A 72,089-nucleotide genomic window follows, 5' to 3' on the forward strand; every position below is an offset into this window, starting at 1 on the left:
GCCCCCACGCATATTAACCCCCCACACACACTAACCCCCCACGCACACACTGACCCCTCCCACGCATACTAATCCCCCCCACACAGGCAAACACTTAACCCCCACACACAAAAGTTAAAAACACACTTACAGTAGCCCCCCCACACACAATAACGCACCAGCACACACACACTAACCAACATGGCATGGGAACCTGGGTTGTAGTTTTAGGGTACGGGAGAATGAGAGTATAGAGGTCAGGAGCACAGATTTGACGTCGCAGGAGGGGGCCAGTGTTCAGGTCTACTTCAATGCCAGGAGTATACGAAACAAGGTAGGGGAACTGGCAGCATGGGTTGGTACCTGGGACTTCGATGTTGTGGCCATTTCGGAGACATGGATAGAGTAGGGACAGGAATGGATGCTGCAGGTTCCGGGGTTTAGGTGTTTTAGTAAGCTCAGAGAAGGAGGCAAAAGAGGGGGAGGTGTGGCTCTGCGAGTCACGAGCAGTATTACGGTAGCGTAGAGGATGCTAGATGGGGACTCTTCTTCCGAGGTAGTATGGGCTGAAGTTAGAAACAGGAAAGGAGACGTCACCCTGTTGGGAGTTTTTTATAGGCCTCCTAATAGTTCTAGGGGTGTAGAGGAAAGGATGGCGAAGATGATTCTGAATAAGAGCGAAAGTAACAGGTTAGTTATTATGGGAGACTTTAACTTTCCAAATATTGACTGGAAAAGATATAGTTCGAGTACAATAGATGGGTCATTTTTTGTACAGTGTGTGCAGGAGGGTTTCCTGAAACAATATGTTGACAGGCCAACAAGAGGCGAGGCCACGTTGGATTTGGTTTTGGGTAATGAACCAAGCCAGGTGTTGGATTTGGAGGTAGGAGAGCACTTTGGGGACAGTGACCACAATTCGGTGACGTTTACGTTAATGATGGAAAGGGATAATAATACCCGCAGGGCAAGAGTTATAGCTGGGGGAAGGGCAATTATGATGCCATTAGACGTGACTTGGGGGGGGGGGATAAGGTGGAGAAGTAGGCTGCAAGTGTTGGGCACACTGGATAAGTGGGGCTTGTTCAAGGATCAGCTACTGCGTGTTCTTGATAAGTATGTACCGGTCAGGCAGGGAGGAAGGCGTCGAGCAAGGGAACCGTGGTTTACCAAGGAAGTGGAATCTCTTGTTAAAAGGAAGAAGGAGGCCTATGTGAAGATGAGGTGTGAAGTTTCAGTTGGGGCGATGGATAGTTATAAGGTAGCGAGGAAGGATCTAAAGAGAGAGCTAAGACGAGCAAGGAGGGGACATGAGAAGTATTTGGCAGGAAGGATCAAGAAAAACCCAAAAGCTTTCTATAGGTATGTCAGGAATAAGCGAATGACTGGGGAAAGAGTAGGACCAGTGAAGGACAGGGATGGGAAATTGTGTGTGGAGTCTGAAGAGATAGGCGAGATACTAAATGAATATTTTGCGCCAGCATTCACTCAGGAAAAAGATAATGTTGTGGAGGAGAATGCTGAGCCCAGGCTAATAGAATAGATGGCATTGAGGTACGTAGGGAAGAGGTGTTGGCAATTCTGGACAGGGTGAAAATAGATAAGTCCCCGGGACATGATGGGATTTATCCTAGGATTCTCTGGGAGGCCAGGGAAGAGATTGCTGGACCTTTGACTTTGATTTTTACGTCATCATTGGCTACAGGAATAGTGCCAGAGGACTGGAGGACAGCAAATGTGGTCCCTTTGTTCAAAAACGGGAGCAGAGACAACCCCGGCAACTATAGACCGGTGAGCCTCACGTCTGTAGTGGGTAAAGTCTTGGAGGGGATTATAAGAGACAAGATTTATAATCATCTAGATAGGAATAATATGATCAGGGATAGTCAGCATGGCTTTGTGAAGGGTAGGTCATGCCTCACAAACCTTCTTGAGTTCTTTGAGAAGGTGACTGAACAGGTAGATGAGGGTAGAGCAGTTGATGTGGTGTATATGGATTTCAGCAAAGCGTTTGATAAGGTTCCCCACGGTAGGCTATTGCAGAAAATACGGAGGCTGGGGATTGAGGGTGATTTAGAGATGTGGATCAGAAATTGGCAAGCTGAAAGAAGATAGAGGGTGGTGGTTGATGGGAAATGTTCAGAATGGAGTACAGTTACAAGTGGCGTACCACAAGGATCTGTTCTGGGGCCGTTGCTGTTTGTCATTTTTATCAATGACCTAGAGGAAGGCGCAGAAGGGTGGGTGAGTAAATTTTCAGACGACACTAAAGTCGGTGGTGTTGTCGACAATGAGGAAGGATGTAGCAGGTTACAGAGGGACATAGATAAGCTCCAGAGCTGGGCTGAGAGGTGGAAAATGGAGTTTAATGTAGAGAAGTGTGAGGTGATTCACTTTGGAAGGAATAACAGGAATGCGGAATATTTGGCTAATGGTGAAGTTCTTGAAAGTGTGTATGAGCAGAAGGATCTAGGTGTCCATGTACATAGATCCCTGAAAGTTGCCACCCAGGTTGATAGGGTTGTGAAGAAGGCCTATGGAGTGTTGGCCTTTATTGGTAGAGGGATTGAGTTCCGGAGTCGGGAGGTCATGTTGCAGCTGTACAGAACTCTGGTCCGGCCGCATTTGGAGTATTGCGCACAGTTCCTGTCACCGCCTTATAGGAAGGACGTGGAGGCTTTGGAGCGGGTGCAGAGGAGATTTGCCAGGATGTTGCCTGGTATGGAGGGAAAATCTTATGAGGAAAGGCTGATGGACTTGAGGTTGTTTTCGTTGGAGAGAAGAAGGTTAAGAGGAGACTTAATAGAGGCAGACAAAATGATCAGGGGGTTAGATAGGGTGGACAGTGAGAGCCTTCTCCCGCGGATGGAAATGGCTGGCACGAGGGGACATAACTTTAAACTGAGGGGTAATAGATATAGGACAGAGGTCAGAGGTAGGTACTTTAAGCAAAGGGTAGTGAGGCCGTGGAATTCCCTACCTATTACAGTAGTGAACTCGCCAACATTGAGGGCATTTAAAAGTTTATTGGATAAACATATGGATGATAATGGCATAGTGTAGGTTAGCTGGCTTTTGTTTCGGTGCAACATCGTGGGCCGAAGGGCCTGTACTGCGCTTTATTGTTCTATGTTCCATGTTCTATGTTCTAACTCTCTCCACTCACACACTAACCCCAACACACACTAACACCCAACACACACACTAACCAACCCCCACACACACTAACACCCCACAAAGACACTAACCAACCCCCACACACACTAACTACCCCACACACACTGACCCGCCCCCCCCACACACTAACGACCCCACACACAATAACCACCCCACACACACTAACCCCCCACACCCACTAACCCCCCCCCCACTCGCACTAACGCCACACACACTAATCCACACACACACTATAACACTGACTCACATACAAACACACTAGCCCCCCACACAAACTAATCTCCTCACACATTAACCCCCCACACACACACGGACCGCCCCACCCACACTAACCCCCCACACGCTCACTAACCCCTCCTACACACACTACCCCCCCCCCCCCCACACAGACACACACTAAGCACCCAACACATACACACTAACCACCATAACACACACACTAATAACCCCCCCCACGCACAAACCCACCCTCCCCACACACACACACAGTAACCGTCCTCCACACACGCATTAACCCTCACACACACAGACACACTAACCCCCCACACACAAACCCTCCCACACGCACTAACCCCCCGACAAACACACACACTAACCACCCCACTCAATCACTAACCACCTCACACACATCCTAAATCCCTCACACACTCACAAACTCCCTCCCCACATACTAACACCCCCACACGCACTGAATTCCCCATACACACATACTTACCCCCCACATACACACTAACTCATCACATATACACCAGACCATACCCACCCACACACTGACGCCCCCCCCCGCACACCAACTAACCCCCGACAAACACAATAACCCCACACACACTAATCCCCCCACACTAAATCCACACCCCACACACACTAACCACCCTTCACGCACACTAACCCCCACCCCACACAGACTGGCCCCGTCACCCACTCACATACAATCCTACACATACACTAACCCACCCACATACAAGCTCTATCCCCCCACACAAACCTTAACCCCACCACACACACTAATCCTCTACACACACACTAAACCTCCCACACACACTAACGTCCATCGACACACACACTACCCACCACACACAAACTAACCCCCAATCACCCACACACTAACCCCCAACACACACACACTAACCATCCCCACAAGCATTAACCACCCCCACACACTAACCCCCAAAGCACACACCCACTACCCCACCCCCCGCGCATACACTAACCCTCCATACACAAACACACTAACCCCGCCCCCACACACACACACACACACCACCCTCCCCCCACAGAAAAACATACGAAACCCTCCCAACACATACACTTACCACCCCCCAAATACACACCCTAATCCACCCACGCACACACAACCGCCCCACACTAACCCCCCCTCTCGGACACACCACCCCCACACACAGAAACATATTAAACCCCCGAACACACACAAGCAACCGCACCGCCCATACCCTAAACGCCCACCACACAATCTAACCCCACATTCACACTAACCCAATCCACATACACTAATCACCCTCAACACACAAAAACGAACCCACGCCCACAAACACAAACAATCCCCCCCCCCACGCACATTAACCCGCCCCAAACACTCACCAACCCCACACACACCAGCCTGCCCACAGATGTTCCAACCACCACACACAAACCCTCCACACCCATTATTCCCCTCACACACACACTAACCCCCTCCACACACACACTAACCCCCCCCCCCCCACTCACACACTGACCAACCTCCCCCCACACACACACTAACACCCCCCCACCCCCCACACACACACAAATCAACTCGCCCCACACACACTTACCCCAACATATACGAACCACTAACACACACACTAACCCGCCCACACACACTAACCCCCCCACAAACACACTAACCAACTCCCACACATACTAACCTCCCCACACACTGACCCCCCCCCCCCACAAACAAGCGACCCCACACACAAAACACCCCACACACAGTACCCCCCCCCACACCCACTAACCCCCCACTCACACTAACGCCACACACACTAATCCCCACATACTGTAACACTCACTCACACACACACATCAACCACCCCACACACACTAACCCCCACAAACACACTAACCAACCCCCACACACACTAATCCCCCACAAGCACACTAACCAACGCCCACACACACTAACCCCCAACACACACACTAATCCGCCCACACACACGAACCCCTCACAAACACATTAACCAACCCCCACACACACTAACCCCCCACAAACACGCTATCCAACCCCCACAGTCACGAACCACCTCACACACACTAACCATCCCCACTCACACCCAGGGGCTGTTTAGCACAGGGCTAAACCGCTGGCTTTGAAAGCAGACCAAGAGAGGCCAGCAGCACGGTTCAATTCCCGTAACAGCCTCCCCGAACAGGCGCCGGAATGCGAAGACTAGGGGCTTTTCACAGTAACTTCATTTGAAGCCTACTTGTGGAAATAAGCGATTTTCATTTAATTTCATTTCACACTAAACCCCCACCTCACGCACACTAACCCCCACCCAACACACACTGATCCCCTCACCCACACACAAACAACCCTAAACACACACTAACCCACCCACATACAAGCTCTATCCCCCCCCAACACACACTAACTCCCCGCACACTAATGCCACCCCACACAATAACTCCCACCCACACGCACACTAACCCCCACACACACTAACCCCCCAAACACACATTAACCCCTCAACACACACTAACCCCCCCCCACACACACACACACATGCACTAATCCTCCCCACACGCATTAACCACCCCCACACACTAGCCCCCGCCGCACTCACTCAGTAGCCTGGCACCGGGCGCATACACTAACCCTCCATAAACAAACACATAAAAAAAAACACTGAACAACCCCCCCCCCACACACAAAAACATACTAAACCCTCCCAACACACACTTACCATCCCACACACACACACTAACCATCCCCCAAATACACACACTAATCCTCTCACGTACACTCACTAACCGCCCCACACTAAAGCCGTCCCTCGCACACACCACCCCCTCACACACAAACACACTAATCCCCCTAACATACGCACCCGCACCCCCCATAAACAAAACGCCCACCACACAATCTAACCACACACACGTACACTAACTCACCCCCCACACACTAACCCCCCCACACACACATTAACCCCCCCACACACTCATACCCCCCACACACACAATAAACCCCAACCACGCACACTAACTGTCCCACACACACTAACCCCTCCCCACACACGCTACCCCCAAACACACTAACTTCACCACAGAGACACACACTATACCCACCTCACACAAACGCTAAACCACCACACACACTAACCCCTCCCCACACACACAGAGGCTAACCCCCACACACGCTAATCCCCACACACACTAACCCCCCTCCCCCCACACACACACTAACCCCCACACACACACTAACCCCGCTCACACACTCATAGCCCCCCACAAACATTAACCCCCCTCCAACTCACACACACTAACCACCCCAACACACACTAACCCGCCGGAACACACGCTAACCCCCCGCACACACACTAACCCCCCCCCGCACACACACTAACCCCCCCCCGCACACACAACACCCCCCATACACTAACCCCCCCCCCCCACACTAACCCCCCACGCACACTAACCCCCCCCCCCCGCGCACGCACTAACCCCCCACACACACTAACCCCCCCTCCGCACACACACCAACCTCCCACACACACTAACCTCCCCACACACTAACCCCGCCCCCCCCACACACGAACCCCCCCCCACACACACTAACCCCCCCACAGACACACACTAACCACCCCCACACATACTAACCCCCTCCACACACACACTAACCCCCACCCACACACTAACTGTCCAACACACACTAACCCCTCCCCACACACGCTAATCCCCCCCCCCGCACACACACACACACACACACACACACGCACTAGCTCCACCACACAGACACACACTAAACCCACCACAGACAAACGCTAAACCCCCACACAAAAATCCCCCCCCCCCACACACACACAGACTAACCCCCCCCACACACTAAGCCCTCAACACACACACACTAACCAACCCCACAAACACTAACCACACCACACACACTAACCACCCCCAAACGCACACACTACCCCCCCCCACCACACACAATAACCCCCCACACAGTAAACGCCCCCAACACACACATTAACCACCCCACACTCACTAACACCCCCGCACACGCAAACCGCCAACAATACAAACTAACCACACACGCTCACACACGCTAAACCAATCCCACGCACACACTAATGCCCCCGACACACACACTAACCCCATCCCACGCAGACAAACACACTCCACACACACATACTAATCCCCCACACACAGTGACCACCATAAACACATCAACCCACCCACACATGATCTAACAGAGGGCAGTAGACCGGAGATGCTGATTGGCTGTTGCTGGAAACATTTGCATCAGTGCATTGCGGTCACTGCAGCCAGAAGTTGTACCTGAGAAAGACACCCTCCGTGTTCAACTGAAGGCAAGCATCCAGCAGAGGGCAGTAGAGCGGAGCTGCTGATTGGCTGTTGCGGGGAAAATTTGCATGAGTGCATACCGGTCAGAGCGGCCAGAAGGTGTACCTGAGAAAGACACCCTCCGTGCTCAAGTGAAGGCAAGCATCCAGCAGAGGGCAGTAGAGCGGAGCTGCTGTTTGGATGTTGAGGGGAAAATTTGCATCAGTGCATTGCGGTCACTGCATCTTGAAGGTGGTTTGTGCAGGAGCTGTTGTCAAGTGACCGTTAAACCCCAAACAATTGTTCAGTGTTTCACACCCTACCTCCCACTCTAACTACAAAAAGACAATCACTGTAAGGATCCCAGCCGAGTAAAGATAAAGAGGGAGACTCGAGGGCAAGTTGAAGTCTAACGGTGACGTCACAGCATGCAGTTACGTGATTGGCTGGTGACTGGTAAGTATTTTGTCTTTTCCCTGAGGTGTTGTTGTGCGGGGCGCAGTGGTTGCTGAGTGAGTGCTTGCTGAGAAGGGGAGTAAGTTTTTTAAAAACTGGAGTTTCCAGCTGAATCCTGTCGGAGTGAGGACAGTGGGACTGCTGTGTAAGTAGTAACGATTTAAAGTGTTTGCGCAGGCCCATAACAGCTGATTGCTGTTTTTGTGTGGGGCGCCGTGGTTTTTGTTAAGTGTTTTATTTTTACCTGTATTTAAGTTGGGCAGTTTCCAAACCCTAGACACTACACTTGTAGTGTTCCCCCACCCTTCCACCTCCTTTAACCTAAGGGGTAGAGTGAATAACAGGTAAGCTATTTCTTTTTTTATTCAGAGGGGATGGCAGGGAAGGCAGTGCACTGTTCCTCCTGCAGACTGTTTGAGGTGAGGGACGCCGTCAGTGTCCCTGCTTATTTCACCTGTGCGAAGTGCACCCATCTCCAGCTCCTCAGAAACCGCGTTCGGGAACTAAAGCTGGAGCTGGATGAACTTCCGATCATTCGTGAGACAGAGGTGCTGATAGATAGTAGCTTCAGGGATGTAGTTACTCCAACGAATCAATATAGATGGGTGACGGTGAGAGGGGCTGGGAGGAAGCAGTCAGTGCAGGAATCCTCTGTGGTCGTTCCCTTCAGTAACACGTATACCGTTTGGGATACTTTTGATGAGGACGACCTACCAAGAGTAAGCCACGGTGAACGGATCTCCAGCACTGAGTCCGTCCCTGTGGCTCAGAAGGGAAGGAGGGAGAGCAGGAGAGCAATAGTTATTGGGGACTCGATAGTTAGAGGGAAAGATAGACGGTTCTGTGGCAGCGAAGGAGATGCACGGATGGTATGTTGCCTCCCGGGTGCCAGGGTCCGTGGCATCCCCGACCGTGTTTTCAGAATCCTTAAGGGGGAAGGGGGAACAGTCACAAGTCGTGGTACAAATCGGTACCAACGACATAGCTAAGAGAATGGACGGGGATTTAAAACAGTAGTTTAGGAAGCTGAGAGCCAGGACAAACCATGGTGTCATCTCTGGTTTGTTGCCGGTGCCACGTGCTAGTGAGGTGAGCGACAGGGAGAGAGTGCAGATTAACACGTGGCTGTAGGGATGGTGTAGGAGGGAGGGTTTCAGGCACGTGGATAATGGGAGCATATTCTGGGGAAGGTGGGATCTGTACCGACAAGACGGTTTGCACCTGGACCAGAGGGGCACCAATATACTGGGGGAGAAATTTGGTACGGCTGTTTGGGGGTGGGGGGTGCGGGGTGGTTAAACGAATTTGTCAGGGGGCTGGGAAAACGAGCTGTGTTCCAGAAGCCAGTGTTGAGAGTAGTGACGAACTGAGGAAGGTATCAATGTCGCAGGAGTGTACTGGCAGACAGAAAGGTGGGTTGAAGTGTGTCTACTTCAATGCAAGGAGCATCCGGAATAAGGTACAAGGCAGACCGTCCAGTTTAAGACATGGTGGAATTGCCAGTCAGACAGTCCAGTCTCAGCCATGGTGGAATTGCCAGGCAGGCGGTCCAGTGTCAGACATGGTGGAATTACAAGTTAGACGGTCCAGTGTCACACATGGAGGAATTATATGGCATCCGATACAGTGTCAGACATGGCGGATCTGCCAGGCAGACGGTCTAGTATCACATATGGTGGAATTACAAGGCAGACGGTCCAGTGTCAGACATAGCGGAACTGCCAGGCAGACGGTCTAGTGTCAGACATGGGGGAATTACAAGGCAGACGGTCCAGTGTCAGACACGGTGGAATTGCCAGGCATACGGTCCAGTGTCAGACATGGTGGAATTGCCAGGCAGACGGTCCAGTGTCAGACATTGTGGAATTGCCAGGCAGACGGTCCAGTGTCAGACATGGTGGAATTGCCAGGCAGACGGTCCAGTGTCAGACATGGTGGAATTGCCAGACAGACGGTCCAGTCTCAGACATGGTGAAATTGCCAGGCAGACGGTCCAGTGTCAGACATTGTGAAGTTGCTAGGCAGGCGGCCCCGTTTCTGACATCGTGGAATTACATGGCAGATGGTGCAGTGTCAGACATGGTGGAAATACAAGGCAGGCGGTTCAGTTCTAGACATGGTGGAACTGCCAGGCAGACAGTCCAGTCTCAGCTATGGTGGAATATCAAGGCAGACGGGATCCAGTGTCAGACATGGTGGAATTGCCAGGCAGACGGCCCAATGTCAGACATAGTGGAATTGCCAGGCAGACGGTCCTGTGTCAGACATGGTAGAATTGCCAGGCAGAAGGTCCAGTCTCAGACATGGTGGAAATACAAGTCAGAGGATCCAGTTTCAGACATTTTGGAATTGCCAGGTTGACGGTCCAATGTCAGACATGGAGGAATTACGGTGAAAATTTGCATCAGTGCTTTACGGTCACTGAACCCGAATATACCTCTGCAAGACACCCTCTGTGTTCAAGTGAAGGCAAGCATCCCGCAGAGGGCAGTAGAACGGAGCTGCTGATTGGCTGTTCCGGGTAAAATGTGCATCAGTGATTTGCGGCCACTGCAAACAGAGGGTGTGCCTGAGCAAGACACCCTCCGTGTTCAAGTGAAGACAAGCATCCAACAGAGGGCAGTAGAGCAGCGCTGCTGATTGGCTGTTGCGGGACAAAATTGCATCTGTGCATTGCGGTCACAGCATCTTGAAGGTGGTTTGTGGAGGGTCTGTTGTCAAGTGACAGTTAAACCCCAAACAGTTGTTCACTGTTTCCCTCCCTACCTCCTCTTCAAGCCCCCAAACATACGATGACTGTAAGGATCCCAGCCGAGTAAAGATAAAGAGGGAGATTCGAGTGCTTGTAGAAGTACAAAGAAGTCGAACCGTGACGTCACAGCCTGCAGGTAAGTGATTGGCTGGTGACTGGTAAGTAGTTTTTCTTTTCCCTGAGGTGTTCCCGTGCGGGGCGCAGGGGTTGCTGAGTGAGTGCTTGCTGAGAAGGGGAGTACGTTTTTACAAAACTTACTGTTGGGAATTTCCAGCTTGTACCCGGTCGGAGTGAGGACAGTGGGACTGCTGGGTCAATAGTACAGACTTAAAGTGTTTGCGCATGCGCATAACAGCTGATTTCTGTTCGTGTGTGGGGCGCAATGGTTGCTGGTTAAGTGTTTCATTTTTATTTTTACCTGTATTTAAGTTTGGTGGTTACGAAAACATAGACACTACACTTGTAGTGTCCCCCACCCTTCCACCTCCTTTAACCTAAGGGGTAGAGTGAATAACAGTAAGCTCTATCTTTCTTTTTCTCTTTTTATCTAGAGGGGATGGCAGGGAAAGCAGTGCAATGTTCCTGCTGCAGAATGTTTGAGGTGAAGGACGCCGTCAGTGTACCTGCTGATTTCAGCTGTGGGAATTGTACCCATCTCCAGCTCCTCAGAAACTGCGTCAGGGAACTGGAGCTGGATGAAGTCCGGATCATTCGTGAGTCACAGGTGCTCAAAGATAGTAGCTTCAGGGATGTAGATACTCCTAATAATCAAGAGATATGGGTGACGGTGAGAGGGGCTGGGAGGAAGAAGTCAGTGCAGGGATCCCCTGTGGTCGTTAACATCAGTAACAAGTATACCGCTTTGGATACTGTTGATGGGGATGACCTACCAGGGGTAAGCCATGGTGAACGGATCTCCAGCACTGAGTCCGTCCCTGTGGCTCAGGATGGAAGGAGGGAGAGCAGGAGAGCAATAGTTATTGGGGACTCAATAGTTAGAGGGACAGATAGACGGGTATGTGTCAATGAAAGAGACTCGCGGATGGTATGTTGCCTCCCGGGTGCCAGGGCCCGTGACGTCTCGGACCGTGTTTTCAGAATCCTTAAGGGGGAGGGGGGGACAGTCACAAGTCGTGGTACACATCGGTACCAACGACATAGCAAAGAGAAGGGACGGGGATTTGAAACAGGAATTTAGGGAGCTAGAGTGGAAGCTCAGAGCCAGGACAAACCATGTTGCCATCTCTGGTTTGTTGCCGGTGCCACGTGCTAGTGAGGTGAGGAACAGGGAGAGAGTGCAGATAAACACGTAGCTGCAGGGATGGTGTAGGAGGGAGGGTTTCAGGTCGTGGATAATTGGAGCACATTCTGCGGAAGGTGGGTCCTGGACAGACAGGACGGTTTGCACCTGAACCAGATGGGCACCAATATCCTGGGGGGGGGGGGGGGGGGGGCGGACGAATTTGTCAGGGGGCTGTGAAAACGAGCAGTAGTCCAGAAGGAGAGTGGAGAGTAGTGACGTACTGAGGAGGGTATCAAGATCGCAAGAGTGTACCGGCAGACAGAAAGGTGGGTTCAAGTGTGTCTACTTCTATGCAAGGAGCATCCGGTATATGGTACAAGGCAGACGGTCCAGTATCAGACATGGTGGAATTACAAGACAGTCGGACCAGACTCAGACATTTTAGAATTACAAGGCAGACGGTCCAATGTCAGACATGGTGAAATTACAAGGCAGACAGTCCAGTGTCAGACATGGTCGAATTGACAGTCAGACGGTCCAGTGTCAGACACGGTGGAATTGCCAGGCGACGGTCCAGTGTCAGACATGGTGGAATTGACAGTCAGACGGTCCAGTGTCAGACACGGTGGAATTGCCAGGCGACGGTCCAGTGTCAGACTTGGTGGAATTGCCAGGCAGACGGTCCAGTGTCAGACTTGGTGGAATTGCCAGGCAGACGGTCAAGTCTCAGACATGGTGGAATTGCCAGGCAGACGGTCCAGTGTCAGACAGGGTGGAATTGCCAGGCAGACGGTCCAGTGTCAGACAGGGTGGAATTGCCAGGCAGACGGTCCAGTGTCAGACATGGTGGAATTATAAGGGAGACGGTCAAGTCTCAGACATGGTGGAATTGCCAGACAGACGGTCCAGTGTCAGACATGGTGGAATTACCAGGCAGATGGTCCAGTGTCAGACGGAGTGGAATTGCCAGGCAGACGGTCCAGTTTCAGACAGGGTGGAATTACAAGGCGGACGAGTGAGGAAGTACTTTGACCATTTAAGGAGCTGGGAGGTCACACAGCCAATGTCTGAACAGTTGGAGCCAGCTGGCATCACCACTGCCCCCGCAGCAGAGCCGGAACCGAGGGAGCCGGAGAGTTCAACAGAGAATAGTAAGAACTCTAACAACACCAGGTTAAAGTCCAACAGGTTTGTTTCGAATCACTAGCTTTCGGAGCGCAGCTCCTTCCTCAGGTGAATCCGGAGGAACTCACCAGTGACCTCGATGGAGCTGGATAGGGAGGGAGTCCACGAAGTGGTGTCGAATCCTCGAAGCAACATCCTGCTGCTGACAACATCACTTTCCAATTGGTGGAGGAGCCGGATGGAGCCCAGGGTGATCCACCATGCCTCCGATTCCCCCTGTGAAGGACTGTTCTTAACTGTCCCTTTTTAATGTCTCCAGCTTTTCTTGTACACATTTCACTGTAAATGACTCAAATTGTTTGCATGTTACTGAGGGACGTAAGAGGGGGGAATCTGACAATGCTGCCTCTATCAGGGGTGCTCCCATGTGGTCCACGTTACCCGCTCGGCGCCTATCGTGTGTGAGTGTGTGAACCCTGACTAATGGGGAATAATCCCTGGGAGCAGGGAGCAGGCAGTGTGGCCTCGGGAGCCCCCAATTAAAAAGCTGTTTCAGAGACCTCTGTGCTGTATATAGTTAACCATTTACTGCTCAATAATCCCTGGGAGCAGGGGACAGGCAGTGTGGTCCGGGAACACCCAATTAAAAAGCTGTTTCAGAGACCTCTGTGCTGTATATAGTTAACCATTCACTTCCACTTAATAATCCATGGGAGCAGGGGACAGGCAGTGTGGCCTCGGGAGCTACCAATTAAAGAGCTGTTTCAAAGACCTCTGTGCTGTATATAGTTCACCATTTACTTCTCAATAATCCCTGGGAGCAGGGGACAGGCAGTGAGGCTCTGGTAGCCCCCAATTAAAAAACTATTTCAGAGACCTCGGTGCCTGTACAGAGTGAACCATTTACTTTTTCTCAATGATCCCCTTTCTTGTTATACAAGGAGCCCCTGCAGTGTTACCTGAAACCACCACAGTGTAATGGTCACCATTACTGAGACGGCTTTTCAATTCCGGATACAGAGAAGGTCAATGGAACTGTGCCGTTAACAGCCACTGACAGACCCATCCACAGCCTGGTGTCAGGCTCCAGGCCGTGCTGAAGTTGGCGTCAACGTTCTGTAACCAGCTCCTTGTTATATGAGATTTGACAGGACCATCCACAGCCTGGTGTCAGGCTCCAGGCCATGCTGAAGGAGGCGTCAACGTTCTGTAACCAGCTCCTTGTTATATCAGATTTGACAGGACCATCCACAACCTGGTGTGAGGCTCCAGGCCGTGCTGAACGAGGTGACACCGTTCTGTAACCGGCACCTTGTTATATCAGATTTGACAGGACCATCCACAGCCTGGTGTGAGGCTCCAGGTCGTGTTGAAGGAGGCGACACCGTTCTGTGACCAGCTCCTTGTTGGATCAGATTTGCCTCACACTCTGCTCCTCTACTCTCTGGAGTGGAGACGCATGAATGGTGATTAAATTGGGGTTTGCAAGATGTTAACAAGTATGGATAAAGTGGAAGTGGAGCTGATGCTTCCTCTTGTGGGGCATTCTGGAACGAGAGGTCATAATCGCAGGATAACAGGCAGCACATGTAAAGCAGAGCTGAGGAGGATCTATTTCTCCCAATGGGATGGGAATCTGGAATTTTCTACCCCAGAGTGCGGTGCATGCTGGGACAGTGAGTACATTTTAGGAGGAGTTGGATGGATTTTGAATTGGGAATGGGTTGAGAATATTAGATAATGGGCAGGACGGTGACGTTAAGCCGAGGATGAGATCAGCCAAGATCGAATGACAGAGCAAACTCAATGGGCCAAATAGCCTCATTCTGCTCCTGTACCTTCTGAACTTACAAACTTATGAAGTGAAGAACGTGGATTCAATCTTTCCGAGATGTAAGTGACGTGAGCAATATTACACTTAAAGTGGTTTATACAATAAATAACCGGACCGCGAGACTTACCAGGGACACCGACAACAGCCAGGAGTGGATAATAACCCGCCTGAATTATCATCAGTGCGCCGCGGATCCGCTGTGGTAAAGACGGCCAATTCAGATAGAAAATACCCAGGGATAAACTCCTGTCTATTGTTGTAACATGCAGATCGATTGTTCTGAGATTTTGATCCATTGCTGTAACGTTCCTGTGGATTGTTCCCAGATTCTGATCCATTGCTGTAACGTTCCTGTGGGTAGTTCCCAGATTCTGATCCATTGCTGTAACGTCCCTGTGGATAGTTCGCAGATTCTGATCCATTGCTGTAACGTTCCTATTGGTAGTTACCAGATTCTGCTCCCTCCTCTCGGTCTCTGGAGGCGCTGATCTCTGGCAGTGTTGGAATTGACGCTCCGCTGACAGATTGGGATAACACAATGAAAGGAATCGCTTATTAATAGCTGAGAGAAACCCTCCAGTGACACGGTTAGAATCCATAGAGACTGACATTAATCACAGTTACTAAACAAACAGGCTCAGTTAACCCCTTTCAGTCCAACACTTTTATAACACAATGAAATAGAAGATTAGCCGGGTCTGGATCGGCTGTGTGACAGTGACTGAGGGATGGAGTGTGGAAATAGTGGACACACTGACCCTGATACTCAATCTTCATTGATATCTGAGTGGTTCCAGGGAACTGGGGGATTTTCAATGTCCCATCCTGTTTATAAAAGGAGAGAGAGGGATAAACCCTGGAGTGACAGAGCCGTCAGTATAATGTTAGTCACCACGACATTTCTAGAGGCCAGAACAGAATGCGCGGGGACAGATTGGCAGGGAGGAAATGGTGTCATCCGTGAGCAGCAGAACCAGTGAATGCATTTCTGTATCTCTCTGTCTGTGTGTATCTTTTCCTGTGTCTGTCTCTGTATCTCTCAGTCTGTGTGTATCTGTCTCTGTATCTCTCTCTGTATCTCTCTGTCTGTGTGTATCTGTCCCTGTGTCTGTCTCTGTGTCTCTCTCTGTACCTCTCTCTGTCTCTCTCTCGCTGTACTTCTCTGTATCTCTTTCTGTCGCACTCTCTGTCTCTCTCTATCTGTCTCTCTCTCTGTCAATCTCTCTGTCTCACTCTCTCTCTCTCTGGCTCTCTGTCTTTCGCTCTCTGTCTCTCTCTCTCTGTCTCTGTCTCTCTCTCTGTTCTCTCTCTCTGTATCTCTCTGAGTACCTGCCTCTGCATCTGTCTCTGTATCTCTCTCTCTGCATCTCTCTACCTTTATCTCCCATTTTATCTCCCTCTGTATCTCTCCGTATCTCTCCCTGCATCTCTCTCTGTATCTCTCTATATCTCTGAGTATGTCTCTGTATCTCGCTCTCTCTACCTCTCTCCCTCTCTAGCTCTCTCTGTATCTGTCTCTGTATCTGTCTTTGTACCTCTCTGTCTCGGCATCTCTCTCTGTATCTGCCTCTGTATCTCTCTCTCTGTCTCTCTCTCTCTATGTTTCTCCCTCTCTGAATTTCTCTCTCTGTATCTCTCTCTCTGTATCTCTCAGTATCTCTATCTCTGTATCTTTCTCTGTATCACTCTCTCTCTGTATCTTTCTCTGTAGCTCTCTCTGTACCTTTCTCTGTATCTCTCTCTGTATCACTCTCTCGTTCTGTATCTCCCTCACTGTATCTCTCTCTTAGTATCACTCTCTCTGTATCTCTCTCTTTGTATCTCTCTAAGCATCTCTCTATCTCTGCATCTTTCTCTGTATCACTCTATCTGTATCTCGCTCTGTCTCTCTCTCTGCCTCTGTCTGTCACTCTCTCTCTCTGTCTCTCTGTGTGTCTCCCTCTCCCTGTGTCTCTCTCTATCTCTCTCTCTGTATCTCTCTGTACCTATATCTGCACCAGTCTCTGTATCTCACTCTCTGTACCTCTCTCTCTGTACCTCTATATTTCTATCTCTCTTTCTGCATTCCTCTCTCTGTATCTCCCTTGAATCTCCCTCTGTATCTCTCTCTGTACCTTCTGTCTCTGTATCTCTCACAGTCACTCTCATACCAGGCAGAACTGCACCCAGAATTTCACCAATTTCAAACAGTCCTTGAAACTGCCCCAAAGAAGAGTCACTTTATAGAGTCACGGAGGTCTACAGCACAGAAAAGGCCTGGTCACGTCTGCACTGGTCAAAGACAACCACCTAACTATTCTAATCCCATTCTCCAGCACTTGACCCATGGCCTTGTATGGCCTGGAATCGCAATTGCACACCTAAATACTTCTTAAATGTTATAAAGGCCTCTGCCTCCACGACCTATTCATGCTGAGAGTTCCAGACTCCCATCACTCTCTGGGTGAAAAGGTTGTTCCTCACATCCCCTCTGAACCTCCTGCTTCCTTACCTTCAATCCATGCCCCCTGGTCATTGATTCCTCCACCAAAGGGAAACGTTTATTCCTGTCTACCGCTGCGATGGGCAGCACGGTAGCATTGTGGATAGCACAATTGCTTCACAGCTCCAGGGGCGCAGGTTCGATTCCGGCTTGGGTCACTGTCTGTGCGGAGTCTGCACATCCTCCCCGTGTGTGCGTGGGTTTCCCCCGGGTGCTCCGGTTTCCTCCCACATTCCAAAGATGTGCAGGTTAGGTGGATTGGCCATGATAAATTGCCCTTAATTTCCAAAATTGTCCTCAGTGTTGGGTGGGGTTACTGGGTTATAGCGATCAGGTGGAGATGTTGACCTTGGGTAGGGTGCTCTTTGCAAGAGCCGGTGCAGACTCGATGGGCCGAATGGCCTCCTTCTACACTGTAAATTCTATGAATAATCTATGCCCCACAGAATTTTATACATTTCACTCCTGTCACCCCTCAGTCTCCTCTGCTCCAGGAATACAATCCAGCACAGGGCTAAATCGCTGGTTTTGAAAGCAGACCAAGGCAGGCCAGCAGCACGGTTCAATTCCCGTAACAGCCTCCCCGAACAGGCACCGGAATGTGGCGACTTGGGGCTTTTCACAGTAACTTCATTAAAGCCTACTTGTGACAATAAGTGATTTTCATTTCATTTCATTCCTCTCCTTCTGTATCTCTCGCTCTGTATCTCTATGTGTATCTCTCTCCATCTGTATCTCTCTCTCTGTTTCTCTCTCGGTATCTCTCTCTCTACGTTCTGTCTGTATCTCTCTCTGTATCTATCTTTGTATCTCTCTCTCTGTCACCCTCTGTAGCTCTCTGCGTTTTTTTCTCTGTATCTGTACATCTCTGTATCTCTCTCTGTATCTCTCTCTGTACCTTCTGTCTCTGTATCTTTCTCAGTATCTGTCCCTGTATCTCTCTCTCTGTCACTCTTTGTATCTCTCTCGGTTTTTCTCTATGTACCTGTATATCTCTCTCTGTATCTCTCTCTCTGTATCTGTCTCTTTATTTCTCTCTCTATCTCTCCCTGTATCTCTCTCCGCATCTCTCTGTCTCTGTATGTCTTTCTCTGTACCTCTCCCTGTATCTCTCTCTGTATCTGCCTCTGTATCTCTCTGTCTCTGTATCTATCTGTCTCTGTATCTCTCTGTCTCTGTATCTCTCTCTATTTGTATCTCTCTCTCTGTATTTCTATCTGTCTCTGTATCTCACTCAATGTATCGCTCTTTCTGTATCTGTCTCTGTATGTCACTCTGTATCTCTCTCTGTCTCTCTGTCTCTGTCTCTCTCTTACACTCTCTCTGTATCTCTCTCTCTGTATCTCTCTCTGTTCCTCTCTCTCAGTACCTCTCTCTCTGTATCTCCCTCTATAATCTCTCTCTATCTCTAAGTATCTCGCTGTTTCTGCATCTCGCTCTCTGTACCTCTCTCCCTCGCTCTTTCTCTCCGTATCTGTCTCTGTATCAGTCTCTGTACTTCTCTGTCTCGGTATCTCTCTCTGTATCTGTATAACTCTCTCTCTGTCTCTCTCTGTATCTCTCTCGGTTTTTCTCTCTGGATATTTATCTCTCTCTCTGTATCTCTCACTATGTTTCTTTCTCTCTATTTCTCTCACTGTATCTCTCTCTTTGTATCTCTCTCATTATCTCTCTGTCTCTGTATTTCTTTCCCTGTACCTCTCCGTGTATCTCTCTCTGTGTCTCTCTCTGCATCAGTCTCTGTATCTCTCTGTCTCTGTATCTCTGTCTCTGTATCTCTCTGTCTCTGTATCTCTCTGTCTGAATCTCTGTCTGTATCTCTCTCGGTATCTGTCTCTCTGCATCTATCTAAGCATCTCTCAGTCTCTGTATCTTTCTCTGTATCGCTCTTTCTCAGTATCTCTCTCTGTATCTCTCTCGCTGTATCTCTATCTCTGTATCTCTCTCTCTGTATCTCTCGAAGTATCTCCCTGTCTCTGTATCTTTCCCTGTTTCACTCTCTTTCTGTATCTCTCTCTGTACCACTCCCTGTACCTCTCTCTGAATCTATCTCCGTATCTCGTTCTGTATCACTCTCTCTGTATCTCTCTAAGCATCTCTCTGTATCTTTATCTTTCTCTGTATCACCCTATCTGTGTCTCTCTGTGTCTCTCTCTCTGTCTCTCACTCTGAGTTTCTGTACCTATCTCTGCACCATTCTCTGTATCTCTCTTTCTGTACCTATCTCTCTGCATCTATCTCTGTATCTCCCTTTGTATCTCCCTCTGCATCTCTCTCTGTATCTCTCTCTGCACCTTCTGTCTCTGTATCTATCTCTGTATCTCCCTCTCTGTCACTCTCTGTATCTCTCTGGGGGTTTTCTCTCTGTATCGGTATCTCTCTCTCTGCATCTCTCATCTGTATTTCTCTCTCTGTATCTCCGTATCTCTATCTGTATCTTCTGTTTCTGTATCTCCGTATCTCTCTCTGTATCTTCTGTTTCTGTATCTCCCGTTGTATCTGTCGCGGTATCTCTCTGTCACTCTCTGTATCACTCTCGGTTTTTATCTCTGTATCTGTACCTCTCTCTCTGTATCTCTCTGTATCTCTCTCTCTGCACCTCTCTCTCTATCTTCCTCTGTACCTTCTGCCTCTCTCTGTATCTGTCTCTGTATCTCTCTTTCTGTCACTCTCTGTATCTATCTCGGTTTTTCTATCTGTATCCCTCTATATATCTCTCTCTCTGTATCTCTCTCTCTATATTTCTCCCTCTGTATTTCTCTCTCTGTATCTCTCTCAGTATATTTCTGTCTCTGTATGTCTCTCTCTGTACCTATCCCTGTATCTCTCTCTGTATCTCTCTCTGCATCTGTCGCTGTATCTCTCTGTCTCTGGAGCTATCGGTCTCTGTATCTCTGTCTCTTTATCTCTCTCTCTGCATCTCTCTCTGTATATCTCTGCCTGCATCTCTCTGTCTGTAACTCTCACTTTGTCTCCCTCTCTCTTTCTCTCTCTCTGCATCGCTCTCTGTATCTCTCCCTGTATCTGACTCTGTCTGCCTCTGTTTCTCGCTTTGTATCTTTCTCCCTGAATCTCTCTGTCTCCGCTGTATTTATCTCTCACTGCCTATTTCTCTGTTTATCTCTCTCTATGCATCTCTCTCGGAATCTCTCTCCCTACAACTCTCTGATTATCCCTCTCTCTGCATCTCCCATTGTCTCGGTCTTATCTCTCCATCTCTCTCTATTTCAATCTCAATCTCTCCCTGTACCTCTCTCTGCAGCTCTTTCTCATTGTATCTCTCTCCGTAGCATTCTCTCTGCATCGCTCTCCCATTTTCTCACTGGAACGAAGGAGGTTGAGGGGCGACCTGATAGAGGTCTACAAAATTATGAGGGGCATAGACAGAGTGGATAGTCAGAGGCTTGTCCCCGGGGTACAGGGGTCATTTACTAGGGGGCATAGGTTTAAGCTGCGAGGGGCAAGGTTTAGAGTAGATGTACGAGGCAAGTTTTTTACGCAGAGGGCAGTGGGTGCCTGGAACTCGCTACCGGAGGAGGTGGTGGAACCAGGGACGATAGTTACATTTAAGGGGCATCTTGACAAATACATGAATAGGATGGGAATAGAGGGATACGGATCCAGGAAGTGTAGAAGATTGTAGTTTAGTCGGGCAGCGTGGTCGGCACGGGCTTGGAGGGCCGAAGGGCCTGTTCCTGTGCTGTACATTTCTTTGTTCTTTGTTGTTCTTTGTACCTCTCTGTGTGCATGTCTAAGGCTGCATCTCTGTATCTTTCAGTCAGTATCTCTCTCCCTCTGTATCTGTCCGTACCATTCTCCCCCTCTGTGTATCTCTGTATCTCTCTCCGTATTATTCGCTCTGCATCTCTCTACCTCTCTGTGTGCATCTCTGTGACTGCATCTCTCTCTCTGTACCTCTCTCTGTATCTCTGTATGTCTCTCCGTATCATTTGTTCTGCATTTCTCGACCTCTCTGTGTGTATCTCTCTGACTTTATTTAACTCTTTCTCCCTGCCTCTCTCTCTGTATCCCCCCCCCCGCTATATCTCTCTCCACCTCTCTCTGAATATCGCTCTATTCCCCTCTCTCAGCATCACTCTGTGCATAATCTCTGTGCATATCTCTCTGTAACTCTCTCGTATCTCTCTCCGTATCTCTCACTGTATCTCTCCCTGTACTTCTCTGCATTTCTGTATCTCTCTCCGTATCATTCTCTCTGCATCTCCCTCTTCCTCTCTGTGTGCATCTCTATGACTGTGTCTAACTCTCTCTCTGCATCTCTCTCCCTGTATCTCTCTCTCTCTGTATCTTTCTCTCTCTGTATATCTCTGTATTTCTCTCTCTCTATATATCTCTCTGTATCTCCTTCTCTGTATCTCTCTCTCTATGTATCTCTCTCTGTATCTCTGTATCTCTCTCACTCTCTCTCTCTGTACAGAACATAGAACATAGACAAATACAGCACAGAACATGCCCTTCGGCGCGCGATGTCGTGCCGAACGTTTGTCCGAGATTAATCATAGATTATCATAGAATTTACATTGCAGAAGGAGGCCATTCGGCCCATCAAGTCTGCACCGGCTCTTGGAAAGAGCACCCTACCCAAGGTCAACACCTACACCCAACACTTCATCAATTTTGGACACTAAGGGCAATTTACCATGGCCAATCCACCTAACCTGCACATCTTTGGACTGTGGGAGGAAACCGGAGCACCCGGAGGAAACCCACGCAGACACGGGGAGGATGTGCTGACTCCGCACAGGCAGTGACCCAAGCCGGAATCGAACCCGGGACCCTGGAGCTGTGAAACAATTGTGCTAGCCACAACGCAACCCTGCCGCCTGTAAGAAAAAATTAATCTACACTATATCATTCTACCATAATCCATGCACTTATCCAATAGCTGCTTGAAGGTCCCTAATGTTTCCGACACAACTACTTCCACAGGTAGTGCATCCCATGCCCCCACTACTCTCTGGGTAAAGAACCTACTTCTGACATCCCCCCTATATCTTCCACCATTCACCTTAAATTTATGTCCCCTTGTAATGGTTCGTTCCACCCTGGGAAAAAGTCTCTGACTGTCTACTCTATCTATTCCCCTGATCATCTTATAAACCTCTATCATGTCGCCCCTCATCCTTCTCCGTTCCAATGAGAAAAGGCCTAGCACCCTCAACCTTTCCTCGTAAGACCTACTCTGCATTCCAGGCAACATCCTGGTAAATATCCTATGCACCTTTTCCAAAGCTTCCACATCCTTCCTAAAATGAGGCGACCAGAACTGTACACGGTAATCCAAACGTGGCCATCCCAAAGTTTTGTACAGCTGCATCATCACCTCGCGGATCAAAAATTCAATCCCTCTGTTAATGAACGCTAACCCATCCTTCGACTACCTCATCCAAGCCATTAATGAAAATCACAAACAGCAGAGGACCCAGAACTGATTCCTGCGGTACGCCACTGGTAACTGGGATCCAGTCTGAATATTTGTCGTCCACCACCACTCTCTGACTTCTATTGGTTAGCCAGTTCGTTATCCAACTGGCCAAATTTCCCACTTTCCTACGCTCCTTACTATCTGCATAAGCCTAACATGGGGAACCTTATCAAATGCCTTACTAAAATCCATGTACACTACATCCACTGCTTTACATTCATCCACATGCTTGGTCACCTCCTCAAAGAATTCAATAAGACTTGTAAGGCAAGACCCTCCCCTCACAAATCCGTGCTGACTATCCCTAATCAAGCAGTGTCTTTCCAGATGCTCAGAAATCATATCCTTCAGTACCCTTTCCATTACTTTGCCTACCACCGAAGTAAGACTAACTGGCCTGTAATTCCCAGGGTTATCCCTAGTCCCTTTTTTGAACAGGGGTACGACATTCGCCACTCTCCAATCCCCTGGTACCACCCCTGTTGACAGTGAGGACGAAAAGTTCATTTCCAACGGCGCTGCAATTTCATCTCTTGCTTCACATAGAATCCTTGGATATATCCCGTCAGGCCCGGGGGACTTGTCTATCCTCAACTTTTTCTAAATGCCCAACACATCTTCCATCCTAACAAGTATTTCCTCGAGCTTACCAGTCTGGTTCACACTGTCCTCTCCAACAATATGGCCCCTCTCATTTGTAAATACAGAAGAAAAGTACTCGTTCAAGACCTCTCCTCTCTCTTCAGACTCAATACACAATCTTCCGCTACTGTCCTTGATCGGACCTACCCTCGCTCTAGTCATTCTCATATTTCTCACAGATGTGTAAAAGGCCTTGGGGTTTTCCTTGATCCTACCCGCCAAAGATTGTTCATGCCCTCTCTTAGCTCTCCTAATCCCTTTCTTCATTTCCCTCCTGGCTATCTTGTATCCCTCCAGCGTCCTGTCTGAACCTTGTTTCCTCAGCCTTCCATAAGTGTCCTTTTTCCTCTTAACAAGACATTAAACCTCTCTTGTCAACCATGGTTCCCTCACTCGACCATCTCCCCCCTGCCTGACAGGGACATATATGTCAAGGACACGTAGTACCAGTTCCTTGAACACATTCCACATTTCACGTGTGTCCTTCCCTGACAGCCTATGTTCCCAACTGATGCATTTCAATTCTTGTCTGACAACATCGTATTTACCCTTCCCCTAATCGTAAACCTTGCCGTGTTGCACGCACCTATCCCTCTCCATTACTAAAGTGAAAGTCACAGAATTGTAGTCACTATCTCCAAAATGCTCCCCCACGAACAAATCTATCACGTTCCCTGGTTCATTACCAAGTACCAAATCCAATATCGCCTCCCGTCTGGTCGGACAATCTACATATTGTGTTAGAAAATCTTCCTGGACACACTTCACTAACACCACCCCATCCAAATCATTTGATCGAAAGAGTTTCCACTCAATCACCCATGACTATTACCCTGTGACTTCTGCACCTTTCCAAAATCTGTTTCCCAATCTGTTCCTCCACAGTATAGAAAACTCCTAACAAGGTGACTGCTCCTTTCCTATTTCTGACTTCAAACCATACTACCCCAGTAGGCAGATATAATTTTAATAGAATGTACAGTGCAGGAGGAGATCATTCGCCCCATCGAGTCTGCACCGGCTCATGGAAAGAGCACCCTACCCAAGGTCAACACCTCCACCCTATCCCCATAACCCAGTAACCCCACCCAACACTACGGGCAATTTTGGACACTAAGGGCAATTTATCATGGCCAATCCACCTAACCTGCGCATCTTTGGACTGTGGGAGGAAACCGGAGCACCCGGAGGAAACCCATGTACACACGGGGAGGATGTGCAGACTCCGCACAGACAGTAACCCAAGCCGGAATCGAACCTGGGACACTGGAGCTGTGAAGCAATTGTGCTATCCACAATGCTACCGTGCTGCCCGATACTCCTTGAACTGCCTTTCTGCAGCTGTTATACTATCTCTAATTAACAATGCCACCCCCCCGCTCTTTTACCACCCTCCCTAATATTATTAAGACCATAAGACCATAAGACATAGGAGCGGAAGTAAGGCCATTCGGCCTGTTATAACCTGCCTACTGACGATTGGCTGGGGACTAATGACTATCCCACAATCCTATGGGAGTATGAACTTCCCCAATGAGGGGGGCGGAGAAACTCCTACTATAAATAAGCTGGCCAGTCCAGGAACCAGGAGGAAGGAGAAAGTAGCAAGGGAAGTTACTGCTACTGCTATGTATATATTGTTATAGTAAATAAACTTTATTATTTTGTATCCTTAAAACTCGTGCTGGATTCTTCGGGGCCCTTACAAAACTGGCGACGAAGGTAAAAGTGAATAGCTGTCTACACTGCTGAAGCCACCTCCCTGGATTTTTGTTGGATACAGTTTGGAAGTTGTTTTCTATTATACCATGCCTCTGTATGGACGTTTGGATGTTTTTGATGCTGCGCTGGAAAGCTGGAACCAGTGCACGCAACGGATGCGTTACTATTTCCGGGCAAACAGTATCACTGAAAACGAGCGCCAGGTGGTCATATTGCTCACCGCCTGCGGACCGCATACGTTTGGGGTGATTAGGAGCCTTACGTACCCAGCTGCGCCGGACACCAAAACGTTTGACGAACTTGTGAATATCGTGGGGCAACACTTTAACCCAACCCCGTCCACGATAGTCCAGCGTTACCGGTTTAATACCGCTGAGAGGACCCCTGGAGAATCCCTTGCCGATTTTTTATCCAGGCTAAGCGGGATTGCGGAATACTGTGACTATGGTGAGACCTTGTCAGAAATGTTACGCGACCGTTTGGTTTGCGGAATTAACAATGTGGCCACCCAGAGAAAGTTTTTAGCGGAGCCAACATTGACTTTTCAACAGGCAATACAAATAGTCTTGTCCCGAGAGAGCGCGGAGCGAGGAGTACAGGAGCTACAGGGAATGGAAGTGCATGCCTTGGGGCGAAACCCTTTCCGCCCCAAAACGTCCCCCCCGCACTCCTGCGGTACCTTGGGCGAGGCAACGACCAGAGCGACGCCAGTGGCCGTCGGACATTCCTCCCCGAAGGGAGCCTTCTCCAGAGCCAATGGATGAGGAGCCATGTCCGTGTCAGACTTGTAGGCGCCGACCCCGTCGCGGACGGTGGTCCTGGGGACGCCAGAGGCGCCGTCGTTCCGACCGAAACTGGGACCTGCCCAGGGGCCGTAACTGGGACAAGCCAAGAGGCCGTACTTTCCATGTGGATGAAGCTGCGGCGACCACTCCTGAGGACGTGGAGACGGAGGACGACTGCCTGCAGCTGCATTGTGTGGCAGCTCCCCGTGTGGCCCCCATTAAGGTGACAGTACGGGTCAATGGCCACCCGCTGGAGATGGAGTTGGATACTGGCGCAGCAGTCTCCGTGATCGCCCAGAGGACATTCGACCGCATCAAGCAGGGTATACAGACCCTTACACTAACTGACTCACAGGCCAGGTTGGCCACCTACACGGGGGAACCACTGGACATTGCAGGAACTACAATGACCTCTGTTGTCTATGGACGCCAGGAGGGGCGTTTCCCACTTATTGTAGTGTGTGGCCATGGGCCCAGCCTGTTGGGTCGGGACTGGTTGCGCCATTTGCGGTTGCAATGGCAGCACATCCTCCAAATAGTTTCTGGAGGGTTGACTGCGGTGCTAGGACGATACCCAGAGGTATTCCAGCCTGGTCTGGGGAAAATAAAAGGGGCCGTAGCCCGTATCCAAGTTGAACCAGGAGCCACACCGCGCTATTGCCGGGCGAGCCCAGTGCCTTACGCTTTGCTCGAGAAGGTAGAAGGGGAGCTCACTCGTTTGGAGAGTTTGGGTATTATCAGGCCCGTCCGTTTTGCTGACTGGGCAGCACCAATTGTGCCAGTAATGAAGCCAGATGCCACAGTTCGCTTGTGTGGCGACTATAAACTTACAGTGAATACAGTTTCCCGACTCGACCGATACCCAATGCCTCGCATAGAGGATCTGTACGCGAAACTTGCAGGCGGACTCTCATTCACAAAATTAGATATGAGTCACGCACCTGCAGTTGGAGCTGGACCCTGCCTCCCGACCATATGTAACAATTAACACACACCGGGGCCTGTATGAATATACACGGTTGCCCTTTGGAGTATCCTCTGCCTGCGCAATTTTTCAACGTGTTATGGAGGGCATTTTGAGAGGTTTACCACGTGTGGCTGTCTACCTAGATGACGTGTTGATTACAGGGACGTCGGAGCAAGAGCATTTGGAAAATCTGGAGGCTGTCCTTAAACGCCTTTCGGAGGCTGGAGTCCGTTTACGTCACACAAAGTGCGTATTTCAGGCAAAAGAAGTAGTCTACCTAGGTTATCGGGTGGACCGCGAGGGTCTGCACCCCGTCGCAGAGAAGGTGCGTGCAATTCAACATGCCCCCACCCTGACTGACACTTCGCATCTTCGTTCTTTTCTCGGTCTCGTAAACTATTACGGGAAGTTCCTCCCCAATCTGGCAACTACGCTGGCCCCCTTACACCTGCTGCTAAAGAAAAATCACACCTGGGTTTGGGGTCAGCCGCAAGAAACCGCTTTCCGGCGGGTAAAGCAACAATTGTCGTCGTCTGGGTTACTAACCCACTATGATCCGGGAAAGCCTTTGCTCGTCACATGTGATGCATCCCCGTATGGTATTGGGGCTGTCCTGTCCCACAAGATGGAGAACGGGGCCGAGCGACCGATAGCTTTCGCCTCCCGCACATTGACTGCAGCGGAGAAGAAGTACGCGCAGATCGAGAAGGAGGGCCTGGCAGTGGTTTTCGCGGTGAAACGCTTCCACCAGTATGTGTATGGCCGCCATTTCACTATCGTGACTGATCATAAGCCCCTGCTGGGACTCTTCAGAGAGGATAAGCCGATACCGCCCATTGCTTCTGCACGGATCCAGCGCTGGGCTTTGTTGCTTGCTGCATATGAGTATTCTCTGGAGCACAAACCAGGTACGCAGATAGCACATGCCGACGCATTGAGCCGATTGCCTTTATCGACAGGCCCCATGTCGACCCCCACGACCGGTGAGGTGGTCACAACCCTAAATTTAATGGACACCTTGCCTGTCACGGCATCACAGATCCGTGAGTGGACCCAGACGGAGCCAGTCCTGTCAAAGGTTCGGCACATAGTCCTGTATGGTGGGCAGCATAGACAGCTCCCAGGCGAGTTACGGGCATTTTCCTCCAAGCTGTCAGAGTTCAGCGTGGAAGATGGCATCCTCTTGTGGGGGACGCGTGTGGTTGTCCCGGAAAAAGGCCAGGAGCTGATATTATCAGACTTGCACAATGGGCATCCGGGCGTGACCAAGATGAAAATGTTGGCCCGGAGTTATGTCTGGTAGCCAGGCCTCGACACCGACATTGAGAAGGTGGCCCAAAACTGCTCCATTTGCCAGGAGCATCAGAAGCTTCTGCCGGCCGCGCCCCTACATCACTGGGAATGGCCAGGGCGGCCTTGGGCACGCTTACATGCAGATTTCGCAGGCCCTTTTCAGGGATCCATGTTCCTTCTACTAATTGACGCCCAGTCCTAATGGCTGGAGGTGCATAAGATGGAGGGGACAACGTCCTGCGCAACAATTGAAAAAATGCGTTTATCATTTAGCACGCATGGCCTCCCCGAGGTGCTGGTCACAGATAATGGCACTCCATCCACGAGTGAGGAGTTTGCTAGATTTACAAAGATGAACGGCATCCGCCATATCCGCACTGCCCCTTACCACCCGGCTTCAAATGGGTTGGCAGAGCGTGCAGTGCAAACATTCAAAAGAGGCCTAAAGAAGCAGTCTTCCAGATCAATGGACACGAGACTGGCTCGGTTTTTGTTTACGTACAGGACCACCCCCCCATACAGTGACTGGGGTAGCTCCCGCAGAACTCCTAATGGGCCGGAGACTTCGCACCCGCCTTACTATGGTCTTCCCGGACATTGGCGCAAAAGTACGCTGCACACAAGAACGGCAGGGACCGGGATTGTCTCAGCATCGTCCGATTCGGCAGTTTGCGCCCGGTGACCTAGTATTCGTGCGGAATTTTGCTGGTGGTGCCCAATGGGTTCCTGGGGTGATCTTTCGCCAAACGGGCCCTATATCGTACCAAGTGCAAGCCCAGGGTCGTCTCCAGCGAAAACATGTAGACCACGTCCGGTCCAGAAGATCATCCCCGCAAAAGATTCCCCGTCCCCAGAGCTCAGTTCAACAGCGGCAAAGACCAGAAACAAGGGAAAGTAGTCCTCCAAATCTTCCACTGGTGCCTCACTCAAAGCCTGCGCAGGTCATGACGGGACCGAATGGGGACAGAGACGCTGACATGACGGAGGCAGCAGACTCTGACTCCGAGATGGAGACACAGGATGAATCAGAGGGGGAATCCTCGGGTCCACAGGCCGTGGATGTACAACCGCGCCGTTCATCATGGAAGCGCCGGTCTCCGTCTCGTTATACGCCGCCTGATCCAGCGCCGCGTGCAAATGGCATCCGGCCTGCGGCCAAACGAGTTCGACGCCTTCCTTCGCCAGGGCCTACGGTGGATTCCTTGGACTTTCGGGGGGGGGGGGGGAGGGATGTTATAACCTGCCTACTGACGATTGGCTGGGGACTAATGACTATCCCACAATCCTCTGGGAGTATGAACTTCCCCAATGAGGGGGGCGGAGAAACTCCTACTATAAATAAGCTGGCCAGTCCAGGAACCAGGAGGAAGGAGAAGGTAGCAAGGGAAGTTACTGCTACTGCTATGTATATATTGTTATAGTAAATAAACTTTATTATTTTGTATCCTTAAAACTCGTGCTGGATTCTTCGGGGCCCTTACAAAACGGCCCATCGAGTCCACTCCACCATTCAATCATGGCTGATTTCAACTCCATTTACCCACTCTCTCTCCATAGCCCTTAATTCCTCGAGAAATCAAGAATTTATCAACTTCTGTCTTAAAGACACTCAACGTCCCGGCCTCCACCGCCCTCTGTGGCAATGAATCCCACAGACCCACCACTCTCTGGCTGAAGAAATTTCTCATCTCTGTTCTAAAGTGACTCCCTTTTATTCTAAGGCTGTGCCCCCGGGTCCTAGTCTCCCCTGCTAATGGAAACAACTTCCCTACATCCACCCTATCTAAGCCATTCATTATCTTGTCAGATTCTATTCGATCACCCCTCAACCTACTAAACTCCAATGAATATAATCCTAGGATCCTCAGACGTTCATCGTATGTTAGGCCTACCATTCCTGGGACCATCCGTGTGAATCTCCGCTGGACCCGCTCCAGTGCCAGTATGTCCTTCCTGAGGTGTGGGGCCCATAATTGCTCACAGTATTCTAAATGGGGCCTAACTAATGCTTTATTAAACTTCAGAAGTACATCCCTGCTTTTATATTCCTAGCCAATGGAGATGAATGACAACATTGCATTTGCTTTCTTAATTACGGACTTAACCTGCAAGTTTACCTTTAGAGAATCCTGGACTAGGACTCCCAAGTCCCTTTGCAGTTCAGCATTATGAATTTTGTCACCGTTAAGAAAATAGTCCACGCCTCTATTCTTTTTTCCAAAGTGCAAGACCTCGCACTTACCCACGTTCAATTTCATCAGCCATTTCTTGGACCACTCTCCTAAACTGTCTAAATCTTTCTGAAGCCTCGCCACCTCGTCCATACTACCTGCCCCTCCACCAATCTTTGTATCATCGGAAAACTTAGCCAGAATGCCCCCAGTCCCGTCATCTAGATCGTTAATATATAAAGAGAACAGCTGTGGCCCCAACACTGAACCCTGCGGGACACCATTCGCCACCGGTTGCCATTCCGAAAAAGAACCTTTTATCCCAACTTTCTGCCTTCTGCCTGACAGCCAATCGTCAATCCATGTTAGTACCTTGCCTCGAATACCATGGATCCTTCTTTTACTCAGCAGTCTCCCGTGAGGCACCTTATCAAAGGCCTTTTGGAAGTCAAGATAGATAACATCCATTGGCTCTCCTTGGTCTAACCTATTTGTTATCTCTTCAAAGAACTCTAACAGGTTTGTCAGGTACGACCTCCCCTTACTAAATCCATGCTGACTTGTCCTAATCCCACCTTGCACTTCCAAGAATTTAGAAATCTCATCCTTAACAATGGATTCTAGAATCTTGCCAACAACCGAGGTTAGGCTAATTGACCTATAATTTCCCTCTTTTTCTTTGTTCCCTTCTTGAACAGGGGGTTTCAACAGCGATTTTCCAATCCTGTGGTACTTTCCCTGACTCCAGTGACTTTTGAAACATCATCACCAACGCCTCCACTATTTCTTCAGCTATCTCATTTAGAACTCTAGGATGTAGCCCATCTGGGCCCGGAGATTTATCAATTTTAGACGTCTTAGTTTCTCTAGCACTTTATCCTTTGTGATGGCTACCATATTCAACTCTGTCCCCTGACTCTACAGAATTGTTGGGATATTACTCCTTTCTTCTACTGTGAAGACTGACGCAAAGTACTTATTCAGTTCCTCGGCTATTTCCTTGTCTCCGATCATAAAATTACCAGCGTCATTTTGGAGCGGCCCAATGTCTACTTTTGCCTCCCGTTTGTTTTTAATGTATTTAAATAAACTTTTACTATCATTCCTAATGTTACTGGCTAGCCTACCTTCAAATTTGATCCTCTCTTTCCTTATCTCTCTCTTTGTTATCCTCTGTTTGTTTTTGTAGCCTTCCCAATCTTCTGACTTCCCACTACTCTTTGCCACATTATAGGCTTTCTCTTTTGCTTTGATGCATTCCCTAACTTCCTTTGTCAGCCATGGCTGCCTAATCCCCCTTCTGATAACCTTTCTTTTCTTTGGGATGAACCTCTGTACTGTGTCCTCAATTACTCCCAGAAACTCCTGCCATTGCTGTTCTACTGTCTTTCCCACTAGGCTCTGCTCCCAGTCGATTTTCGTCAGTTCCTCCCTCATGCCCCTGTCGTTACCTTTATTTAACTGTAACACCTTTACATCTGATTCTACCTTCTTTCTTTCAAATTGGAGATTGAATTCGACCATATTATGATCACTGCCTCCTAAGTGCTCCCTCACTTTAAGATCTTTAATCAAGTCTGGCTCATTACATAACACTGAGTCCAGAATGGCCTGTTCCCTCGTGGGCTCCATCACAAGCTGTTCCAAAAAGCCCTCCTGTAAACATTCGATGAATTCCCTTTCCTTGGGTCCACTGGCAGTAATATTTACCTAGTCCACCTGCATGTTAAAGTCCCCCATGATCACTGTGACCTTGCCTTTCTGACATGCACTTTCTATTTCGTGGTGCATTTTGTGCCCCTGGTCCTGACCACTGTTAGGAGGCCTGTACATAACTCCAATTATGTTTTTTTTTGCCTTTGTGGTTCCTCAACTCTACCCACACAGACCCCACATCATCCGACCCTATGTCGTTTCGTGCTATTGATTTAATTTCATTCCTAATTAACAAGGCAACCCCGCCCCCTCTGCCCACCTCTCTGTCTTTTCGATAGGTTGTGAATCTCTGGATGTTTAAATGCCAGTCCTGAACCCCCTGCAACCATGTCTCTGTGATGCCTACCACATCATACCTGCCAGTCACAATCTGGGCCACAAGCTCATCTACCTTGTTCCGTACACTGCGCGCATTTAAATATAGTACCTTTCATTCTCTATTGACCATCCCTTTTTGTTTTCTTAGTGTGGTGGACCTTGATTTACTGAGCCTTTCCATACACTGTGTCATATTTTATGGGATGGGGACAATCGTAACCACTCTTGAGTTTTGTCTGTTCGTGTTTTTTTTAAATTCCTAAGCAGCTACGCTCCCCGCTGATTACTTCACCTCTTGGTTCCCTGACTTTCCCTCCCCCCCCCCCCCAATCTCTAGTTTAAAGTCCTATTGACCACCCTATTTACTCTTTTCGCCAGAACACTGGTCCCAGCTCGGTTCAGGTGGAGACCATATCAACGGTATAGGTCCCCCCTGTCCCAACACTGATGCCAGTGTCCCATGAAAAGGAACCCCTTACTCCCACACCACTCTTTCAGCCACGTGTTAACTTCCCTTATTCTTGCCTCCCTCTGCCAATTTTCACGTGGCTCGGGCAGTAATCCGGAGATTATAACCCTTGAGGACCTGTTTTTTAATTTGAATTCTAGCTCTTTATAATCTCTAAACAGGTCCTCTTTCCTAGACTTGCCTATGTTGTTGGTACCGACATGACCACAACAACTGGATCCTCCCCCTCCCTCTTCAGTATCCAATCAAGCCGGTCAGAGATGTCCCGCACCCTAGTTCCGGGCAGGCAATATACCATGCGGGACTCTTTATCCTGCTCACAAAGGATACTATCTATCACCCTGATAATAGAATCCCCTACAACTACAACTTGCCTATTTACTCCCTCCCCTTGAATGGCCTGCTGAACCATGGTGCCTTGGTTAGCTGACTCATTCTTCCTGCAGCTCTGTTCGCCATCCACACAGGGCGCAAGTGCCTCATACCTGTTGGACAGAGTCAAGGGCTGAGGCTCCTGAGTTCCTGACTGCTGGTTCCCTTTACCTGCCTGACTTGCAGTCACACCCTGCTGTCCCTGGCCACTAGCAGGATTTAAACTACTTACTCTGACAGGTGTGACTGCCTCCTGAAACACAGTGTCCAGGTAAGTCTCCCCCTCCCGGATGTGCCTCAGTGTTTGAAGCTCAGACTCCAGCTCATCAACTCTGAGCCGGAGCTCTTCGAGCAGCCAACACTTACTGCAGATGTGGTCGGTGCAGCTCGCAATGGGATCTGCCAGCTCTCACATCAAGCAGCTCAAGCACATCACCTGGCCAGCCATCACTAATTAATTAATTAGTTTAATTTAATTTTATGGTGGGGACAGCTTCAGCCAATCAGACCCTACCCTGCACTTTTAACTGAAAAACAACACAATTAGATTAACCACTTACCTTTCCTGGTTGCCTTACTGCACCAAACTACCAAATTCTCACTGTCTGTATCTCTCTCACTCCGGCTGTGTCTCCTTGACCTGCGCAATGCGAATAATATAATATAATAATGCTAATAATAATAATATATGGTACTTACCTCACACCAATGGATCTTATTATTAGTTTAGAGGAGGAGGGTGGGTGGGAGACACTACACGTGTAGTGTCTCGGGTTTCCTCTCCACCAGAATTTATTGGTTGGGGGGGGGGGGGGGGGGCTCTTCCCAGAAGTCCGCGGGTCGAAAAAAATAAAACAGAAAATAAGTGTTTTTTAAAGGAGAAACTTACCTCCCAGAAATCACTTGCGCACCGCTCCCGCTGAAATCCAATGGCCTGCTCCTGTGAAGGTAAATGTTTTCAATGGAGAAACTTACCTCCCAGAAATCACTTGCTCCCGCCGAAATCCAATGGCCTGCTCCTGTGAAGGTAAGTGTTGTTCAAGGAGAAATTTACCTCCCAGAAATCACTTGCGCACCGCTCCCGCCGAAATCCAATTGAAACATCTTTAACGATTTACCTCCAACAACCATTTCTGCCACTCTTCTATCCAAGTTTCCGTGATGGCCATCACATCGTAGTCCCAAGTACCGGTCCATGCCTTAAGTTCACCCACCTTATTCCTGATGCTTCTTGTGTTGAAGTATACACACTTCAACGCATCTCCGTGTCTGCAAGTAATCTCCTTTGTCAGTATTCCCTCCTTCACTGCCTCATGACATGCCTTGGCGTCCTGAATATCGGCTATATTAGTTGCTGGACTACAAATCCGGTTCCCATTCACCTTCTAAATTAGTTTAAACCCTTCCGAAGAGTACTAGAAAACCTCCCTACCAGGATATTGGTGCCCCTCTTGTTCAGATGCAACCCGTCCTGCTTGTACAGGTCCCACCTTCCCCAGAATGCGCTCCAATTGTCCAAATACCTGAAGCTCTCCCTCCTACACCATTCCTGCAGCCACGTGTTCAGCAGCACTCTCTCCCTATTCCTAGCCTCGCTATCACGTGGCATCGGCAACAACCCAGAGATGACAACTCTGTCTGTCCTGGCTTTTAACTTCCAGCCTAACTCCCTAAACTCGTTTATTACCTCCACACCCCTTTTCCTACCTACGTCGTTGGTACTAATGTGCACCACGACTTCTGCCTGCCCCCTCCCCCTTATGGATGCTGAAGACACGATCTGAGAGATCCCTGGCCCTGGCACCCGGGAGGCAACATACCTTCCGGGAGTCTCGCTCGCGACCACAGAATCTCCTATATATTCCCCTAACCATTGAATCTCCTACAACTATTGCTTTTCTATTCTCCCCCCTTCCCTTCTGAGCCCCAGAGCCAGACTCAGTGCCAGAGACCAGGCCGTTAGGGCCTTCCCCCGGTAGGTCACCCCCCCCCGCCCCGCCAACAGCATCCAAAACGGTATACTTTTTTTGAAGGGGAACGGCCACGAGGGGTATTTGCACTGACTGCCTGTTTGTTTTTTTCCCCCTGACTGTCACCCAGCTATTCTTGTCCTGTACCTTGGGTGTGGTTACCTCCCTGTAACTCTTCTCAATCACCCCCTCTGCCTCCCGGATTATCCGAACTTCATCCAGCTTCAGCTCCATTTCCCTAACACGGTCTTTGAGGAGCTGGAGTTGGGTGCACTTCCCGCAGGTATAGTCAGCTGTGACACCGGGGATATCCCTCACCACCCACATCCTGCAGGAGGAGATTACAACTGGCCTAGCTACCATCCCCTCTTACCTTACAGAATATACCTGCCCAGTGGACCAACTGGACCACCGCCCTCCGACTCTGCTCCCATTCAGCTGTATCTCTCCGGACCATTCTCTCTCTCTCTGTATCTCTCTCTTTGTGTCTCTCTGTACCACTCTCTGTCTCTGTGTATCTCTCTCTCTGTATCTATCTCTCTGTATCTCTCTCTGTAACTCTCTCTTTATCTCTCTCCGTATCCTCTCAGAATCTCTCTCAGAATCTCTCCCTCTCTCCGCATCTCTCTCTGTATCTCTCTCTTTATCTCTCGCAGTACCTCTCTCAGAATCTCTCTCAGAATTTCTCCCTCTCTCTGTATCTCTCTCTGTATCTCCCTCTGTATTTTCTCTCTGTATCTCTCTCTGTATCTGTCTCTGTATCTCTCTCTCTGTATCCCTCTTTTTGTATCACTCTCTTTGTATCTCTCTGTATCTCTCCGTACCATTCTCCCTCTTTCTCTCTGTCTCTCTCTGTATCTCTCGCTGTACTCCCCCTGTATCTCTCTCTGTATCTCTCTCTGTATCTCTCTCTGTATCTCTCTCAGTATCTCTCTCCGTTTCTCTGCATCTCTCTCTGTATCACTTTCAGTCACTCTCTCTCTCTCTGCATCTCTCTCTCAATCTCTCTCTCTACTTCTCTCTCTATTTCTCTCTGCATCGCTCTCTCTGTCTCTCTCTCTCTGTATCTCTCCGTACCATTCTCCCTCTCTCTGTATCTCTCTCTCTGTATCTCTTGCTGTATCTCTCGCTGTATCTCTCGCTGTATATCTCTCTGTATCTCTCTCTGTATCTCTCTCTGTATCTCTCTCTGTGTCTCTCTGTGTGTCTCTCTGTATCTCTAGCTGTATTTCTCGCTATATCTCTCTGTAAATCTCTCTGTATCTCTCTCTGTATCTCTCTCTGTATCCCTCTCTGTATCTCTCTCTGTATCTGTCTCTATATCTCTCTCTCTGTCTCTCTCTGTATCTCTCTCTCTGTATCTGTCTCTGTACCTCTCGCCGTATCTCACGCCGTATCTCTCGCTGTATCTCTCTCCATATCTCTCTCCCAATCTCTCTCCGTATCTCTCTCCATATTTCTCTCTGTAACGCTCTCCGTATTTCACTCTGTAACGCTCTCCCTATCTCTAGCTCTATATGTCTCTCTGTCACGCTTTCTCTGTATCGCTCTGTATCTGTCTCTCTCTGTACCTCCCTCACTGTATCTCTCTCTCTGCACCTCTCCGTACCATTCTCCCTCTCTGTATCTCTCTCTCTGTATCGTTTTTCATTTCTTTCCATGTACTCAATGATCTGTTGAGCTGAGAACTTTTCACTCTATCTAGGTACACGGGACAATAATCAAAAAGCAAACCAAATTCAGTCCAATCCAATCTTTCTGTATCGTGCTTTCAATCTGTACCTCTTCCTGTGTCTCTCTCTCTCCCTCCTTCTGTACCTCCCTCTCTCTGTTACTCTATCATAACTCTCTCTCAGAATCTCTCTCCCTGTATCTCTTTCTGTATCCCTCCACCTATATCTCTCTGTATCTTCCTATCTCTCTGTATCTCTCTCTTATCCTCTCGCTCTGTAACTCTCTCTCTGTTCCTCTATTTTCTTTCCCCTCTCTCTGCATCTCTCTCATTATTCACAGTGGCCTCGAGTAGGCATCATTATTTTAAGTGGTCACTGGGTATTATATCATTATTTACAGTGGTCCCGGGATAGCATATCATTATTTACAGTGGCCCCTGGGTAGTATATCATTATTTACAGAGGTCCCTGAGTTGAATATCATTATTTACAGTGATCCCTGTGCAGTATATTCGGATATACACTGGTCCCTGCGTAGTATATCATTATTTACAGTGGTCCCTGGATAGTATATCTTAATTTGCAGTAGTCCATGGGCAGTGAATCATTATTTACAGGTGCCCTGGGTAGAGTATCATTACTTACAGTGGCTCCTGAGCAGAATATCATTATTTACAGTGGTCCCTGAGCAGGATACCATTTTATACAATGGTACCTGTGCAGTATATCATCGTTTACATTAGTCTAGAATATCATTATTTACAGTGACCTTGGTTAGGTATCATTATTTACAGTGGCCACTGGATAGTATTTCATTTTTTAAAGAGGTCCCTCGGTAGTATGTCATTATTTTCACAGGTCCCTGGGCAGTATATCATTATTTACAGTGGTCCCGGGACAGTGGATCATTATTTTCAGTGGTTCCTGTGTAGTACATCATTATTTACAACGGTGCCAGGGTGAAATTTCAATATTTACAGTGGTCCCTGGAAAGTGTCTCATTATTTACAGTTGTCCCTGTGTAGTATATCTTTATTTGCAGTGGTCTCTGGATTGTATGCACTAATTGACAGTCATCCCTGACTCGCATATACGTATTTACAGTGGTCCCTTGGTAGTAAATTATAATTTGCAGAGTTCCCTGTGTAGTACGTCATTATTTACAGAGGTCCCAGGGTGGAATTTCATTATTCACCGTCGTCCCTGGATTGTATATCATTATTTACAGTGGCCCTGGGTAGTATATCAATATTTACAGTTTTTGCTGGGTGGAATATCATTATTTACAGTGGTCCTTGGAGAGGTCAACTTAATTTACAGTGGTCCCTGGAAAGTGTATCATGATTTACAGTGGTCCCTGGGTAGTATCTCATTATTTACTGTGCTCACTGGCTAGTATATCATTATTTGCAGTGATCCTTTCGCCGTATATCATTATTTCAAGTGGTCCCTGGGTGGTATGTCATTATTTACAGTGGTCCCTCGGTAGGATATCATTATTTACAGTGGTCCCTGGACGGTATATCATTATTTACAGTGGTCCCTGTGTAGTCCATCATTATTTACAACGGTCCATGCGTAGAATTTCATTATTTACAGTGGTCCCTGGGAGTTCATCTTTATTTCCAGTGGTCCCTGGGTAATTTATCATTATTTACAGGTATCTCTTGGCAGTTTATGATCATTTACAGTGGCCCTGGATAGTATATCTTTATTTACAGTGGCCCCTGGGTAGTATATCATTATTTACAGTGGTCCCTGTGCAGCATATCATTATTTACACTGGTTCCTGGCCAGTATTACTTACACTGGTCCCTATGTAGTATATCATTATTTACAGTGGTCCCTCGGTAGTATATCATTATTTACACGTATCCTTGGCGAGTTTATCATTATGTACAGTGCTCCCTGGGTAGAACATCATAATTTACAACGGTCCCAGGGTGGTATTTCATTTCATTATTTACAGTGGCCCTGGATAGTATATCATTATTTACAGTGGTCCCTTGGTAGTATATCATTATTTACACTGGTCCCTCGGTAGTACATCATTATATACAGTGGTCCTGGGCAATATGTCATTATTTACAGTGGTCCCTGTGTAGTCTATCATTATTTACAGTGGTCCCTCGATAGTATACCATTATTTATAGTGGTCCCTAGTTAGTATGTCATTATTTACAGTGGTCCTTGGATATTATATCATTATTAACAGTGATTCCTGGGTATGATATCATTATTTACATGTGGTCCCTGGATATGATATCATTATTAACAGTGGTTCTGGGTATGATATCAATATTTATGTGTCGCTTGGCAGTGTGTCGTTTACAGTGGTCACTGTGTAGTACATCATTCTTTACAACTGTCCCACGATGGATTTTCATTGTTTACAGTTATCTCTGGGTAGCAGATAATTATTTACAGTGCTCCCTCGGTAGTGTTTCGTTCAATGCAGTGGTCCCTGGTGAGTATATCATTATTTACAGCGGTTCCTGGGTAGTATATCATTATTTACTGTAGCCCCTGGGCAGTATGTCATTATTATCAGTGGTCCCTGTGCAGTTCATCATTATTTACAACGGTCCCAGAGTGGAAATTCATTATTTACAGCGGTCCCTGGGTTGTATATCCTCAGAAACAATGCCCCCTGCATAGTATATAATAGTTTTGAACGGAACCAGGGTAGAATTTCATTATTCACAGAGGTCCTTGGATTGTATATCGTTATTTACAGTGGTCCTTGGGTGGTATATCATAATTTACAGTGGTCCCGGGGCGGGAGATAATGTTTTACAATGTTCCCTGGGTAGTAAGTCATTATTTGCAGTGGTACCTGGGCAGTATGTCACTGTTGACAGTGTTCCCTGTGACGTATATCATTATTTACAACAGTCACAGGGTGGAATATCAATATTTACAGTGGTTACTGTGTAGAAGATCATTATTTACAATCGTCCCTGGTCAGTATACAATTTATCTAAGTGGTCCCTGTGTGGTATGTCATTATTTGTAATAGTCCCTGGACAGTATACCACAATTTACTGTGATCCCTGTGTAGTATATTATTATTTACAACTGTCCCAGTGTGGAATTTCATTATTTACAGTGGCCCCTGGGTAGTATATGATTATTTACAGTGGTCCCTGGGCAGTAAATAACTATTTACAGTGGTCCCTGTGTAGTATATCATTATTTGTCGTGGTCCCTGGGCAGCATGTCATTATTTACACTGGACCCTGTGTCGATATCATTATTTACAACGGTCACAGCGTGGAATTTCATTATTTACAGTGGTCCTTGGAGAGGTCATCTTAATTTACAGTGGTCCCTGGATAGTGTATCATGATTTGCAGTGGTCCCTGGGTGATACATCATTATTTACTGTGCTCACTGGCTAGTATATCATTATTTGCAGTGGTCCCTTGGTCGTATATCATTATATAAAGTGCTCCCTGGGTGGTATATCATTATTTACAGTGGTTGCTGTGTAGTATATCATTACTTACAGTAGTCTCTGTGCAGTATATCATTATTTACAGAGATCCCTGCGAAGACCGTCATTGTTTACAATGATCCCTGTGTAGTTTATCAATGTTTACAGTGGTCCCTCGACAGAATACCATTATTTACAGTGGTCCCTGGGCGGTATATCATCATTTACAGTGATACCTGTGTAGTACATCAATATTTACAACGCTCCATGCGGAGAATTTCATTATTTACAGTGGTCCCTGGAGAGTTCATCTTTATTTACAGTGGTCCCTTGGTAATTTGTCATTACTTACAGGTATCCCTGGGTAGTTTATGATTATTTACAGTGGTCCCTGGGTAGTACATCATTATTTACAACCGTCCCAGGGTGGTATTTCATTTCATTATTTACATTGGCCCTGGATAGTATATCATTCTGTACCGTGGTCCCTGTGTAGTATATCATTATTTACAGTGGTCGCTGGGCAGAATGTCATTTACAGTGTTCCCTGTGTAGTACATCATTATTTACAACGGTCCCAGGGTGGAATTGCAATATTTACAGTAGTCCCTGGATAGTATATCATTATTTACAGTGGTCCCTGGGGAATATATCATTATTTACAGTGGTCCCTGGGTAGAATATCATTATTTACAGGGGTTCGTGGGTAGTTTATCAATATTTACAGTGGTCCCTGGGTTGTATGTCATTATTTTCAGTGGGCCCTGTGCAGTACAATATTATTTACAACGGTCCCAGTGTAGAATGTCATTATTTACAGCGGTCCTTTGGCAGTTACCAATTATTTACAGCGGTCCCTGGGTAGTACATCATTATTTAGAACGGCCCCAGGGTGGAATTTCATTATTTACAGTTGTTTCTGGGCAGTATATCATTATTTACAGTGGTTCCGGGATAGTATATTACTATTTACAGTCGTCCCTGGGGAGTATGCGATTATTTTCAGTTGTCCCTGTGCAGTGCCTCATTATTTGCAACGGTCCCAGGGTGGAATTTCATTATTCACAGTAGTCCCTGGATTGTATATCATTATTTACAGTGGCCCTGGGTAGTATATCAATATTTACAGTTTTTGCTGGGTTGAATATCATTATTTACTGTGGTCCCTGTGCAGTATATCATTATTTACACTAGTCCCTGGCAGCATGTCACTATTTACAGTGGTCCCTGTTTAGTATATCAATTATAGTGGTCCCTCGGTAGTATATCATTTTTTACAGTGGTCCTTGGGCAGTATGTCATTAGTTACAGTGTTCCCTGGGCAGTATATTATGTTTTACTGTGGTCCCTGGGTAATACATAATTATTTACAACGATCCCAGAGTGGAATTTCATGACTTACAGTGGTCCCTAGGTAGTATGCCATTATTTACAGGGGACCCTGGGTAGTATGCTATTATTTACAGTGGTCCTTGAGTAATATATTTTTATTTACAGTTGTCCCTATGTGGTATGTTATTATTAACAGTGGTCCCTGGCATTATATCACTATTTACAGCGGTCCCTTGCAATCTATCATTATTTACTGTGATCCCTGGGTAGTATATCATTATTTACAGTGGCCCCTCTGTAGTTTATCATTATTTGCAGTGGTCCCTGGTTAGTATATCATTATTTACAGTGATCCCTGTGCAGTATATCATTATTTACAGAGGTCGTTGCGTTATATATTATTATTCATAGTGGCCCTGGGCAGTGTTTCACTTTTTACAGTGGTTGCTGGATGATATATCATTATTTACAGTGTCCCCTGTATAGTATAATATTACTTAGAATCTTCCCTGGGTATTATATCATTATTTACAATGGACCCTGTGCAGGATACTATTATTTACAGTGGCCCTTTTATTTTATATCATTATTTACATTATTCCCTGTGCAGTATATCATTATTTATCCCTGGATAGTCCGCCATTATTTACAGTGGTCGCAGGATAGTACATCGTTACTTACAGTGGTCCCTTTGCAGTATATCATTGTTTATAGTGGTTCCTTGGTACTATTTCATTGTTTACAGTGGTGCCTGGGCAATGTATAATTTTTTACAGTGGTTCCTAAAATGGGTAGCATCGTTTTCAGTGGTTTCTGTCGACCATATTCATTATTTACCGTGCTCACTGGGTAGTATATATTTATTTACAGTGCTCCCTTGGTCGTATATCGTTATTTACAGTGGTTCCTAAGTTATATATCTTTATTGTCAGTGTTCTGTGTGGAGTACATCATTCTTTACAGTGGTCCCTGTGTAGTATATCATTATTCACAGTGGTTCCTTGATTGTCTATCTATATTTGTAGGCGTACCTCTGCAGTATATTACGTGTTGGCGTGGTCCTGGATAGCGTATCAGTATTTACATTGTTCCCTCGATAGAATGTCATTCTTTACTGAAGTCCCTGGGCATGATACCATTATTTCCAGTTTTCCCTTTGTAGTTTATCATTAGGTACAGTGGACACTAAGCTGTTTATCATTATTTACCGTGGTTCCTCGGTAGTATATTATTATAATACACTGAGCCCTGGGCAGGAGACCATTATTTACAGTGGTTCTTGGGTAGTTTATCATTAAAATACTCTGGGCCCTGGGCAGTATATTGTAATTTGAGAGTACCTTTAAGAAATGGGTGTTTATAAATGTGTGTGTATGTAAATATATGTGGTGAGAGTACCTTTAAGAAATGGGTGCGTATTACTGCAGTGATGCCAGAGAGTGGGTGGGGCTGGGCTGTGTCAGCATTTTACTTTCGTTTTTGGCTGCTTTCTGCAGGGTGTGTTTTAGTTTCGTTTTCATTGTTGGAGCTGACGCCAGACCAAGCTGGTGTACTGCTGTTCTCTCTGCCATCAAAAGACTATCTCTTGATCATTTGGTGAATTCAGAATTATAAATGTTCTCAGTAGTGAATGTCAACTGAAGGTGCTTCTGGTAAAAGGTGCCTTAACCTTCAGGATGTTAAAAAGACAGCTTATGGATTACTCAGTGTTGAATTCTTTGGGGGTTGTATTTGAATTAATGGTTGCTCAGATGTTCACTGTTTGTTTTAAAAAAGGTTAACTTGAGTTCATTGAATAAACATTGTCGAGCTTTAAGAAATACTTTCCCATTCCTGCTGTACCACTCCTGTCGAGGGCCGTGTGCTCTCCATACCACAATTAGTAAAATTGTGGGTTCAGGTTAACTCCACGATATACTTTGGGGGCAAAACAAATTGGGGGCTCGTCCGCAATAAAAGTCTGCTTATTGGATTGGTTTAGTGAACTTAAACACAGTGAGGGGTGAGCATATTGTGGTTGCTTATCAAGGGTGGTATTCTAGTTTTTTGTGGAGTGTGTTGTGGACAATGGCTCTTTCAGAGGCCCTGGCGTCTTTGGGGGTGGCGACGGTCACGCACAGTACCTTACGGACAGAGACTAAAAGCAGACTGTTAGATTTGGCAAAAACATTGCAGTTAACATTTCCTGACAAACTGGGGCAGCACGGTAGCATTGTGGTAACATAATTGCTTCACAGCTCCAGGGTCCTAGGTACGATTCCGGCTTGAGTCACTGTCTATGCGGAGCCTGCACATCCTCCCCGTGTGTGCGAGGGTTTCCTCCGGGTGCTCCGGTTTCCTCCTACAGTCCAAAGATGTGCAGGTTAGGTGGGTTGGCCATGGCAAATTGCTCTTCGTGTCCAAAATTGCCCTTAGTGTTGAGTGGGGTTACTGGGATAGGTTGCAGATGTTGACCTTGGGTATGGTGCTCTTTCCAAGAGCCGGTGCAGACTCGAAGGGCCGAATGGCCTCCTTCTGCACTGTAAATTCTATGATAATCTATGATAATCTATGAAAAGATGAGGGAACTACTGCGGTGGCTAAGCATTGGAAAGTTGCCTGAGATACAGTTTGACTCATTGGAAATGGCACAAATGCAGTTGCAAATTAAACAAATGGAACATGAGAAAGAATTAAAGCAGCTTGAATACGAAAAAGATAGAGAGGAAAAAGAAAGAGAAAGGGAGATACAGATCAGGCAAAAAGTTAAAGAGATAGAGGTTGAACTTCAGAAAATGGCCATGAAACATGATACTCAGTTAAAATTATCAATCGTAAAGGGAAACGTACAGTTGGATTATAGTGATGAGGATGGTGAGAAAGAGCGTCATAGTTGAAGGTTTTGTGGGGATCTATTTAAATATATCCAAGCATTGCCAAGGATTGAAGAGAAGGAGGTAGAAGCCTTTTTCAGTTCATTTGAGAAGGTGGCTGTACAAATGAAATGGTCACAGCACATGCGGGTATTACTGAATCAAACAAAGCTAGTGAAGTGTTTGCATCAATACCGGAGGAGGTATCTGGGCCGTATGAGGAGGTGAAAATGCCCATCTTGGGTGCATATGAACTAATGCCTGAAGCCTCCAGACAAAGGTTTAGAATTTTAAGGAAAGAATTTGGTCAAACGTGCATGGAGTTTCAAAGGTTCAAACAGAGTAATTTTGATAGGTGGATCAGGGCTTTGAAAATAGACAAAACGTTTGAAGCTCTCGGAGAAATTATACTTTTGGAGGAATTTAAAAATTCAATTCCTGATGTAGTGAGGACTCATCTGGAAGAACAGACGGTTAAAACTGAGAGATTAGCAGCAGAAAAGCAGAATTAGTTCATAAATCAAAGCTTGGTTTCCGACATCAGTTTCAGCCTGTGAGAGAGAGAAACTGGGGACATGAGAAATACTCAAGTGGTAAAAGTAAAGGTGATCTGATGGGCGATATAAAGGAGAGTGTACCTCAGATTAAAAAAGAAATCCAGTAGGGTGGAAACGAAATGAAGAGTTTCAAATGTTTTCACTGTAATAAACAAAGCCATATTAAGTCACAGTGTTGGTGGTTGAAGAAAAGCACTGGGAAGACTGATGTGGTAAAACAGGATAAGACAGTGTTTGTTAAAGTGGTAAAGGAAAGCCCAAGTGAAGCGAAGGAGGTGCAAAAGATTGTACAGCCTGATCAAGAGGTGATTGATGAAAGAGATGCCAGGTCACTTGAAAGAATTTACTTGCGTGGGTAAAGTTTACTCATGTGTATCAGGAGGAGGAGGTATAGAATTCACAAATTTAAGAGATACGGGAGCTAGACAATCTTTAATAGGAAGAAATGAGGAGTTATGTAGTTTGGGAAGAATGTTGCCAGAAAAGGTGGTAATATGTGTAATTCAGGGTGAGAGGAGTAGTCAATTGTATAAGGTAATGTTGGAAAGTCCAGTGAAGAGTGGTGAAGTGGTAGTAGGAGTAATAGAGAAAGTATCTTGTCCAGGAATACAGTTTGTCTTGGGTAATGATACAGCTGGATCGCAGGTGGGAGTGCTGCCTACTGTGGTTGATAAGCCAGTGGAAAATCAGACAACTGAAGTGTTGAAGGACGAATATCCTGGAATTTTTCCGGATTGTGTAGTGACAAGGTCGCAAAGTCACAGGTTGAGACAAGAGGAGAAATCAATGAGTGAAGATGAAGTTGAAGTGCAATTATCAGAAACGATTTTTGATCAGGTGGTTGAAAAATAACAAGAACAGGTGGAGGATGAGGCGGATATTTTTAGTTCTGGAAAATTGGCGGAGTTACAACAAAATAATATAGAAATAAAACGGATGTATCAGAAAGCACACACGGAAGAGGAATCTGAGTATAAACCAGAGTGTTATTACCGTAAAAGTGATGTCTTGATGAGAAAATGGAGACCATTACATATGCAGGCGGATGAAAAGTGGGCAGGAGTTCATCAAGTAGTATTGCCGGTAGAAAGGATGTGTTGCGAGTTGCACATGTGGTACCAGTGGGAGGTCATTTGGGAATACGGAAAACTCAAGCTAAACTACAAAAACATTTTTATTGGCCTGGACTACATACAGATGTAGTTACATTTTGTCAATCATGTCACACATGTGAAGTGAGAGGGAAACCTCAAGCGATGATAAAACCAGCGCCCTTAATACCCATTCCAGCATTTGTGGAACCTTTGACAAGGGTCATAATTGATTGCGTAGGACCGCTTCATGAAACGAAAAGTGGAAATCAATATCTTTAGACTACAATGGATGTGTCAACTCGGTTTCCAGAAGCCATCCCAGTACGTAATAGTACAGCTAAAACGATTGTGGAGGAATTACTTAATTTTTTTACGAGATCTGGACTGGCCACAGAAATGCAATCGGATGAAGGATCACATTTTCCCTCAAGGTTATTCAAAGAAGTTATGGATAGCTGAGGAATAAAACAATTTAAATCAACTGCGTACCATTCAGAATCGTAGGGAGCATTAGAAAGGTGGCATCAGGCATTAAAGACAATGTTGAGGGCGTATTGTTAGGATTATCCAGAGGATTGGGATAAAGAATTTCATTCGTACTGATTGCAATTAGGAATGCACCTAATGAGTCATCCAAATGTAGTCCTTTTGAACCAGTTTTTGGTCATGAGGTAAGAGGACCACTTAAATTGATTAAGGAAAAATTGGTGAGTGAGAAATCGGAACTTACATTATTGGATGATGTGTCAAACTATAGGGAACGATTAAATAGAGCAGGTGAATTGGCTAGACAACATTTAAAAGGTGCACAAAATGTGATGAAACGGATAGCGGACAATAAATCCAAAGTTCGTAGTTTTGCCTGTGGAGATAAAGTTTTAGTATTGTTACCAGTGGTAGGTGAACCTTTAAAAGTAAGGCTTTGTGGACCTTATCAGACTGAGAGGAAATTAAGTGAGGTGAATTATGTGGTTAAAAACACCAGATAGAAGTAGGACTCACCGAGAGTGTCATGTGAATATGCTTAAAGGGTACTTTGAAATGGAAGGAGAGAAAAATGAGGTTGTAAGTAGTCTAACTAAAAGTCACGAACCAAATCCAGATGACTGTGAATTTGACATACCTCAAATTAAATTGGAAAACGAGGATGTTCCTCAAAATGGTGCTAAATTGTTGAGTTACCTTCCAGAGGAAAAACGAACTGACCTGAAAGAGTTATTGATATCACATGGGCAAGTTTGTGGCGATAAATTGGGAAGCACTAAAATGGCTATAGATGTGGGAAATGCTGTTCCAATCAAAAACATCCATACAGACTTAACTCTTTAAAAGTGGCACAGGTTAACAGAGAGATTGAGAGTATGCTTAAAAATGGCATAATTGAAGTGGTTTGCAGCCAGTGAAGCTCACCCATAGTGATGGTGCCAAAACCAGACGGTACGCAACGGATGTGTGTGGACCATAGAAAGGTTAATGCAGTTACAAGAACGGACTCTTATCCTACCCACGTTTGGAAGATTGTATTGAGAAGATTGTTGGACAATGAGCATTTATTTCCAAACTTGGTTTACATAAAGGTTACTGGCAGGTGCCTTTATCCGAAAGGGCGAAGGAAATTTCAGCTTTTGTGACTCCAGATGGTGTATAACAATTCAACGTTATGCCATTTGGCATGAAAAACGCCCCAGCCACATTCAAACGGTTAACTAACAAAGTTGTTTCAGGATTACCCAATTGTGCGGTATCCATCAACGATCTGGTAATTTGCAGCCAGACATGGAAAGAACATTTAAAACATCTAATGGAGTTATCCGATCGACTTCAGGGGGCGGGTTTGGTGGTATACCTAGCCAATGGGGATCTGGAAAAGCCCAAGTCACTTTCCTTGGCCATACAATCGGACAGGGTCGAATGGTCACACGGGATGTGAAACCAACAACTATTCGGAGTTTCCGATACTCTCCACACGACCGGAAATAATTAGATTTCATGGTAGGAGTGGATTTTACCGGAAATTTGAATCGAATATTTGCAGCGTTGTTGCTCCACTGGTGGACTTGCTGAACAAACGTCGAAAATTTAAGTTGTCAGCGGACTTTCAACAGGCATTTGACAGCCTGAAACTGTGATAACCAATGCTCCTGTGTTGGAGAACTTCAGGGAACTCTGTGATCAGATTGAACTAATGTATCTGACTTTAAAGAGAAATGCAGATGCATAGACAAATGGACGGATCGTGCAAGGACATTCTTGTTCAAAGTGACTGTCAATCGAGAAGGATTTCAGTTGGAGGAAGAAGAAAAAATATGGACTGTATTATTGTATTTGTTTGTCTGTGTTGTTTTTTTGAAGCGAAAAAGTATATTTACTGTGTGCATTTCTTAAAGGAAAGTGAATAGGTGAAAAAAGAAACCATCTTGAAGTTGATGGGCTTTTTTTCTTGGGGGAGGTGTCATGTAGAGTAGCTTTAAGAAATGGGTGTTTAAGAAATGTACATTGAAGAAGTGGGTGTTTATCAGTGATGTCAGAGTGTGGGTGGAGCTGGGCTGTCCTTCAGCTTTTTACTTTGATTTTAATCGATTTGCTGCAAGGTATGTTTTAGTTTCGTTTTCAGAGCTGGATAGCTGCAGTCACAGCCAGAAGGGGTATTAGTCTCTCCATCTGTAATCTAAAGACTGTAAGTCGATCCTTTGGTGATTTTAAACTAATAACTGCTCTCAGTCGTGATTTTAACATTATGTGCTTCTGTTTAAAGTTTTTTTTCAAGACTTAGAACATAGAACATAGAACATTACAGCGCAGGACAGGACCTTTGGTCCTCGATGTTGCGTCGACCTGCGAAACCACTCTAACGCCCATCTATACTATTCCCTTATCGTCCATATGTCTACCCAATGATCTTTTGAATGAACTTAATGTTTGCGAGTCCTCTGCTGTTGCAGGCAGGGCTGTCCACGCCCTTATTACTCTCTGAGTAAAGAACCCACCTCTGAAACTTGTCCTGTATCTATCTTCCATCAATTTAAAGCTATGTCCCCTCGTGCTAGACATCATCATCCGAGGAAAAAGGCTTTCACTGTCCACCCAATCTAATCCGCAGATCATCATGTATGCCTCAATGATGTCACCTCTTAACCTTTTTCTCTCTAAGGAAAACAGCCTCAAGTCCCTCATCCTTCCGTTATAAGATCTACCCTCCAAACCAGGCAACATTCCGGTAAATCTCCTCTGCACATCCTTTCCAATGCTTCCACATCCTTCCTATAATGCGGCGACCAGAATTGCACGCAATACTCCACATGCGGCCGCACCAGCGTTTTGTACAGCTGCAACATGACCTCATGGCTCCGAAACGTAATCCCTCTAACAATAAAAGTTAACACACCGTCTGCCTTCTTAACAACACTCTCAACCTGTGCAGCAACTTACAGGGATGTATGTACATGGACACCGATAGCTATCTGTTCATTCATACTACCAATAATCTGACCATTAGCCCAGTACACTGTCTTATTTTTAGTCCTTCCAAAATGAATCACCTCACACTTTTCTGCATTAAACTCCATTTGCCATCTCTCAGCCCAGCTCTTCAGCTTATCTATGTCCCTCTGTAACTTGTAACATCCTTCCGCACTGTCCACAACTCCACCGACTTTAGTGTCATCTGCAAATTTACTCACCAATCCTTCTACGCCCACCTCCAGGTCATTTATAAAAATGACAAACAGCAGTGGCCCCAAAACAGATCCTTGTGGTACACCACTAGGAACTGGACCCCAGTCTGAACAATTCCCATCAACCACCACCCTTTGTCTTCTTCCAGCTAGCTAATTTCTGATCCAAACTGCTAAATCACCCTGAATCCCATGCCTCCGTATTTTCTGCAATTGCCTACTGTGGCGATCCTTGTCAAGCGCTTTACTGAAATCCATATACACCACATCAACTGCTTTACCCTCATCCACCTGTTTGGCCACCTTCTCAAAGAACTCAATAAGTTTTGTGAGGCATGGCCTACCCTTCACAAAACCGTGTGATTATGTCTAATCAAATTATTCCTTTCCAGATGATTATACATCCTATCTCTTATAAATTTCTCCAAGACCTTGCCCACAACAGAAGTTGGTCTATAGTTACCGGGGTTGTCTCTCCTCTCCCTCTTGAACAAGGGGACAACATTCGCCGTCCTCCAGTCTTCTGGCACTATTCATGTCGACAAAGATGACTTAAAGATCAAATCCAAAGGCCCAGCAATCTCCTCCCTAGCTTCCCAGAGAATCCTCGGATAAATCCCATCCGTCCCAGGGAACTTATCTATTTTCACACTTTCCAGAATTGCTAACACCTCCTCCTTATGAACCTGAAGCCCTTCTAGTCTAGTAGCCTGTATCTCAGGATTCTCCTCGACAACATTGTCCTTTTCCTGTGTGAATACTGACGAAAACGATTCATTTAGCACCTCTCCTATCTCCTCGGACTCCACGCACAACTTCACACTACTTTCCTTGACTGGCCCTACTCTTACCCTTGTCATTCTTTTATTCCTGACATATCTATAGATAGCTTTAGGGTTATCCTTGATCCTACCTGCCAAAGACTTCTCATGTCCCCTCCTGGCTCTTGGTAGCTCTCTCTTTATTTCCTTCCTAGCTAACTTGTAACTCTCGCGCGCCCTAACTGAACCTTCATGTCTCATCTTTACATAAGCCTCCTTCTTCCTCTTGACAAGTGTTTCAACTGCTTTAGTAATCCATGGTTCCCTCGCTCGACGACTTCCTCCCTGGCTGACAGGTACATACTTGTCAAGGACACGCAGTAACTGTTCCTTGAACAAGCTCCATATTTCCATTGTGCCCATCCCCTGCAGTTTTCCGCTCCATCCAATGCATCCTAAGTATTGCCTTATCGCATCGTAATTGCCTTTCCCCCAGATATAACTCTTGCGCTGCTGTATATACCTATCCCTTTCCATCACTAAAGTAAACGTAATCGAATTGTGGTCACTATCAACTAAGTGCTCACCTGCCTCCAAATCTAACACATGTCCTGGTTCATTACCCAGTACCAAATCCAATATGGCCTCGCCTCTCGTTGGCCTATCTACATACTGCGTCAGGAAAACCTCCTGAACACATTGGACAAAATCGGACCCATTTAATGTACTCGAACTATAGCGTTTCCAGTCAATATTTGGAAAGTTAAAGTCCCCTATAACAACTACCATGTTACTTTCGCTCCTATCCAGAATCACCTTTGCAATCCTTTCCTCTACATCTCTGGGACTTTTCGGAGGCCTATAGAAAACCCCTAACCGGGTGACCTCACCTTTCCTGTTTCTAACTTCAGCCCATACTACCTCAGGAGACGAGTCCTCATCAAACGTTATTTCTGCCACCGAAATACTCTCCTTGACTAACAATGCCACCCCTCCCCCTCTTTTACCACCTTCCCTGACCTTACTGAAATATCTAACCCCCGGCACCTGCAACAACCATTCCTGTCCCTGCTCTATCCATGTCTCCGAGATGGCCACAACATCGATGTCCCAGGTACCAACCAATGCCGCAATTTCACCCACCTTATTCCGGAACCTCCTGGCATTGAAGTAGACAAACTTTAAACCACCTTTCTGTCTGCCGGTACATTCCTGCAACTTATGGATGTTAAAAGGACAACTTAAGGATTACTTAGTGTTGTATTCCTTGGTGGTTGTATTTGAATTGATGGTTGCTAAGATGTTCATTGAATGTTTGAAAAAGGTTAACTTGAGTTCATAGAATAAACATTGTTTTGCTTTAAAAATACTTTTTCATTTCTGCTGTACCACACCTGTAGAGTGGGCTGTGTGCTCCCCACACCACAATCTATTAAAAGTTGTGGGTCAAGTGAACTCCATGATCGACTTTGGGGTTCTCTAAACTCTGGCCCATGACAGGTCAAGCAAAGCCAAATATATACGTCTTCGACGTGGAACGTGGTTAAATTAATCTGTCTTCGAGTCTGAGCATGGCTCAACTTTAAACGTCTGCGGCAGAGCATGGTTAAGTTTTAAACATCTTCGAGACAGACCATGGCGAAATTTTAAACAAAGTAGAGGCGGAGCATGGCTAAATTATAAACATCTGCGAGGCAGAGTATGTCGAAATATTAAACATCTAAGATGCCGAGCACGGCTAAAGTTTCGACATATTCCTGGCCGAACATGGCTAAATTTGCAACATCGTCGAGGCCGAACATGTGTAAATATTAAACATCTTCAAGGCAGATGATGGCTAAATTTTAAACATCTTCGAGGCCAAGCATGGTTCAGTTTCAAATGTCTTAGAGATCAAACATGGCTAAAGTTTAAACGTCTTGGACGCCAGGCATGGCTAAATTTTAAATGTCTTAGAGATCAAACATGGCTAAAGTTTAAACGACTTGGAGGCCGAGCATGGCTAATTGTTAAGCGTCTTCTCGGCCAAACACGACTAAATTTTAAACATCTTCGAGGCCGAGCATGGCTCAATTTTAAACGCCTCAGAGGCAGAGGATGGTAAAATTTTAAACATCTTCCAGGCCGAGTATGTAGAAATATTCAACAACTAAAAGGCCGAGCATGGCTAAACTGTAGTCATATTCGAGGCCTAGTATGGCGAAATTTAAAACATTTTCGAGGCCGAATGTGGCAAAATTTGAAACATCTTTCAGGCCGAGCATGGGGAAATTTTAAGCACCGTAGAGGCCGAACATGACTAACTTTTAAGCGTGGCTAAATTTTCAACATCTTCGAGGCCGAGTATGTGTAAATATTGAACATTTTCGAGGCCGAGCACGGATAAATTTTAAACATCTTCGAGGCCGAGTATGAGTAAATATTGAACGTCTTCGTGGCCGAGCACAGATACATTTTAAACATCTTCGAGGCCGAGAATGGCTGAACATTAACCGTCTTAGAAGTTGAGTAAGGCTAAATTCATATGTCTTAGAGGACGAGCATGGTTACATTTATAAGTCTTTGCGGCAGAGGATGGCAAAATGCTAACCATCTTCGAGGTCGAGAAAAGCTAAATTTTAAACATCTTCGAAGCCAAGCATTGCTAAATTTTAAACGTCTTAGGGGCCAAACATGGCTAAAGTTTAAGCGTCTTGCTGCCGAGTCTGTGTAAACATTGAACATTTTCGATGCCGAGCATGGCTAAATATTAAACATCTTCGAGGCCGAGATTGGCAACATTTTGTACACATTCCAGGCTGAGCATGGCTAATATGTAAGCATCTTCCAGGCAGAGGATAGGTAAATTTTAAACACCTTAGAGGTCGAGCATGGCTAAAATTTAAACATCATAGACGCCGAGTTGGCTAAATTTTAAACGTCTTAGATGCAGAGCATGACAAAATTCTAAACATCATCAAGGCCGAGCATGGCTAAATTTCAAACATTCTCAAGGCCTTGCATGGCTAATTTTAATCATTTTTGAGGCCAAGAATGACTACATTTTAAAACTCTTACAGGGCGAGCATGGCAGACTTTTTTCAAAAAATGTTTTTTCAATAAATTTCGCATGGCCAAACCACCTACCCTGCACATCATTGGGTTGTGAGTGTGAAACCGAGGCAAACACGGGGAGAATGTCCAAATTCCACATGGACAGTGACCCAGAGCCGGGATCACACAGAGGACCTCGGCGCCGAGAGGCAGCAGTGCTAACCCACTGCGCCACCGTGCTGCCCTGCATGGCTGAATTTAAAACATCTGAGAGAACAGTGTCCTCCGTAAACAGCCTACTTAAACTGTGCCCTACAGTAAACAGTCTATTTAAACAGTGTCCTACAGTAAACAGTCTATTTTAACAGTGTCCTACGGTAAACAGCCTACTTAAACTGTGCCCTACAGTAAACAGTCTATTTAAACAGTGTCCTACAGTAAACAGTCTATTTTAACAGTGTCCTACGGTAAACAGCCTACTTAAACTGTGCCCTACAGTAAACAGTCTATTTAAACAGTGTCCTACAGTAAACAGTCTATTTTAACAGTGTCCTACGGTAAACAGCCTACTTAAACTGTGCCCTACAGTAAACAGTCTATTTAAACAGTGTCCTACAGTAAACAGTCTATTTAAACAGTGTCCTACGGTAAACAGCCTACTTAAACTGTGCCCTACAGTAAACAGTCTATTTTAACAGTGTCCTAAAGTAAACACAATCTATTTAAACAGTGCCCTACAGTAAACAGTCTATTGAAACATCAACCTTCAGTAAACTTAGTCTATTTAAATAGTTCCCTACAGCAAAAAGTCTATTTAAACAGTGCCCTACACGAAACAGTCTATTGAAACAGTTCGCTACAGTCAACAGAGTCTATAAAACGTGCCCTACAGTAAACAGTCTATTTAAACAGCGCCCTACAGTAAAGTCTATTTAAGCAGAACCCTACAGTAAACTTAGTCTATTTAAACAGTAGCCTACAGTAAACAGTCTATTTAAACAGAGCCCTAGAGTAAACAGTCTATTGAAAAGTGTGCAACAGTAAACAGAGACTATATAAACAGTTCTACAGTAAACAATCTATTTAAACAGTGCCCAATAGTAAACAGGGGAGGGTTTAAACTAGTATGGCAGGGGGTGGGTACCGGAGCAATAGGTTAGAAGGTGAAAACATTGAGGGAGAACCAGGGAATTATGGCTGTGGGGAAGAGCAGGCAGGGAGATGTTGCTGCAAACAGCGGGACTGGAGGTCTGAAGTGCACATGTTTTAATACAAGACGTATAACGGGTAAGGCAGATGAACTTAGAGCTTGGATAGTACTTCTAACTATGATGGTTTTGCCATTACAGAGACCTGTTTGAGGGAAGGGCAGGATTGGAAGCTAAACGTTCCAAGTTTTAGATGTTTCAGGAGGCATAGAGGGGAATACAAAAGAGTGGCGGAGTTGCGCGACTGGTCAGGGAGAATGTCACAGCTGTACTACGGGAGGACACCTCAGAGGGCAGCGAGCCTCTATGGTTGGAGATCAGGAATAAGAAGGGTGCAGTCACAACGTTGGGGGTTTACTACAGACCTCCTAACAGCCAGCGGGAGATAGAGGAGCAGATAGCCAGGCAGATTTTGGAAAGGAATAAAAGCAAGAGGGTTGTTGTGATGGGAAACTTCAACTTCCCCCATATTTACTGGGACTCACTCAGTGCTAGAGGCTTGGGCGGGGCAGAGTTTGTAAGGAGCATCTAGGAGGGCATCTTCAAACAATATGTAGACAGTCCAACTAGGGAAGGGGCGGTACTGGGCCTGGTATTGGGGAATGAGCCCAGCCAGGTGGTAGAAGTTTCAGTAGGGGAGCATTTCGGTAACAGTGACCACAATTCAGTAAGTTTTAAAGTGCTGGTGGACCAGGATAAGAGTGGTCCTAGGGTGAATGTGCTAAATTGGGAGAAGGCTAATTATAATAATATTAGGCGAGAACTGGAGAACCGAGATTGGGAGCGGATGTTTGATGGTAAATCGAAATCTGATATGTGGAAGGCTTTCAAATGTCAGGTGGAAGGCTTTCAAATGTCAGTTGAAAGGAATTCAGGATCGCCATGTTCCTGTGAGGAAGAAGGATAAATACGGCAATTTTCGGGAACCTTGGAGAACGAGAGATATTGTAGGCCTCGTCAAAAAGTAAAATGACGCATTTGTCAGGGCTAAAAGGCTGGGAACAGACGAAGCCTTTGTGGAATATTAGGAAAGTCGGGAGGAACTGAAGCAAGGAGCCAGGAAGGCTAGATGGGGTCACGAAAAGTCATTGGCAAATAGGGTGAAGGAAAATCCAAGGCTTTTTACACGTACGTAAAAAGCAAGAGGGTAGCCAGTGAAAGGGTTGCCCACAGGAGGACAGGCAAGGGAATCTATGTGCGGAGCCAGAGGAAATGTGCGAGGTACTAAATTAATACTTTGTGTCAGTATTCACCAAAGAAAAGGAATTGGTGGATGTTGAGTGTGGAGAAGGGTGTGTAGATAGCCTGGGTCACATTGAGATCCAAAAAGACGAGGTATTGGGCGTCTTGAAAAATATTAAGGTAGATAAGTCGCCGGGGCCTGATGGGATCTACCACAGAATACTGAAGGAGGCTAGAGAGGAAATTGCTGCGGCTTTGACAGAAATCTTTGGATCCTTACTGTCTTCAGGTGATGTCCCGGAGGACAGGAGAATATCCAATGTCGTTCCTTTGTTTAAGTAGGGTAGCAAGGATAATCCAGGGAACTACAGGCCGGTGAGCCTTACATCAGTGGTAGGGATATTACGAGACAGGATCTACTCCCATTTGGAAGCAAATGGACGTCTTTGCGAGAGGTAGCACGGTTTTGTGAAGGGGAAGTGGGGTCTCACTAACTTGATAGAGTTTTTCAAAGAGGTCACAAAGATGATTGATGCAGGGAAGGCAGTGGATGTTGTCCATATGGACTGCATTAAGGTCTTTGAGAAGGTCCCTCTTGGCAGACTTGTACAAAAGGTGAAGTCACACGGGATCAGGGGTGAGCTGGCCAGATGGATAAAGAACTAGCTAGGTCATAGAAGGCAGATAGAAGCAATGGAAGTGTGCTTTTCTAATTGGAGGGCTTTGACTAGTGGCGTTCCGCAGGGATCAGTGCTGGGACCTTTGCTGTTCGGAGTATATATGAATGATTTGGACGAAAATGTAACTGGTCTGATTAGTAAGTTTGCAGACGACACAAAGGTTGGTGGAATTGCGGATAGCGATACGGACTCTCAGAGGATGCAGCAGGATTCAGATCGTTTGGAGACTTGGGCGGAGAGATGGCAGATGGAGGTTAATCCGGACAAATGTGAGGTAATGCATTTTGGAAGTTCCAATGCAGGTGGGGAATATACAGTGAATGGTAGAACACTGAAGAGTATTGACAGTCAGAGAGATCTAGGTGTGCAGGTCAACAGGTCACTGAAAGGGGCAACACAGGTGGAGAAGGTAGTCGAGAAGGCATTCAGCATGTTTGCGTTCATTGGCCGGGGCATTGAGTATAATAATTGGCAAAGCATGTTGCAGCTTTAGAGAACCTTAGTTAGGCCACACTTGTATAGTGTTTAATTCTGGTCGCCACACATCAGAAGGATGCAGAGGCTTTAGAGAGGGTGCAGAAGACATTTACCAGGATGTTGCTAGTATGGAGGGGATTAGCTCTGGGGAGCGGTTGAATAAACTCGTTGTTTTCTCACTGGGACGACGGAGGTTGAGGGGCGACCTGATTGAGGTCTTTAAAATTATGAGGGGCATAGACAAAGTGGATATTCAGAGGCGTTTTCCCAGGGTAGAGGCGTCAATTACGCGGGGGGGGGGGCGCATAGGTTTAAGGTGCGAGGGGCAAGGTTCAGAGGAGATGTACGAGGCAAATTTTTACACAGAGGTTGGTGGATGCCTGGAACTCGCTGCCGGAGGAGGTGGTGGAAGCAGAGACGCGAGTGACATTTAAGGTGCATCTTGACCAATACATGCTGGCATAGGAATAGATGGATCCGCACCCAGGAACTGTAGAAAATGTAAGTTTGGACAGGCGGCATGGTCGACACAGGCTTGGAGGGCCAAAGGACCTGTTCCTGTACTGTACTTGTGTTTGTTCTTTGTTCGTTATTCTTTGTTCTTTCAACAGTCTAGTTAAACAGTGCCCCACAGTAAACTGGCTATTTGCGCAGTCTTTGACAGTAATCAATCTATTTGCGCTGTTCCCTACAGTAAACATTCTATTGAAACAGTAGCCTACAGTAAACAGTCTATTTAAACATTGTCTTACAGTAAACATAGCCTACTTAAACAGCATCCCACTAATCAGTCTGAACCCTGTCTATTTACACAGCATCCTACAACAAACAGTCCATTTTGGATCAGAAATTGGCTAGCTGGAAGAAGACAAAGGGTGGTGGTTGATGGGAAATGTTCAGACTGGGGTCCAGTTACTAGTGGTGTACCACAAGGATCTGTTTTGGGGCCACTGCTGTTTGTCATTTTTATAAATGGCCTGCAGGAGGGCGTAGAAGGATGGGTGAGTAAATTTGCAGATGACACTAAAGTCGGTGGAGTTGTGGACAGTGCGGAAGGATGATACAAATTAGAGGCACATAGATAAGCTGCAGCGCTGGGCTGAGAGGTGGCAAATGGAGTTTAATGCACAAAAGTGTGAGGTGATTCATTTTGGAAGGAATAACAGGAAGACAGTTTTCTGGGCAAATGGTAAGATTCTTGGCAGTGTGGATGAGCAGAGAGATCTCGTTCTCGATGTCCAAAAAATCCCTGAAAGTTGCCACCCAGGTTAAGAGGGTTGTTACGATGTGTTAGCTTTTATTGGTAGAGGGATTGCGTTTCTGCGGCGACCAGAATTGCACTTAATACTCAAAATGCGGCCGCACCAGAGTTTTGTACAGCTGCAACATGACGTCATGGCTCCGAAACTCAGTCCCTCTATCAATAAAAGCTAACAAACTGTCCGCCTTCTTAACAACCCTCTCAACCTGAGTTGGGGAGAAGCGTTCACATTGGTGAAAGGATTGAGGATGAGCAGCTCTGGATGAAAGGATTAAGTAAATGAAGCAATGATGATATAAACTAGGACTTTCTCACACAGCGAGTGGTGAGGATGGGGAATCCCCTGCCTGAGTGTGTGGTGATGACCGGTTCGATAGGAAGAATTCAAAGGGGAATTATACTCTGATGTGAAAGTGAATCCCGATATACAAAGAACAAGAACAAGAAGAAAGAAAAGAACAGCCCAGGAACAGGCCCTTCGGCCCTCCAAGCCTGCGCCGACAATACTGCCCGTATTATCTAAAATCTTCTACACTTCCGGGTTCCGTATCCCTCTATTCCCATTCTATTCATGTATTTGTCAAGATGCCCCTTAAACGTCACTATCGTCCCTGCTTCCACCACCTCCTCCCGCAGCGAGTTCCAGGTCCCACTACCATCTGTGTAAAAAGAATTGCCTCGTACATCTCCTCTAAACCTTGCCCCTCGCACCTTAAACCTATGTCCCCTAGTAATTGACCCCTCTACCCTGGGAAATAGTGTCTGATTATCCACTCTGTCTATGCCCCTCATAATGTTGTAGACCTCTATCAGGTCGCCCCTCAACCTCCTTCGTTCCAGTGAGATTACTGGCATGTGTAAATCAATACCTTGCGCATTGATCATAGCCTATCAAACTAACCTGTACATTTTGGGATTCCCTTGTGCCCTAGCAAGTTTATCTTTGCTCTCCCATCCAGACTGACTTGTTTTTATTTCTGTATTTATCTGGATGTGACCCCCTAATGAACCTACACACTGTGACCCATTCCCCTAGCCAATCCAGTTGTCACACCCTCGAACAGCCTTAGAAAATCCACCGCAAAGTTGTAGATTCCATTCCCATTCAGGTGCAACTCATCCGAGATTTAAAGGTTGCGCCGTGCCCAGGAACGGAATCACTGGCCGCGAAACTAAAGCCTATTCGCCCACACCATCTCTGTAGCAACCATTCATCTGGTATACCCCCTTCATCCAATCCTCGCTGTCAAGGATCTGGAGATGTTAACCTCGGACGTCATTCTTTTCAATCTGCTCGGAAAACTGTAAATTATTGACGCAGAACCTCGTCCCTTTTTCTATCTCTGTCGTTGGTACCAATGTAACCCACGACCTTTGTCTGTTCCCATTCCACCTTCAGAATGCTCTGCAGGTGTGTGCCGATATTCATGACACTGGCACCAGTCAGGCCAAATGCCACCCTCGAATCAGAGATACGGCAGCAGAAACGCTCATTGGACCTCTCACAGCGCAATGACCTTGTTTCTGGTGCATTCCCCGGATTAAACGTCGCTTCCAGCGTTTTCAAAACAGAAAAACTGTCCTTGAATGAGATGCATGCTGCGTCTTTCCTAATCTGCTGATTCCCCCCGATTATGACGGGTGGTCCCAAATTTGTACAATGTAGATTAATGATCTGGAAGAAGGTACTGAAGGCACTGTTGCCAGATTTGCAGATGAAACAAAGATCTTTAGAGGGACGGGTAGTATAGAGGAAGCAAGGGGACTTCATGTGGAAAAGCGTGAAGTTATACACTTTGGAAGGAGGAAGTTGGGCATAGACTATTTTCTAAATGGGGAAATGCTTCGGAAATCAGAAGCACAAAGGGACTTGGCAGTCCTTGTTCACGGTTCTCTTAAGTTTAACGTTCAGGTCCAGTGGGAAGTTAAGAAGGCAAATGTAATGTTGGCATTAATGTCAAAGCTCAAGAATGCAAGACCAGGGTTGTGTTTCTGAGGCTTCTGAGGCTGTATAAGGCTCTGGTGAGACCCCATTTGTAGTATTGTGAGCAGTTTTACGTATCTAAGGTTGGACGTGCTGGCCTTGGAAAGGGTCCAGAGGAGGTTCACAAGAATGATTCGTGGATTGGGGAACTTGTCGAATGAGGGACGTTTGAGGACTCTGTGTCTGTACTCGTTGGAGTTTAGAAGGATGAGAGGAGATCTTATTGAAACTTACAAGGTACTGCGAGGCCTGGATAGAGTGTACGTGGGGAGGATGTTTCCAATTGTAGGAAAAACTAGAACCAGAGGACACTATCTCAGTCTAAAGGGACGATCCTTTAGAACAGAGATGAGGAGGAATTTAGTCAGCCAGAGGGTGTTGAATCTGTGGAACTCTTTGCCGCAGAAGGCTGTGGAGGCCAAATCATTGAGTGTCTTTAAGACAGAGATAGATAGGTTTTTGATCAATAAGGTGATCAGGGGTTATGGGTAGAAGGCAGGAGAATGGGGATGGGGAAATATCAGCCATGATTGATTGGCGGAGCAGACTCGATGGGCCGAGATCCTAATTCTGCTCCCATGTCTTATGGTCTTATTCCCTCTTTAATTGCAAATATAATACTCCACATTTTCTACACTAACTTCCCTCTCCACACCTTAAATTACCCTCCACTATTTTCACTTATTCACAATTCTGTTCTGTTCCCCTCATCTATCATCTCCTTTTCCGCCTTCATTCTCCACACCTTTTTTCAACCTCTCGGTTCCACTCCTTACTTTACCTCCCAGCCACTCTTCAGTTGCCAACAATCCACTCTGTGTCCTTCCCGACAAGTTGCACTCTTTCAATCTCCTCCCACATCAATCTATTCATCTCGTACACTTTCCTTTCCTCTCAATATATTTCCTTTCTTCTCCCCACCTCTCTAATGCCCATTACTCTACCCTCATCTCTTTTTATTCAACTCTCAGTTCGACTAGAATTTGCAAATGTAAAATGTATAAATGTAAAGAGGAGGAAGATCGGAACAGACTCCACGGAGCGGGGTAGACGCAGGGAGGTCAAGTAATATTTAATGAGTGGTAGTATAAAGTGACGGATTTTGTTTGAAAGACTCAAAAGAGGCATCATAATGCTAAAGTTGCCAATTTAAACTATTGTTTCACACAAAGCGTGATATATATTTGGCAACAACACTATTTACATTACGAGAAGTATTTATACATAGCCTGCTATTCAACTATTTCAGTGTCGTTTCCAATTGTAAACACCACGATTTATGACCAACATAAATATCTTTCAGTTAATACCACAGGTCCATTCTGAAAGTACTTTGCCTGGTAATAATTCAGAGACTTTGAATGTTTTCCATGAAACGTTGAAGATGGAACAACATTTAAGGAAGATAATCAATATGAAATTGATTATCATCCAAAGGTATGCGGAGGCACAGGCACTATTGAGGAAACAGGGGGTGACAGAAATCTTGGGCAGGCTAGGAGGTGGACCAAGAAGTAGCAGATTGAATAAAATGGGGAAAAGAGTGAGGTCATGCACTTTAGTAGGAAGAATGGAGGCATAGAGTATTTTCTAAATGTAGAAATGCTGAGAAAACGAGAAGCACAAGTCCGAGCCGAAGATTACCTGAACATTAACGTGCAGGTTCAGTCGACAGTTAGGAAGGCAAATGCAATGGCAGCATTAATGTTGAGAGGATAAAATACAAGAGCAGTGATGTACGTCTGTGCCTGTAGAAGGTTATGGTCAGACCCCATTAGGAGTATTGTGAGAAGTTTGGGGCCTAGTATCTAAGGCAGTATGTGTTCGTCTTGGAACCAGTCCAGAGGAGGTTCGCACGGATGACCGCTGGAATGGAGAGCCTGCCGTTTGGAGCATTTGGGGACTCTGGATCTGTATTCGTTGGAGTTTAGAAGGATGAGGGGGACCTTTTTGAAACTTACAGAACACTGAGCAGCCTGGATAGATTGCTCGTTGAGAGGATGTTTCCAGCGTTAGGACAAACTAGAACCCGAGGACACAGTATCAGACTAAAGGGACGATACTATAAAACTGCGATATTGTAGGCCTCGTCCAAAAGAAAAAGGAAGCATTTGTCAGGGCTAAAAGGCTGGGAACAGACGAAGCCTGCGTGGAATATAAGGAAAGTAGGAAGGAACTTAAGCAAGGAGTCAGGAGGGCTAGAAGCGGTCACGAAAAGTCATTGGCAAATAGGTTTAAGGAAAATCCCAAGGCTTTTTACACGTACATAAAAAGCAAGAGGGTAGCCAGGGAAAGGGTTGGCCCACTGAAGGATAGACAAAGGAATCTATGTGTGGAGCCAGAGGAAATGGGCGAGGTACTAAATGAATACTTTGCATCAGTATTCACCAAAGGCAAGAAATTGGTGGATATTGAGTGTGGAGAAGGGTGTGTAGATAGCCTGGGTCACATTGAGATCTAAAAAGACGAGGTGTTGGGTGCCTTAAAAAAACATTAAGGTAGATAACAAAGAACAAACAAAGAACAAAGAAATGTACAGCACAGGAACAGGCCCTTCGGCCCTCCAGGCCCGTGCCGACCATACTGCCCGACTAAACTACAATCTTCTACACTTCCTGGGTCCGTATCCTTCTATTCCCATCCTATTCATATATTTGTCAAGATGCCCCTTAAATGTCCCTATCGTCCCTGCCTCCACTACCTCCTCCGGTAGTGAGTTCCAGGCACCCACTACCCTCTGCGTAAAAAACTTGCCTCGTACATCTACTCTAAACTTTGCCCCTCTCACCTTAAACCTATGCCCCCTAGTAATTGACCCCTCTACCCTGGGGAAAAGCCTCTGACTATCCACTCTGTCTATGCCCCTCATAATTTTGTATACCTCTATCAGGTCGCCCCTCAACCTCCTTCGTTCCAGTGAGAACAAACCGAGTTTATTCAAGCGCTCCTCATAGCTTATGCCCTCCATACCAGGCAACATTCTGGTAAATCTCTTCTGCACCCTCTCTAAAGCCTCCACATCCTTCTGGTAGTGTGGCGACCAGAATTGAACACTATACTCCAAGTGTGGCCTAACTAAGGTTCTATACAGCTGCAACATGACTTGCCAATTCTTATACTCAATGCCCCGGCCAATGAAGGCAAGCATGCCGTATGCCTTCTTGACTACCTTCTCCACCTGTGTAGCCCCTTTCAGTGATCTGTGGACCTGTACTCCTAGATCTCTTTGACTTTCAATACTCTTGAGTATAAGTCCACAGGGCCTGAAAGGATCTTCCCCAGAATACTGAAGAAGGCTGAAGAGGAAATTGCTGAGGCCTTGACATAAACCTTTGTATCCTCACTGTCTTCAGGGGATGTCCCGGAGGACTAGAGAATAGCCAATGTTGTTCCTCTGTTTAAGAAGGGTAGCAAGGATAATCCAGCGAACTACAGGCCGGTGAGCCTTACTTCAGTGGTAGGGAAATTATTGGAGAGAATTCTTCGAGACAGGATCTACTCCCATTTGGAAGCAAATGGACGTATTGGTGAGAGGCAGCATGGTTTTGTGAAGGGGAGGTCGTGTCTCACTAACTTGATAGAGTTTTTCGAGGAGGTCACTAAGATGATTGATGCAGGAGGGCAGTGGATGGTGTCTATATGGACTTCAGTAAGGCCTTTGACAATGTCCCTCATGGTAGACTAGTACAAAAGGTGAAGTCACACGGGATCAGGGGTGAGCTGGCAAGGTGGATACAGAACTGGCTAGGTCATAGAAGGCAGAGAGTAGCAATGGAAGGATGCTTTTCTAATTGGAGGGCTGTGACCAGTGGTGTTCCACAGGGATCAGTGCTGGGACCTTTGCTGTTTGTAGTATATATAAATGATTTGGAGGAAAATGTAACTGGTCTGATTAGTAAGTTTGCAGACGACACAAAGGTTGGTGGAATTGCGGATAGCGATGAGGACTGTCAGAGGATACAGCAGGATTAAGATTGTTTGGAGACTTGGGCGGAGAGATGGCAGATGGAGGTAATGCATTTGTTAAGGTCTAATGCAGGTAGGGAATATACAGTGAATGGTAGAACCCTCAAGAGTGTTGAAAGTCAAAGTGATCTAGGAGTACAGGTCCACAGGTCACTGAAAGGGGCAACACAGATGGAGAAGGTAGTCAAGAAGGCATACGGCATGCTTGCCGTCATTGGCCGGGGCATTGAGTATAAGAATTGGCAAATCATGTTGCAGCTGTATAGAACCTTAGTTAGGCCACACTTGGAGTATAGTGTTCAATTCTGGTCGCCACACTACCAGAATGATGTGGAGGCTTTAGAGAGGGTGCAGAAGAGATTTACCAGAATGTTCCCTGGTATGGAGGGCATTAGCTCTGAGGAGCGATTGAATAAACTCGGTTTGTTCTCACTGGAACGAAGGAGGTTGAGGGGCGACCTGATAGAGGTCTACAAAATTATGAGGGGCATAGACAGAGTGGATAGTCAGAGGCTTTTTCCCGGGGTAGAGGGGTCAATTACTAGGGGGCATAGGTTTAATGTGAGAGGGGCAAGGTTTAGAGTAGATGTACGAGGCATGTTTTTTACGCAGAGGGTAGTGGGTGCCTGGAACTCGCTACCGGAAGAGGTGGTGGAAGCAGGGACGATAGTGACATTTCAGGTGCATCTTGACAAATACATGAATAGGATGGGAATAGAGAGATACGGACCCAGGAAGTGCCGAAGATTGTAGTTTAGTCGGGCAGCATGGTCGGCACGGGCCTGGAGGGCCGAAGGGCCTGTTCCTGTGCAGTCCATTTTTTTGTTCTTTGTTTGCTTTGTTGCGATGAGAAGAAACGTCCCAGAGGGTGCTGAATCTGTGGAACTCTTTGCCGCAGAAGGTTGTGGAGTCCAAATCACTGAGTGTCTTTAAGGCAGACTAGGTAGGTTCTTGTTTAAGAAGGTGGTCAAGGCACGGAAGAACATAACAACCATGACTAAATGGCGGAGCAGACTCATTCGGCGAATGGACTAATTATGTTCCTATATCTAATAGACTTATGGTCTTATAATATTGATTTGGCGCGGGGGTTCAGGGAGACGTTTGCTATATTGGTAGAAACTAACTCCATTGAACGTTCGGTATGAATGGAAACAGACTTGAGACAATCATTAAATGTATCACAGAGACAAACAGCGGTGAAAGGTTATGAGGTTGCATAGAACTGTTTGGAGCGTCTGAATCGTTCACATCTTCCTCTGAGTTGAAATTTCATATTCATTATTCTAGGAGGAAATCATTTAATTACACTCATAACCAATCCAGTAATTAAATCTGTCGATCTATTTCCGAAGTTCCTATCTCAATCATGTTGCACCTCCTGGCCATATCAATGCAACCTTGACCTTGTTTCGTCCTCCCACTCTGGCGAATTTTAACTGAGCAAAAACATCTGCCCTCCTAGACCACTTGAAACAACGTTTTCGAAGTTAGTATTTTCACTGACCGATATAGATATTCCCCAGGCACAAAGAAAAAACAGAACCAACAATGGCACATTCAAACAAGTGTTTGGAAGTCTCTTTCTGGCCTTGCTCTTCCTGACACATCACTGAATTCAGTGCCATCAGCTGGAACCACTAATCCTGTTGTGCTCTATTCAGTGCCTTGTCCAGGTGTAACAAGATTTCCCTGTTTGTGTGCTCACCTGCCTGTGAAACAAAGAACAACATTCCATTTTACGCACCTATTACCTGCTCAACTTGCATGCTGGCTTTTAATGTGTGATTCACGAGGACACCCACCTCTCATCAAACTCCTCGGTGCTGCATATTTCTGCTGTCTTTCTGCATTTGAATAATATTCAGGACCTTTATTCAGCCCAGCAATGTATAACATCACTTTTCCCTACATGATATTCCATCTGTCAAGCCTTTGTTCATTCACCCAATCTGTCTATGTCCCTCTGTAACTCTGTTCCATCCTCACCACTTGTCCTCCAAGTTATTGCAGCGTGAGCAGGGCCGAGCAGAGAAGAGATGTGAGAATTAGAGCCACAAACAAATAACAGTTTCGCAAAGAGTGGAGGTAAATTGAAGATGGGGCAAAGTGAAATCGATTTGCTATAAAAGGAAGACAGAATAAGAGAGAAAATAGTTTTGGAAACGTGAATGGGGAAGGTCCAGAAAAAGATAATCTGGGGAAATTGAAAGAAAGAAAGGAGAGGAATCTTTAATAAGAATAAGGACTGTGAGCGCGACATTGTGAGTGAGGGGATGATGCGAGGGAATGGGCAACACGTGCCCAGTATTCAAATGCAAAAACAGTGTTACTCGCCCCGGTTTTGAAATGAGCAACATTGTATAGTTAACTTTAGTCGGCATCTTCGAGCTTCGAGCCTGATTCTAAGATTGTGATGTAATCCCCAATGAGACTTGCAGTGAGAGCGCAGCTGCTCTCAGTAACTTCTTTGTTGAGCAACCTGTGAAAAACATCATTAGGGATGTACAGACCTCGCATCACTGATCATCCAGTTTAATATAAATAAACCGTTCATGACCCTTTACTGTGTCAAACACCAGGGGACATATCTTCACCAACACCAGCACGAGGCCTTGTCACAGAAAATGCGTCGGATAAAATATTTCGAGTCAGCAGCTGTGTACTATCCTGTACTCGCAACGGTCGGCGTTCCTGGTAAATTCCTTTTAGATCTTGACATTTTGAACTTGTTGCTGTATAATTTTCAAAACCGGCCAAATGTATTGCGTTGACCTTCAATTTTGAGCTAAACATGGTGATGATTTTTAATGCTCTTCAGTTTGAACATTAGAATAACTATCTGATCTGGAAAACTCATTGTAGATTATCTCTGAAGGCGTCCTCTGTCCCACTGCATTACAGTGCGGATACTTTGTTTTATTCACAGACATTTGCATTTTGATATGTTTTCTTCTGATAATTTATATTTGTCAGATATTCGGCAACACCCTTTTCCGCCCCTTTGGACTCTCTTACCTCCGACCAGCTGCATGTTTAATGATGAACTGCCTTTCAAATGTAGCGCAGTGTTTTCTTTCTGCTCCTTTCCGCTCCGTTTCCTATCATCTTTCCAGAGCGATTGATCAGACTGCTCATTTTTATCATTGGTTTGTTCTCTGGCGGTCTGTTCATCATTCTTATTTTCTGTCCCCTCAAACCACTAACCGTGGACATTATCGGCTCCAACTCGGCTTTCTCCCCACCTTTAATGTATCCATTGAAACAGCTAATTCAACGCCATCTGAAGTCTCAAACACAGCATTACAGCTGAGAGGTGATAATCCACAATGTACGACAACATCCAGCACTGGGCATTCAGGAGATTAGCGCAGCACGCCGGGGGTGGCGTGGGGGTATCAGGACATGGAACTTCAACTGAACCTGATTGTAGCAGATTCCCTATATTGAGTGTTGACTAGTGAGAGAATCACAGAATGATATCATAGAATCATAGAGTTTACAGTGAATAAGGAGGCCGTTCAGCCCATCGAGCCTGCGCCGGCCCTTGGAAAGAGCAGCCCACTTAAACCTATCTCCGTAACCCAGTAACCCCACCTAACCCTTTTTGGACACGAAGGGCAATTTATCAAGGCCAATCCACATAAGCTGTACATCTTTGGACTGTGGGAGGAAACCGGAGCACCCGGAGGACACACGGGGAGAGCGTGCAGACTCCGCACAGACAGTGACCCAAGCCGGATTCGAACCTGGGACCCTGGCGCTGTGAAGCAATTGTGCTAACCACGATGCTACCGCTCCGTTCTTTTCGCATTATCACCTTCCCGGACTATAGCCTGGCGGTAGCACAGTATTCAAGACTGTTGCTTCACAGCTCCAGAGTCCCAGGTTCGATTCCCGGCTTGGATCACTGTCTGCACGGAGTCTGCACGTTCCCCCCGTGTCTCCGTGGGGTTCCTCCGGGTGCCCCGGTTTCCTCCCGAAAGTCCCGAAGTATGTGCCTGTTAAATGTGAATTTGACTTTCTGAATGTTCTCTCTGTGTACCGAAGCATGTGGCGACTTCCACAGTAACCTCATCGCAGTGTTCAGTGCGCCTGCCTGTGACATTATTATTCTAACTGGTTTCTATTCTCCTTCTCACAGTGAACATCGTTACAATCGTAATCCTGTCTTTCAAAAACTGTGGCCTCTCCAAATGCATCGCCCGCTATCTGGTAGCGATGGCGGCAGCCGATCTCATGGTTATTGTCTGGAATGTAATCTTACATCGCATTGCTGAAATATATTGGAATACCACTTTCCTGCTCTACACTCCCGTGTGCAGATTCGTTCTCTTCATGTCTCCCGCCGCAATCGACATTTCTGTTTGGTTGACGGTCTCTTTTACCTTTGACCGCCTGGTGGCCATTTGCTGTCAGAAGCTGAAAACCAAATACTGCACCGAGAAAACTGCTGTTGTTGTTATCACCACTGTGAGCTCGCTGCTCTGCTTGAAGAACATTCCCTGGCCCTTCCTGTATTCCTCCTATTCCAGCTCGAGGCCACGGGGATGCCGGCTGTCCACACATGTTTTCACTGAGCCGATTTGGATAGCATATTCTTGGATTGAGCAGCTGCTAACCCCAGTGATTCCATTCTTTCTGATTGTGTTCTTTAATATTGTCACCGTCAGACGCATTTTAATCGCCAGTCGCGGCCGAATGAGCCTCCGGCAGCACAGCAGTGACAGGGATGAAAAGGATCCTGAGCTGATGAACCGGAGACGATCCATTGTGTTACTCTTTGCAATATCCAGTAGTTTTATCCTGCTCTGGATGACAACAGTTATATATTTCATCTACGTTAGAATTACGGCGGCCTTCAAGAGCAGATTCCTATTTACTACCTTTCCTCATTTTCAACAGGCTGGGATTATGCTGCAGCTTCTGAGCTCCTGCACCAACACAGCTATTTACACAATAACCCAGAGAAAGTTCAGAAACCTGCTGCTCAGTGCGATCAAATATCCCTTTACACTGATAGGGAAATTAGCGAAATGTTGGGGGAAACATTACTGAAAACGGGACTCCCATTCTCCTTGTCCCATTTCAAGTACATTACAATTTTCATCCAACATTACAAAATCCAATCAGCAGAAGGTCAAATAATTTTAACTGATGTTTTAAAATAATCTATTTGTTGTAAAAAGTAACCAGCATTCAATTAACCAATATCTGGAATCCAATGACTGAAGAAAATACATCCAATACGCGAGGCCCACTCAAATACTGCAAATTGTTCATTTGTCAAATTACTTCACAACACTGAAAAAAATGTAAAAATCAAATGGGTCCAATTGGATATTGATGCTTATTTCCACCGAACCATTTTACTAATTAATCCCAGTTTATGGCCCATTTTCCCGCCATCCACTTCACTTATTTATGAGGTTACTTAACACATACTCATTATTCAGTACCTGTAATAACTTAATAAATGTTAGACAATTTTAAACGAAAAATGTATGTGGCGGGATTCTCCCAGCCCGGCGCGAGGCCAGAGAATCCCCGCGAACGGGCCACGCCACCCCGACGCCGGCGTGATTCTCCGCAGTGCAAGTTTTCCTTCTCATCAGCGACGCCCCCTTGTACACGGAGGCGCTAATGCTGCTGAAGGGACAATATGTAAAGTCTGTAAACGAGGTGTATGCGAGGCACTTTCTTGCCACAAGGAGACAACGCCCTGGGGAATCACTAGCCGAATTCCTGCGTGCCTTGCGGGTACTCGGCCGGAACTGTGCTTGCCAGGCGGTATCGGCTACCACACGGAGCTGCTGGACAGGGACGGCTATGTCCCAGATATGAAATCGAATTACATCCGCCAGCGATTGCGAGATTGTACACTCGGCCTCCCAGAGATAGTGCAGCTCTCAAACTCGCTGGATGTCGTCTTCCAGACATGGAGGCCTACACCTCCGACCACACGGCACCCCCGTGGACCTCGTGGGCGCCGCCATCATCCGACTCGAGTGCGGCCCAATCATCTGCTGCACAGCAGCCTGCCAACGCCGGACGCACGAAGTGCTACTTTTGCGGCCAGGGTAAGCATCCCAGACAACGCTGCCCTGCACGGAACGCGGCTTGCAACGGGTGTGGGAGGAATGGCCACTTTGCGAAAGCCTTCCAGGTCGAGCTCTCCCTAAAACACCTGGGCCAAGCTGCGCTGCCTGCTGCCCATCGGAGCCGCCCAAGCTGCCGCGCCACCCGCCGTGTGCGACCCGTGGGCGCTGCCATCTTCGCGCCATCTTCGATTTCGCCCGCCACGCGGGACCCATGGGGGCCGACTTCTTTGCCGCCATCTTGTACTCCACCCGCCATGCGTGAACCAGGGGGGCCGCCATCTTTGACGCCACCTCCGATGCCACCCACTATGCGCAACTCATGGGGGCCACCATCTTGGGACTACTCCGCAGTCTCCCAGGAGCCCTGCTCACCCGGTAGTACACTGACCGCCTCTACCTCCGATAGGCCTACCCATCACCTTCTGAAGCTCGCCGCCATCCCGCTCGACCAGTCCCGGCCTCAACACCTTAGAAAATCTACAATGACCTTCCGGATCAACGGGCACGAGACGGTCTGCCTTTCCGACTCCCGGAGCACAAACAGCTTCATACACCAGATACGGTAAGGCACTGCTCCCTCTCAATTTTACCCACTAACACAAAATCTCCCTGGCTTCCGGATCACATTCAGTAGAAATCCGGAGTACTGTGTCGCGACCCTGACTGTACAAGGCGTACAGTACACTCACTTTAAACTCTACGTCGTTCCCCATCTCTGCGCTGCACTATTTCTGGGGCTAGACTTCCAGTGCCACCTCCAACGCCTTACTTTAAAGTTCGATAGACCCGTGCCCCCCCCCGCCCCCCCTCACCGTCTGTAGCCTCGCGACCCTTAAGGTCGCCCACCCTCGCTCTTTGCTAACCTCACCCCGGACTGTAAGCCCGTCACTACTAGGAGCAGATGATACAGTGCCCGGGACGGGGCCTTTATCAGATCGGAAGTCCAGCGACTCCTACGAGAGGGGATCATTGAGGCTAGTACCAGCCCCTCGAAAGCCCAAGTGGTGGTCGTCAAGACTGGGGAGAAGCACCGGATGGTCATTGACTCCAGTCAGACCATCAACCGGTACACACAGGTCGATGCATGCCCCCCTCCCCCCGCATATCTGACATGGCCAACCAGATTGCGCAGTATCGAGTCTTCTCCACAGTTGACTTGAAGTCCACGCAGAACCAGCTCCTTATCCGCCCGGAGGACCACCAATGCACTGCCATTGAGGCCGATGAAGACTCTACCACTTCCTCAGGGTTTCCCTCGGCGTCACTAATGGGGTCTCGGTCAGCCAACGAGAAATGGACCGAATTGTTGACCAGTGCGGTCTGCGGGCCACGTGTTCCCGTAATTAGATAATGTCAC

The sequence above is a fragment of the Scyliorhinus torazame genome, chromosome 20 (assembly GCF_047496885.1).
Source record: "Scyliorhinus torazame isolate Kashiwa2021f chromosome 20, sScyTor2.1, whole genome shotgun sequence".
In the NCBI taxonomy this organism is placed as follows: Eukaryota; Metazoa; Chordata; class Chondrichthyes; order Carcharhiniformes; family Scyliorhinidae; genus Scyliorhinus; species Scyliorhinus torazame.